Source organism: Micropterus dolomieu, linkage group LG11 (assembly GCF_021292245.1).
Source record: "Micropterus dolomieu isolate WLL.071019.BEF.003 ecotype Adirondacks linkage group LG11, ASM2129224v1, whole genome shotgun sequence".
NCBI classification, from domain to species: domain Eukaryota; kingdom Metazoa; phylum Chordata; class Actinopteri; order Centrarchiformes; family Centrarchidae; genus Micropterus; species Micropterus dolomieu.
In genome coordinates this window covers 20766607-20832899 of record NC_060160.1, presented here as the reverse complement: position 1 = coordinate 20832899, position 66293 = coordinate 20766607, and the positions used below count along the sequence as shown (strand labels likewise).

Here is a 66293-nt window from a genome sequence, read left to right as displayed (position 1 = left end):
CGGAAGAATCCCGCGTCCATTATCGGAGAAAAGTTGTATTACAGGCGCTGATAAGAAAGACGTGTGTGGCTCCGGTGAAATTTTAAGTAGCAAACCGGATGACGGGTGCGCCTCTGCCGGAAGCAACAAGCACTACATTTACTGTAATGGCGAGGAGAAGGATGAATATAATACAGAAGTTAAAAGTTCTGCTAAATTGTACTTTATTTAAGTTAGTCATCAAAATGTACTTGTAGTACTCATTATGCAGAATGCCCCCTGAGTGTTATATTATTATACATCTTACACTATAGATTTATAATTATTGATGCACTGTGTGAGTTGCATTTTAATGTAGCTGGTTGAGGTGGGGCCAATTTTTACTACTTCATAAACTGCTAGGTAGCTGAATCAATAACAACGCATCATGTTTTATTTGCTGATTGTGTGTTTAGTATGTATAATACGAATTTAGTATTTATGGTGGTAAAATGAATGTGGAGTAAAAATACAATAATTCCAAAATATGTTAGTAGTAGCTTAATACCTCAACCCAGTTACCACCATAATCAATACATTGTTACATAGAAAACATGAAGTTCATCAATTTACAATAATCACCGCTGTTTGGGTGAGTAACATTTTTATTATTCAAGGTCTGGTTCAAAGTACACTGCATTGTTTATACATTGTTTTCAAAAGTAAATAAGGCTTCATTTGTTATTGGTACTCATTCATAACCAAAATCACACTGCTGGCAAAAAAAGTAAAATAAGGGCTTCCTGTTAGATGCCACAGCATAAAAGACTGCCTTTTAAAACAGCAAGAATACATGATGAGTCGTTACAGTCCAGAGTTAACTGAGCCAGCTATTCCAGATGTTCCTGGAATCAAAGTGTACAACAGATTTGTTACTCTAAATGTGCATCTGGTCCATACTGTATTAGACATTTTAATAGACATTGTAACAGACTGTTGTGTCCATGGGTGCGATTGACATGACATCTGGAAATCTCTAAAGCTTGAGAAATAAGTATTTTTCTGTTCCACCTGTGGCAACATGCCCATGTGTAAAGTGAGTGTACCATGATAACAATTAAAAAAAAACAAAGATGAAGAGAAGGTTTGACAGTATATGATTCCCTGAAAAAGACTGAAATGTGTGTTTGAGTGCATGTGTATGTCTCACTGTCCACCATATATTGAGAGGTTCTGACAGAGAATTCCTACTTTACAAACAGTCTCTGGCTCATTGATAGTAATGTTCCAGAGTAACGGAGGATAGTGGTTGACAACTCGTGAAAGTGAAATGAAAGGAAGTGTATTGTTGGTAAATGCAGGCTGGAGAAAAGTCAGGGGTTAGGGCATTAGTCAGTCTTTGTGGAGCAGGTTTCGCTAGCTGACTGGCAAACCCTCGTTTGTCCTCTTGTCTCGAATGGAGCATAGCATGTCTGACACCAGCTCCTCAAGCCCGAAAGCTGGTGCCCAGCCCCAGTCTCTCCTGGCATTCGAGTCATCAAACCTTACAGGCCAGCTGTCTGCTGCAAAGTGACAAGCAAAGATGACCACATTACTTCCGTCACATTGGTTAATCTGTTAAATGAATCGGTTTAAAATAGCAATATCAATCCCACAAATCATTTCAAAATAAAACAACATAAACCTTAAAGTAAAAAGTAATTGCTTTCATGCACATGAGACCCCAAAACCTTACAGATTTGGACCAACTGTTCAATCGCCTCTGTCAATATAAGAACGATTTGTGTGAAGTCGATTGGATCCACATGTTGCCAACGAGTACATTTTTTTAAGTGGTTGAAAAATTTGTAAATATTGTTTTGTGTGTGTGCACCACATGTGTTAAGCTTTACCGATGGTCTGGCGGACAGAGTCGGGATTGTAGGTGACCTTGAGGTGAGGGAGATGCTTGCGGATTTCTTGGGCCACCTCCTCTGGAGTGAAGCTCATGGCGGCGATGTTGTAGGTACGCAGGGACAGCTGGCACTCTGGAGCCTGCATGAACTCTACGGTGGCACGGTGGCAGTCAGAGATATGCATCATGGGAAGACGCGTGTCGGGACGCAGGTAGCACTCATGGTGACCTGTGCTGAGAGCATCATGGAAGATTTGAACTGCGTAGTCTGTGAAGACAGAGGTCCGGAGTGCTTAGTCTATAACATCAAGCTGATTGTACTGAATCTATGTGGTATGTGCAGATGTCAAGCGGTGCAATACCTGTTGTTCCTCCTCCAGGTGGTGTGTTGACTGATATCACACCTGGGTAACGTAGGCAGCGGAAGTCCAGACCATATTTATGATGGAGATACTGATGAAGACGCAAAGGATATTGAGAAAATTTTGCAAATTGATGTATCAGAAAACTAGGTGCATGTGTATGCAAGACTGACCCACCTCCCCCATCAGTTCTCCATGCACTTTGGACACGCCGTAGATGGTTCGAGGTCTTTGGACACAGAGGTCAGGGGCCGGGTCACGCGGAGAAGAGGGACCAAACGCTCCGATGGTGCTGGGGACAAAAATGCGCAGGCAGTTCTCTAAAGCCAAGTCCAGCACATTATGAAGGCCTAGATGGACAGCAGAACATCAAAGGGGAGTTTAAAAACAATAATCCCTAAAAAGGTGATACATGTAAATCATGTGCACATTCAGCAGACCTGTGATGTTGATCTTGCGTGCCAAAGCCACATTAGCCTCGCCCACAGCACTAAGCAGAGCGCTGTAGTGGACCAGCCAAGTGATACGATTATTCACAATCAGTTCTCGGAGGAGTTTGTAGTCCAACACATCAGCGTATACAAATGGGCCTAATGGGAAAAGGGAAGAATGTGGAGAGATAATTTAAAATAAATCGAATGATTTAAAGAGAAAGGAAATAAGCGGTACATTCTAAATGTAAATTGGAAAATAATGTAAATTGTGTGAGTAAAACAGAACACACAAAGTAAAAGAAACTTGAATTTGGTTTTGCATACCATTGCTGTAAACATGAGGTGGAGGCTTCTTAATGTCTGACAGGATTACATTCTCTGTTCCATACTGTTTCCTAGACAGTAATATAGATATGATGACATTCACATTTCAAACATTTTGATCAACTTTAATGTCTCAGAAATTTCTGCATGCCTTACCTCAGTATCTGTGCAAGTCCCACACCTAACTGCCCAAGACCACCTGCATACAGAGACAAAGTTGAATATTTTATCTGTCCAGTGAAAACAAGGAAATGTTTGGATTTTGATATGGAAATGAAATCAATGTTATGGTGCACCGTGCTTCAGCTTTTTGTTTGTTCCGAAGCTTTATCCTGGGACAAAAAGTGACAGCAGGGTATTATTCTCCCCACAGTCACTCATTGGCTCTTTTATGTCACCAGCACTGTCTGTACGCAACCTATTGTGATGAGTCAAAATGGGGTTCTGCTGCTGGCCTGGTGCACATTGAAAACAACTCGAAAAGACACAAAAAACGACAGCACATGTGGCTGTAGTATTCCACTCACGCCGTTGATGCCACAATATCAATCTTTCCTAAGAACACTTTGCATCTTATTTAAGTTGTAAACATAGGATCTGCTTGGAAATAATTTGAATAATTCTTTCTCGCTCCCTTAAAGGGTGCCCTTCAGTGAGGCAATCAACCCCTATTGTGACTGCTCTGTGGACAACAGTACAAAACAGTGGCAGCACAGTGAAAGTGGTAGAAAACAATGGCAGCTTCACAGGTTCAGTGTATGGGTAGCTGTGGAAAAGTCCATCCTTCTCTGAATAAATAAATGTCAGGAGGAAGTTATGAGCTCATGGCAGAAGAAAATTTGCATTACCTGTGATGAGGACCCGGGGGTTTTCCTGAGGAGGTGGGGGGCTGCAGGCCTCCTGGCTGTTCCATCTGCTCATGCGCCTGGGCAAACAGCTGAAGCTGCGACCGGGCAAACTCTGAGCCCTGCTGAGACAACCCCGGCAAAACAGGCCCAGCATGGCCGAAGTGGGCACACAGACCCGCACAGCCGGTTGCATGTCCAGTAGCTGTCCTTAAAAGTTAAATTGAACTTGACCAGACCATAGTGACGACACAAAGCTTCTACATCTTGGTAATAACCATTGCTTGTTGTATTTAAATAACATTACAGACACATGTTGAACTTTATAGAATACAGAAAATAATTTTTACCTGTGTCCTGACAAAATCAGAAATCCCAGGCAGATGATTCTTGGTCCAAAACCAGCCGATGCAATTTAATAAGTAATGCCAAAACTATTCCTCTAAACTAAATCATGAAATAAGAGCTGAAAGACAGCATTTGAGTGATAAAGTGTTAACATTACCATCCGATTGGTCACCGTTTCAACAACCACTGGATAAATAAGCAGCCGTAGAAAGTCATGCTGGGCTATGTGGTTCTTGTCCACTTTGTATAATCACCAAGGCTTGTGGCTCTTGACTGAAAAGAACTACAGTCTCCAGCTTGCAAAGCTCCGTGTGTGCAAACATGCTGACTTGCTGTGCACAGGGATTTGTATTGTGAAGAGTGTTTAGCTGAGCTTAACAGGACTGGGGGGGGTGTCAGTTTTACAGCCTTCCTCTACTGATAATATTCATGAGTTCATATGTCAGAAAATAATTACCTCATTGAAATTATGCAAAACAGAGAAAATATTACACACCGTAAGTGATTTTTAAAGCACCAAACACATGGTGTGAAAATGCACAGGGCTAAACAGCCTAAAATAACATAATTTATTCAGTCTCAATTCAAATAATTTTTTTTCTATTTTTATCAAAGCACAAAACAATTACTGTACATTAATATAGAGAAGGTAAATCTGAAATAACCACAGTCCAAAGGCATTGCACATCGGTAATATTCCTCCTTAACATGCTCTACATGTTCAGGCTGAGCATCTTCACTTGTTCATGTACTGAAAGGGCATCAGCTGAGTTGAGCCAGTTTCCCCCACTCAATGACCATGTTCCTTATTTCCTCCTGAGCCTCTTCAAGGTGACGAGCACATTCGGTCCACCTCAGAAAAAAGCCTGAGGGTCAGACATGGGCGTCAGTCAACACTAACACTTAAATAAAAATCCTAGAATCATCAAAGTTAGCGACACCGTAAACTTCCATCACTAAATAATGAAAGCACGGTGATTACATTAGGGGCTGCAATACTGAATGAGCACCACTGCTGATACTAACCACAGGTCAAAAATGTGAGACAAAGTTTGAATGCACATGTCAATCAAAGCATACCTCTCCAAAGCTGCAGGGACTGAGGGTGGACCGAGGGCCATATTGCTAGCTCAGTGGGCTCATACAGGGGGTTTGAGTAGTAATTTCTCTCCCTGGGCCTCAACAGGGCCTGGAACAAACAATGAGTCTTCTCCATCACTCCTATAGCACACCTGAGAGGGAAGAGTGAGGTGGAAGGTAACTAACACATTGGATGTAAAGATAAAGATTAGTTAAAAGGAATGAAACTGTAGAGTTTTGTTTTAAGCCATCGATTCCCAATGTCCACTCCCGCTGAGAAGTACAACTGACCGTTCCCGATGGCTGTTGCACAGGAAGGTGCCATAGTTAGACGCGTAGGCCTCAGTCGCCAGCCTCAGCAGCAGCGCCTCAGAGAAGCCCAGTGCCAGGGGGAACTGACGCCCCAGCTGCCACACACAGTCCAGCAGTAGCAGGAAGACCGGGGACTCCTGCTGGAGACGAGCATGGGAGTAGGCCGAGTGGGCACACCGCTGCTGGAATGGGTGTCCTGCCTGGAGAGAAGAAGACAAATTCATTTAAACATACATACAGTACACACAAACACACTCAGTCATGTCTAATTTTGCTACTTATTCATTTTCGGTGTTATTTAAACTCTGGACGTCTCATTTACATTCTGGCAAAAGTGAGAATAACTTATGAACAACCACTTTCCTCCATATGAATTTATTTTCTGTTTTAATTAAACATCAGTGTTAATGTCCAGTGTTGGGTGGTTATTTGGTTGGTCTGTAAAATTTAAAATATTGTGTTGTGGTTGTTGTGTCGACAAAGTAATGTTTTTGTGTTTTTTTGTTGTTGCCAAGAACGCTTAAAGTAGTGCCTAAAAAGATCAAAGAACAGTGAGCACTTGTGGATAACAAGATGTATAAAGATCATAATTGAAAAATTAGAGGGGGAAAGTTTTTGGCTATGACATCCACCCGACTGCATGTAAAAACATTTTTTACAGGCATTTCCTGTTAGACAGTGGAGCAATATCCTTTTAGCAAGATATGTGGTCATAACCACATGTGAGATTGTGCTTGAAAAACAGTGCACCAAAATTCAATATTCTTTCATTTTGGGCTTATGCTTATAGCTTTTTGTATCCCCCAAAATGATTTAAGACTCAGAAACGTTATTTGTAAGCCATCCAAAGCTGTGCAAAAATGTTCATAGGTATGGCATTCTGTATCTGATTTAATAATACATAAAAAAGATATTTTATTTAGATGATAAATAAAATTTAGATGTACTAATGATACTATGTGTCTCTATCTATTCTGAGGTTCTATTAGTATCTTTTTATTTTTTCTTTGCAAATTAGACATTTTAACATCACTGTCGTAACACACACACACACACACACACACACACACACACACACTCACTTGTACCCACTCCCTCTCCAGCAGAGCCAGGAAGCCCTCCAGTGTGCGACAGGATGAGTCCATTATGAGCTGAGCCAGAGTGCTGATGAGCAAAGTGGATTCTGTCCCTTCAAAGCCGTGAACCAGAACTGAATGACCGTCCCTGGACAAAGCCAACAGATATGCTATATACCTGTTCTTCCACATGTATAAGAAAAGGCATACGCACATTTATTTCTAAGCAAAGCAGAAGCCCCTCTATTAATGCTGCTGACAGGTTTGACATTTTTAGAGGTGTTGGTGCTAGCATTACTTGGTATAGCACATTACTTGGTCCTTACATGCATGTCTGACCTATGCCTGTGGTATTTTACTGTCTTTTAACAGACTATTTTATTATGTGTTTCGTTTTCTCCCCCCTCCCCCACCCCCCATTTACATTAAGGTGTCTGGTTTCTGATTGACAGAAACCTGACAAAATAGACAAAAATATGCTATTCCTGTTAAGAGACAAGTGTTGCAGCTTGCATGCGCTAGATGTAATCTATCTGTGTTGTATACAGATTAAATAGTAACATGTTATTATTATACTATGCACACATTATTATTTTGGGTTTGCCATCTTCCTGTGAAGTGAAATGCTATTTTTAGAAAGGGTTATTTGCATAGTGCTCTACAGTTTGCAGTTGCTCAAATGATAGATAAGTGCACCACAACTGTAAATCCTGCCCCAGACACACCGTGAGTGTAGTTCCTACCTCTCCACACACTCTGCCAGCAGGCCAGCTGTTGACAGAGCAGTCTGGACATGAGAAAGCCACTTTGAATTCTCAAGTTTACTGAGCCAACGGTCCATATTATGGGACTCGTCACCACAGGCCTCCACCAGTTTAATTAGACTCTCCTGCAGTGCTTTACCCCTGTAAACATATATGAAGACAATGAGGTGAAGGAGGTTGGTTTGATGGCACAGATCAGATTCAAAAAATGGTGAACAGCACCCATTGCCACTAAAAACCTGCCACACAAACACACACACACCTTTCCATCTGTCTGTGCAGTCTCTTCCAGCTGCTATAACACGATTTGGACTCAAACCCTCCGCCTGTCATTCTGGCCTGAAGCGCCTGCTGACTGGAGCGCGTGTCAATAACGTAACCTTTGTCTGAGCCGCTAATCACAGCCTGGAGGAGGTGCTCGTCTTCCCTGCAGCGCTTCTTATTGGCTCCTGTCAGCGGCTGACTGCTGCGCATGATTACCTGGGGATTTTAAGTTTGATTAGAATCGTTTAGTTGCCTAGCATATAGCACACATCAATATGCATGCATGTATGAACTGTAGGTGAGCAGTGGAGACACACAAAAAGCACCTCACCATGCCATTCTTTCTGTGGTAGTAGCAGAGGACAGGGAAGCGTCCTCCCTGTCTGAATTTGGCCACCTTCTTTAGCATGTCGTCATCTGTGTTCTTGGGGACGATGACAGCTGGAGGGTATGAGGGACACACTGAGTAGTCTGTGTTCACAGTGCTCAGTCTCCACCTATCATGCTGCAAACAGAGGGGGGAGAGGAGGATGAGGGAAGGAATATTTTGACATTTCAGCAACAACACTTATTTGCTTTTCTTGCTGAGAGTTATATGAGAAAGAACGACACCATTCTTAAATCTGTACAATAAATATATAGTCAGACAGGTAGGAGACAGGTATCTAAGCTTAGCTTTGCACAAATACTGGATACAGATACAAACAGCTAGCCTTGCTCTTTCCAACGGCAAAAAATGCTAAAGCTAATACTCACTAATGAACCAGTATCTCATTTGTTTATCCATATAAAAACTGAACTGTAAAAATGACACATTGTGGATTTCTGGACTCTGGCAACCTTACAATAACGAAGCCATCGCTGCCGGCCAAGAAATTGTCAAGCACATAACTTCCTGTAAAAACAAAACCTGTTTTTTTCACTTCAGTTTTTGTATGAATTAAACACACAAGATATAATATGTTAATTAGTGAGCTTACGATGTACTGGTAAGTGGATATAAAACTCTATTTGACTCTATTTGGGGCGGCAGTAGCACTGCTGAAGGAAGCCTTAAGCAAGCCCCTGAAACCCTAACTGTTCGGGGCGCCACACTAAGTGGCAGCCCTCTCACTCTGACATCTCTCCGTGTGTTGCTATGGGTCCTGTTTGTGCATGTGCGTGTTTCGATTATTATAACAGAGTGAAAACATTGAATTATTAATAAAGTATATCTACTTCTTGTTCTTGACAAACCTCAACCCCATAATACATGTTCTTTACAAGAAAGGGAATTGTTACAGTTTACAATATGCAGTTGGTTAATGGCACAGATATCTATGGAAGTGGCAGTAAAAAAACAGTAGGATGACGGATGTGCTTAAACATGCAAGTTCCAATCCATTTTAACCGGGTGAATAACAGTCAGCCTGATGGAAACTACAGATTACATGTTCATGGAACATTGTTTCTATAAAACACCACCAACAATCCTGCCCTCAGGGCCCACCCCTCACCATAGCAACATGCTTTTATCAGAAGAAGGTGTCTGTTTATCAAGCACGATCCCAGGCTGTGTGCAACACATTCTGAAGTTTTGGGGGTGATGGAGCAGTAGATAAGACACATGCCTTTGGTGTGTGCCTTTCAATTCCCCTCTGTGACATGTGTTCCTGAGGTGTGTGACCTCTGACCTTTGGAGTCAGCTAAATGAATAAATGTTAACAGAAAACAAATGAAAGCTAAGCAACAGGGATATCCTGAATCTTGAACCCCAGTGTTCAGTTTCCCTGGTACTTTCCTGGCTGTAGGATCACTATTTGTAAAAGTTGCATGTGAGACCGTTTTTTTTTTTACAGCAGAAACAAGTTTAAAAGATAGAGAGACCCATATGTTGCTTACTAGCTCCTTCATTTGACTGTAGTGCTTTTCAGGGGATGAGAGACCCCACTGGTCCTGCAGGCTGAGATCAGAAGGTCTATAAAAGAAAGGATACATCTCCGACACACTGTCTAGGCAGGACAGGGTCTAGAGAAAGTCAAAGAGAGACTGTTGTAAGACACGAGGGCAAGGATGCTGCATTCAGAACAGAAATACTGATTTCCTAATCCATGTGTGCTATGTTTCATGGGTTAGTAGGATTATTAGATTATTTATTATACCTCAATAGAGTGAGCAATGTTGAGACACTGTTCCATGCCTGGTATGTCAAGCTGGAGCACACGTAGATCTTTACACTTGATGGTAATCGTCCCTGAAGATCCAGATATCCTACACACAAACAACAAACACAAAGACGCCACTGAGATTAATTAAATGGAATGGAAACAACACCCCTGTGCCCACTTCACTCCCCATATTTTGACTCCAGCAGTGCAGAAAGTTTGACTTGCAGCAGAAAAGGAAGGAAAGGAAGGCAAACCCGGTCAACTGGGCTATGTGTGGGAGGGGGCTTTCTCTTGCTGTGTGCAACCCTTCCTCTCTGTCGCTGACAGATACAAAATGTATCAAGTGATTTGAGCAATGCTTAGGCTTTCATAACGCTATTAGTAGCAAGCAACACACAACATGGTATGTGTGTGTGTGTGTGTGTGTGTGTGTGTGTGTGTGTGTGTGTGGACGGGGATGAGGAAAGAGAGTTGCTAGAATCTTAGCAAATGTCCTATTTCAGCACCGTGGGCAATAAGAGCTGCAGCAGACACATGGCAACACAAACGATGTCCAACCTTTCACTGTGGCCTGCATTAGAGAAGAGGCTGGAACAGGCCAAAAGGTTTTCCACACTGGTTAAAAAAGATTTGAGGAACAATGTTATTAGACATTAATTAGACACTGGAGCATTCACTGGCACAGTAGAGACAGCTTTGAGTGTTGATTAGATATGATGATTAGTGTGGTTATTTGTTGGACCAACTATGTGACTACAAGGGCGTCACTTTGTGTTAAAAACTGGTGGGGACATTTAAGGGCTCAGATTAGGGGATTGACGAAACACGAGCTGTGATAATGCATTTGAGTCAGGAGAACAAGACAAGATACTCCAATGTTATTTAGAAGAAATATTCATTGATGAAGTATTCGAAGGAGGGTCTGGGGTCCTCTCCCAGAAGATTTTGAGCATTAAACTCCTAATTTCCTGCATTCTATAGACATTTTCTGCACCGATTTATGGTGGAAATTTCTTTATTTATATGAAGGGAAACAAAATTCATGTGGCCTGTGACAATTCAGAATATAAAAATAATTGAATATAATGCAGTAATCAGTAGCTTGTTTTTTTTTTTAGCCTAATTTACATTTTTTGGACAAGGCAGATCTCTTTCTTCTATTTACATTCCAGAGCATGTTTTCCTATTGCGCAAGTAAACCTTTCTCATAGAATGTTTAATTTTTATTTAACATTTCTTGTTGCAAGCTCATTTTCAGAAAACGTTTAGCAAGTGCCTTCAAAAAGTGGTGGGGACATGTCCCCAGGGTCAGCAGTGTAAATGACACCTATGTGTGACTAAGTGCTAAAACATCCATAAACCCCTTATACTATTAAGTGATGTAATTCGTATTTGTAAGCAAGAACATACATGATAAAGGCTGTTTTGAATCCTGTGTATGTGTCATGTTTTTGGCAATATGGAAACAAATAGCCTATCCTCATTTTATGATCGACTACACTACGCAATAATTTTGTATTTTGTTGCAGTGATGACATGCCATTTGTTCCAGTCCTGATCCCTCACCTTTTCTCAATGGCATCGATGTTCCTGATGAGCAGTAAAACCTGCCGAGAGCTGCCCTCCTCCCTGTCCGAGAAGAGCAGGTGGTGGCCGGTGATGCACAGGGTGCCTCTGGTCGGTGGGTGCAGCGGCTGCCGGAGCACAACGTCCTCCACATTGGCGGTCTTGATATGTTCATAAAACTCCATCAGCACCCAGCCACAAACCCAAATAAAATTAAAGAAAAAGAAAACTCCTCTGCTGAACTTCTGGCTTCACGAGCGGCTTCAAATCACTTTCTCGTCTCTCCTGTTAGCAAAAAAAAGCAAACTCCCTCCCTCTGTCCACTCAGATGGTAGGGCATCGCTGCAATTGCGCTCAGTTTGTTTGACGATAAGGATTCTATATATAGTCATTTTTATTTTATTTTTTAGAACATGGCCTAATGCAGCTACGCCCTCTCACACACAGGTGGCTGAGCACGACACAGCTCTGGAAAGGAAGATATTCTGCTTGAGGCAACAAAAGACGGAAGTGCACTCTTCCTGAGAAACAGTAACACTTGACATGTGTCTCATATTGCTGGTAAAAGTTTTGTTTCGTTGTGTGTGGGGGAGAAAGGAAGCAGTGGCAACGGGCGTATTGCATAATAAATGATCACTAGGTGGCAGCATACTCAAACGTAGAAAGATGATCTAAATCAAACAGCATTGCTTTTTTGGCTTAGCGCAGTGTTGGAAGAAGTGCTTGAGTACTATTTTACTTGAGCAGTGGCATGTCACAGTGTAAACTACATTCAGTAGTTTACTTAATATGCATAATTGTTGCACACATAGGCTATTAAAAGTAAAAGTACTCATATGCGAGAATGCCCCCTTTCAAAGTATTAGGCTATACTTGTATTTGCAGGTTAGATTATGTGGTTGTATTGGTATTTCTGATGTACAAGGGTGCAAGCAGCATTTTAATGGTGTAGCTGGTCAACGTGGAGCTACATTGAACTATTTTTAAATACTGTTTAACACTGGTAGTATTTTATGCACTGCGTTTTTTTAAAGTTTACTAGGCTATGTTACATGTTTATCCTTATCCTTTATCCATATAACTTCACTAAAGCACTGAGATAAATGTAGGCCTACCTCTTGGAACGAGTAGCCTACAATATTTCCCTCTGAAATGCAGCACAGTGGTGAAATATTAACCATGTAGCCTACATTTTCTTCTTGTATGTAGACTATTGTAGCTACTTTACTATAATAGCTACTTTAGTTTTTTATCCCATTTCATTGTCCGTTTATTTGACAACTGTTACTTTGTCGATAGCAGATTTTACATACAAAAGACATGGCAGGCTTATAAAACAGAAGTCACTGTAATAGCTTTGGCTATTCAGGAATTTAGGCTATAATGCCACTTTTACTATAGCCTAAAGAATCTGAAGACTTCTTCCACCACTGGTGAAGTAGAAATATAAAGTAACTCATGCATAGTACAAATAAGGTACTTCCTTCGAGCACTGTATTCGTGATTAAACTAATGAAAAAGGAGCCTAAAAGATGTAGCGTAATCAAAGTACCCTACAGTAGGCTATTAGTAATCACATTTGACTCCAACATTATTGTATTTGCTTTAAATGTGAATGTACCTTTATTTTGTATTTTTAATCAATATGTGGCACTGCTGTAAGCGAGATTGTTGTAAGGTCCTGAGGAAGTTCAAGAGAATCTGGGTTCCTTAAGCCTATAAATCCTCCAGCCTTTCTGTCCCCTGCGGGATGGGCGGTCACTGCTTCCTATAAAGGAGGTGAGGACCTGTTGCGCTCTTAATAGCCCAGCTGCTGATCCAGCAAGCGGACCTATTTCCCAAGGACTGCATTCATCACTGCGCCGATGGATTTCAAAGCGTTTGAAGATGAGTCCTCCGAGGGAGACACGGAGGATCTGGACAGCTTGAAAGCACTCACAGAAAAGCTGAAGTTACAGACTCGCAGACCGTCCTATCTGGAGTGGCAGGAGCGGGTGCAGAGTCGACCGTGGACGGAGAGTTACTCCGCAGACAGTGCGGACTCTGGAGGACAAGTCGTGTCCATGCCTGCAGCTGTGAGAAATGAGAACTCAGAAGTGGTTGTACGCAATATCTGTGGCTTTGACACAATCGATGATGCTTTGGAGTTTCTTAGAAAAGAGCTGGTGAGTGACTCCTGAGCATTATATTTTATTTTATCCAAAAGATCTATTATAGTGCAATATACATTAATTTTATAGTGCAGATAGCCAAATGTCGCAAAGAGTTGCCAACTTTTCTCTGTCTTCTTGACTTCCCCAATCGCATAGGCTAATGTGTGAAATAGATGTCTTATCTTCTTCACTTGTCCCTCTTGGGTGTCAGTGATCTGCTCCGCATGAATGCCTGACTTAAATTAAGGGATTGCATGACTGACTTCATGCAGTCTTCACTGCCTAAACAAGCAATCAGTGAAACAATATGATGTCTGTTTTCTCACGGTATGAGGCTACAGCCCGTAAATTCTAGTTGCCAGTAATTTACATACTGTGATAAGAGAGCCATCCAAATCCAACTTCCACATATAGGCTAGACTATATATCTCACTGGTGCTCATTTTCTCCTCAACCCCCCCTCCTCACCCCCCTGTTCCCTCCTCAGAGGGAGATGCAGGTTCAGGACAACCGTCTGGCCCGTCAGCTGATCCGTCTGCGCGGGGAGATCCACCGGCTGAAAGTGGAGCAGGTGTGCGATCGCCATAAGGAGATGCTGGACGATGCGACGTACGAGCTGGAGGAGTGTGGCGAGGAGTCGGACCTGCTGTGTGACATCCCCATGAAGGCTGCCTTCGCTCTGTCCACCCCGCTCAAACACCTGGGGCTCACCAAGATGAACATCAACTCCAGACGATTCTCACTTTGTTAAAACCTCAACCTGTATTTATGTTACTGGGGATGTCCCCCGCCTCCTCTGTGTTTGTGCCTGCTAGTTATTATGTTTAGCTATTTCCTCCTCGGGAGATGGTTTGGTGATAGTGTGAAGAGTGGCCTGCCAGTTTTTGATGCCCTTGGCTGGAAATAAAAAAGGACCCCTTTCATGAGCACCTTGGCCTGACGAGGAAGCCTCAGTGTTCAGACCTGCAGGGGCACACACCCTTAATAGGCCACGCCTCCCTGCTCTGCTGTTGGCTATTCTTTGAACAGTGCAATGTTCGTCAGAGTAGATATATGAATACTCGGAGCTAGACTGAAATGTAAAAGTAGATAGGGAATGGGCATTATGTTCAATATCCTATTCCCAATGATTTGGTATTGTTTAGACAGAGTTTCACACATAAGTCACAGTGAGAACAGTACTTCCTGAGAGATTTTCATAGGAATAACTAGAAGCTCACTCTCAGACAGTGTCTTGGGGAGCTTCATGGTCTCTGTACAGAAGGGAGTTTTTCAGACAGGTAGACAGGTCAGGTTACTTTACATAAGTGGTTCCCAACGGGGTCGCGACCCAGACAGGGGGTTGCAAGACAAAACTGAGAAGTTCTGAGGCAATTAAAAGGATAGGAACCAGAAAAAACAGATCTTTCTCTAGTCTTCTAACCAAATGACTCATCTCTTCAGACAACTCTCTGTATGAACTGTTTACATTTAGTGATGATCAGGTTATAAGTAGACGTTGCTTCATTTTAAGAGGTCAGAAGCAAAAAGGTTCGGGAACTGCTGCTTTTCATTACTAGTAAACATTTTTGTGGAGTAAAAAAAAGTATGAAGGTGGCATATCTGTTCCAGTCTGGCGGAAATCTTCTGTAACTCTTTAAAGTAACAGTCCTTTAATACAGCAACATATTCCAGCTGTTGAGGCCACCATCAGAGTGCTGTCCCTGCCAGTATCCTCAGAGGAAGTGGGAGGTCACACTCCAACATTTTTACACCTCTTCTTCATAAACCAAAATATCTCCGTAGCCTCACGACTGCAGTGACAGGTCCCGGGAGGCAATGCCTAATGCATTTTGTTTTCCATTACCATGTCCAGATGTTGCAGAGCACGGACTGGGAACCATATATGGCTGGACAGTGCCCAAGTGTATGTTGTTGCTCAGCAATTTAGGGCAGGTTAAATGGTTTATTATATAGCTTAATATTATTAGTAACAGCAAGTAAGAAGAAAACATTTTTGTTTAGTGATATCTGACAATGTTTGTTACTGTGTTATAAACAACTATAAGCATCACTGTTATTCTTTGCAGATTGTTAAATCATGCTTCTGTAACATGAATGTATCAACATGACAAATGAGTATAAAAGCAAAGTGCCTTCAAATGTAAATTGCTATTTATAAGTTATATTTGCACATACAACACACAATATTAAAGAGACTTTGCTAAGTCTATTTTCACTTGTGAATGATATTTATTAGCATTTACAACGTTGGTTATTACATGATTAGAAGAGGTAGTTTGGATTGGTTCTGTGCGTCTGTCTATGCACAATCTACTATCAATCTTATCCATAGGCTACAAATCACCACAGGCTCCGTCAGACATCCCTCTCAACCATCCGTGGTCTTATAGCCACAGTATTCTATTCTTTCCTTCTGTGAGACATGACCAATATCCAAACATTTGAATGGGGCCCTACAGGGATGTGCAGAACCACAGACATTGTCATTTGTCAAACAAGAAACCAAACATGCCATGGCAGAGTGCTGTCAGAGTGCATGAAATGAGAGCACAACTCGAACTGTTGAAATGATCACAATGTGGCATGTTCCAGGACACGGATGACCTCATGTGTGACGTTAGACCTCAATAGTGGAAATGAATATCATATGGGAAATGCACAGAGGCCGAGGTATTGCACCTTGAGGCTTCATTCCTCAGTGAATACCTTTACAATAAAGCGCTGCAGACTTCTGTTTCTCATGCCACTCAGCTCTGCCCTGTGGATAGTTTCCCTTGACCTCTTCGCCAATGTCATACCACGTCATCATAGGAGCAGGAGCTGATATTTTTGTGTAAATGAAGCATATAAATTGTTTTGAAACTAAACAAACTTAAACATGTGTACTATTTGAACTGGTTAAAGACTTTATTAATGTGTACGTGAGTAAACATCAGAAACGAGACAAAAGCTGCGCTCACACGAAAGAGGCCACCGTGCACCTGCTCTGTGAAGAGGGAGGTTGGAGGCATGGAAAACTTTCTACATAGTGATAGTATCTCTATTCGATTGCGTAACAGAATGTGATTTCCAACCACATTTGGAAGTAGTGACACCTGTGGTCGAGGGAAAACTAGGGATACCCTTAAAGGCTCATAAGGCATGCCAAACGCTAATCTCCAAAGACGGTGAGTCTCTTTTAGGTATGTGGCAGTTGATCCAGAGCACATTACTGAGAAATTTGTGTCTGAAAAGATTCTGCCTTGAGAAACATAGAACTCTATGGATGTGCATTTGCAACTTTTTGCTTTCTATTTTGAAATCAGTTCAGTAAAAGGCTCTCTGGCAGGTATCAAAATACTTCACCCACCCTCCTACTTTACACTCTCAGTTATGTAGTTTAACGGAAAAAGAGTGTGCTCAGGTGGTTTCTTCGCAAGTGACACTTAATCTATGCTGTGGCAGTCTTCTAAACACACATGTCTGTGCACTTCCTGTAATGTTTGGACTGACTTCCTGCCAGTGCACGCTCTGTAGCAGCAGCCGTTCACCACAAGAGAAGAACTGCGGCCCACAGCAGAGTTGTCTGAAAGGTAGAAAAACGCGTCAGCACAGGCTTAGAGTGTATTCAATCTGAGAGACTTAATTCATGTCTCCTCTCAGGGCTAAATGTGACCATGGTGTGGCCCACATTCAACAAAGATTTGTTAAAGTAATGATTTGTAAGAGGGCCGTCCACTGATTTACATTTGTGTGTTTCTACCTCTGTAAGTCAGATATTTGAATCTGGTTTTGTCTATTTGTTTCATATTTGACTTAGTTGTGAAAACCAAGGCTAAAGTCTATTTTTAAATGGTCCGCTGGCCACAGACAGCGCAGACACAAACCACATGTGTAATTCACAAAAACAGCCTTGTTGTCTTATTGTTTTGGTACCAAAACTGAGGTCTGAAACCACCCCACAGGAAACACGACTGTCCCAAATCGCCAAAATGGTCTTTTGTTTGGCATTACTGTAAACATGAATAATTATAATTGATCATGGCACTGCAAAGATCACTCGGATGCTTTTTGAAATGATCTATCTTATCAAATACTCTAGGGTGAATTCTTTTAGATAACCCTGGACCACCACCTCAACCCATCACCCTCACCCTCACCTCAAAGGTCACCGACTTGCAGATGTTATACATAAAACTGGCATGCAAATACAAATATAACCTCACCGCTGTCTACCATAGCCTCCTTTTGTTAACTGTATTGGAACATTCACGGCTCCCACTTTGGGAAAGGTGCTGTCCTGACCCCTTTACTATGGAGCCTGTAACGTTCCCCCCCAAGCTCACACACAGCTGCAAGGTAAACCACCTGTTAGAAGCCTGCAGAGCAACCCTCAACCTTTCAACGACAGGAAACTCTCTGGCTCACTCTCCTCCGCTGCTCTAAACTGTGTGTTTGCTTGCGTGTGTGTACAGACACATATCGGCACTCTTAGCATTGAGTTAGTTATAATAAGATACGCAGATGATGACATCCTCACACCCAGACTCCAGGAGTGAAAAACTCGTTTAGTGCTGAAAAGTTATTTTAACAAAAAGCTGTTTATTAATGAATGTCTCTATGGCGGTGCTTGGAATCTGATATAACTGGACGCTTGAAGAAACATTTTGTATTTCAAGAGGTAAGTTTCAAAGTTGTGATTCTATCAGTGTTACATAGGTGTAGAATTTAGAGAAAGAAAACACTGTGACTAAGTTAGACAGCCAAACATGATAACTTACCAGTAATTATCACTTGTGTTATTTAAAATATGCCACGTAAATCTGAGGAGTTGTTTAGAATTGGTAGAAGATTTGATCTTTTGTCTATTTTAGATGATTGTAGTTTGAAAAGTAGGGTTATGGGTCAGAATCATGTCCACACCCTGAAGTAATGGCCAATTAACTAAAATCCATACTTTGATTGAATAAACCTGAAAGCTACTAGCAAAACAGATTCACATACTGGTTATGTCATTGTCAGTGTTGATAAAAATCAGTATTACAAAGAAGACCACATGAGAACAACAAGGCGCTTTTCTTGTTGTAATAAAGTATGCTCTGTATCTTCTTAATCCATTTTACAGGTTTATTATTAAAAAAACATTACAAACTTCAGGCACTTATGTGTCTGTAATTTCACAGCTGTCAAACAAGCATGTATATATGGAAGAGATAACGCAGGCTATGACTGGATGTGAAGAATTAAAACAAATTTGAATGTGAAACGTCAAATTGTTACTGTGAAATTGGTGCAACATCAAAAAAATCCACATTGTTGTCTTTTTAAACATGTAAATGTTGTTTCTTCATTAATGGTGTTCTCAATGTCTTTGGAAAATAATTAATTTAGTAGTCCACAAGCTTGACTATGCCAGTGACTTGCCAAATGTCTTAGGTCATTCTTACAGACCTCACTTACCATTTGCATTCCCATAATACTTAGCAAACAACAACAATCGTCAGTGTTTGGGGAGACCTTCAGCTGCAGATCATAAATAAAAGAGGGTAGCCCCTCAAAGGAAAATGTTGACTTTGTTTGCATGACACCCTGGGTGCTGGCCAGTAGGCGTAGGAGTGCTGATAATTCACAAAAACTCTTCATACCCTGGTGATCCCCGATTCAGTTCTTGGTGTCTCAGTACAGTGGTGTGTTGTTATTGCCGGATCAGGCCTCTCCAGATTTTTCTCATGACTCTGAGCCTTTGGGATAGATGGCCGCCACGATTAGCCCACTGACCCTGTTCCACGAGTGGTCCAATGGGAGCCAAGTGAGCTTGAGAAAGCCAGTTTGTACTGTGCACCAGTGTAAAACACATTCCAGACCATGTGCAGATTTTGGATTATACAAGATTAGTATTTGTATAGTTTTGTAGAGCCTGCTATTTCAGTCTGAGTTAGAATTAGAACACGTAAAGGCATGTGATTTGCAATGCGGAAAGTGGTAGTAAGAATTTATTTGTTTCTCACAGTTCTGGATGTAAATTATGTGTATTTGGGATTTTATTTGACATGTTTATACACTGTCAATAGCGTGTCTAAAATGGAAGCTTTTACAGGCGATAGGCTCTTAATTTCCAGCCTGATTCAACATCGAGCCTCCATTTTGAGGCGAGGCCCTCAGTCACATCTGATTAAAGCAGAAATGAAAACATTTTGTGTCCTCCACCTGAAAATCTTACAATGCAGCTATGAAAGATGTCTTTTTTGAAACCTTTTATCAAGTTTGTGATGGGTGCCTTACATTTATGGGGGATTGTTTTTGTTGCTACTGTTAATGATAACAAAAAATGTTTAATAAAAAAATTACTTAGGATCGGTATGAGAGACAATTATTTGGGGACACCAAAAATGGAAATACGATAATTAGATAATTTTCGCCATTATAAAAAGAGTTTTATTTTATGAACATTTTGATGTCCATATATATAACTTGAACCTCTAAATTGCAGAAAAGATGGGATGTAACTGCAGTTCGGACTATTCCGACAGCGACTGGATTGAGAACTTGGATGAAATCTGTGAACACTGCAACTGTCCCATAGCTCCCCAGTCATGCAATCCAGTAAGCGTCTATGTATATTTTCTATGTGCAGGCATGTGTTTGTGTAAAATTTTATTTGTACACACATACATGTTTTTAGTACATTTTATATTGTAGTGTTTGAATGGGTGTCTGTGAGTAGGTGAACTTGTCATGAATGGGTTTTGGTTGTTTATGTGGTTGAATCTGAACGACCACTTGGACGTACACATAAGTTGACTGCAGTACAGTGCAAGTGAGAAGGTGTGACCATTCCATATGCTACCACAATACATTTCAAGTTGTGTAAATTACCCAGTCTGCTTTTGTATGTTTGAGTCCAGAAACATTTTATAACTTACATGACTGCATGGGAAGTTAGATTAAATTGGAGCGTAATTATTCTCTCTAGTTGTTTGTTTTATCTCCACAAGTTAGATGTCCCATTAGATTAGAAATAAAATACAAATACATTGATACTTTTTTTTCCACACCAACACTGCCGATCATTTACCAACAAGATCTACATTCTAAAGCACAAATGTACATAGCTTTTACTGTGAAAGTGACATGTTATAGTGCCTTGTTTTACCACATGAATCTTTTGTTCTTTGGGAAAGCTGAATATAAAATGCAGTGCTTTTTTTTTTTTTCTCACACCAGTACACAGACCAGCTGACTCCATACCCATCACAGCATTCACCTCCTACATCTCCTTTACCAGGTGACAAGATACAGTATATTTTCTGGGTGTTTATGTAAGTCTCAAAAGTGTCACTTACATGTTATATGGTGAATCAAGTCAAATACAACATATGACACCATTTGAATGGGGTGGGAAAAATAAGGGCAACAGAGGAGATCCCTCTTCCAGGATGAACAAACGTGTAGTAGATGATATATATACAGTACAGAGCATACAGCAGTAACAAAATTATGGAAAAACAGAATGGCAGTATTAGGTTAATAAAGCACAGACATTATGTTCATTTGGGAGTGTTTGAGTATTATTGAAATTACAACTGTATACATAAGGGAAAATATAAAAATGCTAATTTTCACTTTACACCAATTAAATTTAGACATTTATTTTACATCTCGATGTATTGTATCTTTCACATTTTTCAGCTCCACACTATCATAATTACTCACTATCATTATTATAATCTTAATTGGCAATCACTCCGGTTGAGTGCACTTTTTAGATTGTGTGTCACGGGGCATTGTTTATTCATTGCGTACAGAAAACAATTAACTACTACTAATACTACTAAAATTGAAATTGTTTACCACTTTGTATTATTTAGTTTTGGATTCCATTGCACTTCGAACTCGCCAGAAAGCCCATTAGCCACATTTGCTGCCACTGGGGCTTCATAGCCCCCCGCGTCCTGTATCGTCTTCTTGTATTTGCTGTATTATATTTTTGTCTTGAAGTAAAAACAAAACAACAAATCACTGTAAGCTGGAATTCTCTGTAGCTCCTTGTGGGATTATCTTCTCTTTGGTAATCATGGAAAACAAAAGGAAACAACCCCCCCTCATTTTCAGCTATGTTTCAATTATGTACAACCATCACAAATTTCACACCAGGCAATGATGACCACTATCAAATCAATTTATTTATTTTATTCCATTTTTGCTATGTCCCATTTGTGAGTAAAGACTGTCCCCAATGTATTTCACCTATTCTATTTAACTAAAACTTACAATGTCCTTCTTGCAGACAACCTTGTGGTGGCCATATACAGTTATGAACCCAACCATGATGGTGACCTGGGCTTTGAGAAGGGAGACAAACTCAAGATCATCAACAAGTAAGCTGCTTATTAACATGTAAAGCTTGGTAAAGAGAATTATAATAATATTTCAGGCTCAGATGACAAGTCGTGTACTATCCACTCATCCACCCCCGCACCTAAAAATTCATTTTAGTATGTCGTACCACTATCTATGCAGCAAGATGACCCATGTGCATACTTACCAGCTATGTTAATCATGGCCTAGTGGTCTAACACACATATCGAGTAATCACCTGTCTGAAAGGGAACTTGTTGTTTGTCAGTCCCCCTTTGCTCGCGCCCCATGTTTCCTGTCTCTCTGTATTGTCAAGTACTAAATTAAGAAAAATGTCAAAAACGTTTAAACGCATGTTTTCATGGGAGGTTCGAAAAAGGAAACCTGTAACATATATAAATAAAGAAAATAAAGGTAAATGTTATTACAGACCTGCAGTATATTTGTTAAGTCACATAAAATAACATGTTTAGGTAGCTATTAGCTAAAAAGTAATGAGTTTATTTTTTATTTTTTTGAGAAATAAAAAACAACAGATGACTGTTTTATCTGGTTTTATTTGGTTGTCCAGCAAACTCTGAAATGGAGTTTCACTTCATTCAGTCAGAGCTACCATTGAGTACAATAAGGTCATGTCCTTTGTGATATATCTAGAAATAGTGGGGCATTATAATGACATGAAGAGGAGTTTACATCATACAATTACACACTAAAATTGTAATTGTAAAATATTTTTCAGACTAAATTTGTCTGTTGTTTGGGGGCAAAAACCTTCAAATATATAAATATTTATATCGAAGACATTTTGTGAACTACATACCTGGCCCAAGACCATAATCTAATTTTAAATACTCAGAAAATTGTACTTGTAGTTTGGTTGGCAGCTGGACAAAATCCCTCTCAGGTGATTTGGATTCTGCAAGGTGAGCTTGGACTTGTGTTTCTAAAATCATGGCTATGGCCCTGAAGGAATATATTCAGATTTTAGGGAGAAAAATTCCTCTGATAAACTTCAAAGGCTAATAAGCTATACACAATGTGCTGAATGATGTAAATAGCTTGTAGTGAGCATGTCTCTTCTTCTGACATTCAAGACTAGACATTTCCCCACCTACTAAGTATGATGCAGTTCATATCATGCAGTGATCATTTCATTGCAAAGAACTTTTTTGCCTGTGGGAGCTAACTGAAAGTGCTTTAGGTTATGTGTACACATTAATCCCAGAACATCTAGACAGATATGTAAACTCACCCATGCTTTTATTCCTGTCTTTTTTGACATCCAGGGATGATCCAGAGTGGTATTTGGCAGAGTCTCTCACCACAGGCCAGCAGGGCTACATCCCGCACAACTTTGTTGCAATGACCACAGTGGAGACTGAACCGTACGTCATACAGGAAACATAATGATACTGCTCTCAACACCATGTCACTCAACCTCAACACCGCCTCATATGATGCATGCTGTGTCCCTGAGGGAAGGGAAGTGGTTAACTCTAAGCGTGAAGCATATTGTGTGTTTGTGTTGCAGGTGGTTCTTTAAGAACATTTCTAGAAACGAAGCCATGAGGCTCCTCCTTGCTCCTGGGAATACGCAGGGCTCCTTCCTGATTCGAGAGAGTGAGACAACCCCAGGTGAAGTGGTCTTTTAGTCATCATGACACTGACTCATATACAGCAAAGTTTCAATTTCACAAGGTGGTTTCTCACCATGATATCTGATTGTGGCCACTCACTGTGACATTTGCTCAAAGTGCTGCATGTAGCATTTTTAAACATCACTATATTTCTTATACAAGTGAGATAATGCACAGAAATGACTGGTATCCTCTGTATCACTCAGTCTTGTTGTTACTGGCAGTGTTTCTCAAATAAGACATATTTCCCACAAATCCCCTTCCTGTTTCCCAACTTCATCTATTTGAAGTCCATTTGCTTTACTGCTTAAATTGTTGACGCTTGTAAGTGTATTTTTTATTCATTCCACTACTTGTTTTGGAAATGCAGCATTGAAACGCTAACCCCACTAGATGTGTGCCATAAATCATCATTGAGCACACCAGAATCTGGTCAACAAAATCAATCTGCACCATCTCACATTAGATTATGGTTCCTCTTTGTTCCAGGGTCGTACTCCTTATCGGTCAGGGACTTGGACCACAACACAGGTGAAGGAGTCAAGCACTACAGAATCCGCAACATGGACAATGGTGGCTTCTACATCACAGCCAAGATATCCTTTAACTCGCTGAAGGAGCTTGTCCAGCATCACTCTCGTGCGTATAGCATCCTGATGGGGTTTAATCAAAACTGCTGATTACTGGGTCTTCATCTGAATAATTTTAAACCTGTCTCCTCTCTCTGTCACCCAGGCGATTCAGATGGGTTGTGCACAAAGCTGGTGAAACCGTGTCAGTCGAGGGCGCCGCAGAAGCCCTGGTGGCAGGATGAGTGGGAGATTCCCCGTGAGTCCCTGAAGCTGGAGCGCAGGCTTGGAGCAGGACAGTTTGGAGAGGTCTGGATGGGTGAGTCTTAAATTAAATTCAATCATTTAAGTCTTGTTTTGCCACTTTCCACAGATACATCACATGTACAAAGTCTGTATCAACTTGTGACTGTGTGTCTGCTAGAAAGCCTTTAGCCAGGGTTTTTCTGCAGTGTGTCTCCTTAACACAGCCTCAATTGTAGGCTTGTATGAGCTAGTTTTCTGGAGACTGATGAATGAGGTATTATTATCCCTGCAACATCACTCAAACTAAATGAATCTACCTTTCCAATTAGCTCACATATTGGAGGAATTGTCTCTTAACAACACTCGCATGAATGTCTATTGTCATTGTGGAGTATTAAGGTAAACAAGAAGGCGACATGTTCAGATCACAAGGGTATCAGTTGAAATAATCTGTGCTTCAACCCCCTTGTTATTCAATTGGACGGGTATTTTCCATCCACATTTGCCAGCACAATTCAACATCCTAAACAAACCATTGAGCTAAACATTACCAACCATGGTACTAGTTCTTTTTCACAGCCACTTTCTATTTAAAGAATCTATCTTGCATGTAGTCTGGGCACTGTGTTTGTTTCTCTATCCTCACACAAACATTGGTTCATGGACATACAGCATGTAGTTGAATAATAGGAGTGACGGTCATTGGCTATGAAATGTTTATTCTCGTTAGATACAGTCACATGGAAATATGTGATAACCATCCATTACAGGGACAAGATTTTCAATGTAGATAAAAGATATGGAGGAATATTTTGAATAGTGACTGTTATTTGTTCTCAGCATTGCTACGCTTCATGCATTGTGTGAGATGCTCACCGCGTTCTGTGGCTGATGATAAAGCTGGTTGGCAGTGGGTTTCAGTTGACATGATATATTGAAGTGTTAGTGTACCAGAGCTGGAATGAGATCCTCTTTCCATGAGAGTCAAATGGAACTGTTGTTAGTTTAGTATATATTTGATCACAATTCATGACATAAGCATTTATTTATGACACTACAAGCTGAGATGAAAGCTAGACTTGTTTACTTTTACACTAAACACATTTTAGTAATTCATATGGACAAAACCTTTTTAGTCATCAGCAGCATGGCTTTATGTAGGGCAACCACTTCGGTCCAGAATGAAATATCGCAACAACTATAGATGGATTGTGATAAACTGTGTGCAGCCTTTTATAGAAAGTGAAGCCTGCTCACTTTGGTTAACAGCAGAACTTTGACAGTTTTTGGTTTTGACAACTATTGGGTTAATTGCCATTAAAATTATAACAATATTGTTCATGGTCCCTGGAGGATGAATCCCAATGACTTTGGATGACTTCTGACTAGCGCCACCAGCAGGTTAAAGCTCATTTATCCAGTGAAATTTCACAACATCTACCCCTGACATTTTCTTCTAGCCTCGACTATAGGGTAATTGCTAATTACCAAATGTTAGCATGCTAACACACTAAACTAAAATGGTGATCATGGTAAACATGATACCTGCTAAACATCAGAATGTTAGCGCTGGAATTGTGAACATGTTAGCATATATACCTAAGCACCACTATACCTAAGTACAGCCTCACAGAGCTGCAAACATGGCTGTAGACTCCTGTTTTAATCAATGCCTTTCAGAAACCCAGTGATGTCTAAATGTGTATTTTCAGGTATCTACAATAATGAAAGGAAGGTGGCAATTAAGAACCTAAAGATGGGCACAATGTCTGTGGAAGCCTTCCTGGCAGAGGCCAACATGATGAAGAACTTGCAGCATGCACGCCTCGTCCGCCTCTTCGCTGTTGTTACCCAGGAGCCAATCTATATTGTCACAGAGTACATGGAAAATGGTGGGTAGAAATACTCTATGTGTCACAGCTTGAGGCATTTTACTAATAACATTAACCTTCAACAGGGAATTCCAGGTAATACTGAAAACATCAAAAGTAAAGGAAAACCAGGTCCGAGGGTATTTCCATGAAATTAATGCACATCTGAAGATAAATGAAAAAGAAATCCTTCTGTAATCTCCTTTCAGTTCAGTTTAGTCACCTGAAATACGTCTAAGCCTGTCTGAAACGATAATTTCCATGATCTCCTGCCACGTTACCCTGAACACCAGTGCAGTGTCAGAGTAAGCTCTGTGCCTGCAGCTAAGACAAAGGAAGTGTTTTATAGTCAGGGCCGTGTCATAGCTGTTCGGGATCAAACATGTTGATCTGTTATCGGACTCTGGGTGCCGGAGCACATGCTTGAACAAAGGACTGGGCTGCTCCATGTGTTTCACCCTTTTCATGACTCAGTGTTTTCAGACGTGCGCTCCACTCCAGTGATTCTGTTGAATTAGCTGAACACCTTTTGATCACACAACCACAGCTGCCTTCTAATTTATTTGTGTTTGATAAATGATATGACATGCACATCTCTGAAACTAAGCAGTATAATCACCACCTGTGGCTGTAAATGAATGCAGCTGTGTGAGCAAATCTAAATAAGGGAGCTAAGTCATGAGCCTTGCCTCTCAAAGCATGCTGCTCTGCTGAAGTGGCCTGCCTTCTGATAGGCTATTTTCAGCTTCTCCTCTCAAAACTGCTGCATTCGCTGCTCCGTGCTAAAAAATTTCAAAGCAAACATGAACTTTCACTTCTTTTCCGGGCCCCTCCAGACAGGTTACTGGTGTTTACTCACTGAGGGGAAGTCTCTCCTAGCCGGTCTGAGACGAGGGGACGGTAAAATAGGAGAGCGTGACTCACCAGGTTATTGTTCACCCTGATGAGGCCTGGCTACTTTCCAGAGTCTTTATTGTGCACATGCATCCACAGACACTCACAGGCACAAATATTGGAACACTGTTCACAGGTTGCAGCAGTAAACAAACTGCGACAATGGCAGTTTGTTCAGCATCTTGCCACTGGATTTTCCTCTTTTTCCCTCCTTACATAACAAAGTACATGTGAAATTACTGCGAATCACAAACACAAGTAATAAAATAGGGGCATAGTTACAGCTGAAAAAAAAACTTTGCATTTTACGAGATCTATGCCCAGTAATAGTTTATTACGGCCAAATGCGGAAGTCATATGGAAGTCATCTAGTATCTGTTTCACTTTAACCTCAAAAGTCTTTTAAAATCTTTTTCACTGGGAGAAACAATAACAAAATGCATGGAGAGATGTCACAAACACAGAAACAGCCTTCCAGCTGTATTGAATGGAGTGCCTTTGTTTAGTCTTGTATGTGTGGCCTGTAAACCATCAGCAGTGGCTCTACATGAGGCTGCCTCTTTGTCTGGGATCCACGTGTGGACAGGACACAATTGTCTCTGTTGTCAAGAAAAAGGATGGCTTGGAGTTCCCATCTTTTCAATTGGTCCGGGGTTTTTGTATTATTATTGAAGACAACATAGCTGGAAAATAACAGGCGTGTCATCCCAGCTTCCCTTTGTGACCTTGACAAAGAGCGCTCCTCTGGCTTTCAGACTTCAAAAACAGTCTTCCGGACTTGAGCAGAGGCAAAGGCATCCTCTTTCCTGGCACAGTCATTCCTCTTAAACTGTTTCCTTTGGTTTGACTTGGTTGGCTGGCATGCAGATGTATTGTTCTGTGCTAATCAAACTCAACACAAAGTCAGCTGTCAGAAACTTGATGCATCAACTTGACTGATGCTCCGGCTTGCTCACAGTGTTATGTTCCCTGATATGTACGGCTATTCTGGTCCAATCCGTCTATTTATGTATGTGGGGAATCATGGTGTGTTTGACCAAGGAAAATATCATTAGTCCTCTGGAAAAAGCCTGATTTTAGTTTCGTTTTGCAATTAATATTACTTTTCATTGTACATAGCACCTTAAAAATACAACACACTAAACGAGTGTATGTATCTTTAATATTCAGGATGTACTGGTGGTGGTACCCTAGTTTACCCATATCCACAGAAAAAGGTTGCTGGAGTACAGCTGTTGCGACTGACATTCATATTGTTTAGCTTAGTTAGCAGTAGCAAGTAAGTTGATAAAAACATGAATAAGAGCTTTTCTGAAGAGACATAACTTGAATGTAATTTTTACAGGTAGCCTAGTGGATTACCTGAAAACGACGGAGGGAAGCAGTTTGCCTATGAACACTCTGATAGACATGGCATCTCAGGCAAGACATCTCTTTTTATTATCTCTGTGACTCCTTTCACTCCATTTACCAGATTCCTTTTCATTTGATCTTTCACTTGCTATTGTCTCAGCATGATCCACAAAATAGGAAACTGGCTACTGTTGTAATGAGGCTTACATTCAACACTAATCTTGTAATAACAACATAGCTGGATGGGTGTGTGTCTTTGTGTGTGCAGGCATGCATCTCACACTACATATTTTATCGTATCCAAGGTGCAGACTAAGCTAAACTCATAATCAGGGCATGATGACAAAACCTGAAACAGTAAAATGCTCTGTTACAGCTCTGCCAAAGTGATAACCGCTGTTAATGATGTGAATATACAATTTAATTTGACAAATGGCTCACTTGGTCAGTTAAGCCAGATGTTTGAACATGTTTTTCACTCAGAATGTAAGTTAAAGTGATAGCAACATTTTGGGAAGTACGCTTTACCTTCACATGTTAGATAAGAAGACTGATGCCAGTCTCACATCTGTCCGTTAAATAAGAAGCTAGAGCCAGGAGACACGTAGCTTAGCTTTGCACAAAGACTACTACTGTACTACTTCTTGGTTGTAATCAGTGACCTATTATCACACAACCAACGGAGTCTCTGGCAAGTTTAAATCAAACGATTAGTTTAATAAATTAATAAATTAATTAGCGAACTTTGGAAGAGCTAGTAGGCGGATTTTTGTAACCCAGGCGAGCTGTTTTCCTCTTTCCAATGTTTATGCTAAGCTAACCGATAACTGGCTCTAGCTTCATTTTCAGCATACAGACACGAAAGCGGTATCAATCTCATTATCTAACTATCAGCAACAATGTGAGTAGTTTTTCCCAAGATTTCAAATTCTAATCATGCCCACATCTACTTCTTGAAATGTTACATTCCAGTAAAGGTTTTTTCACTTACATGTATTGCGGGTGTGGGAATGGAAAATACAACCACAGGAAGATAGGCTGAAGTTTCAAAGTCAAACATGACAAGATATTCTTCATCCGGAGTAGGCAGATTCGCCAACGCCTCAGAAGCTTGGCGCAGAGAGGTATAGTTTATACAGAGCTTTGCGGTGAATATATTTTATAGAAAGATGATTTTAAGCCAAGTACTGATAGCGTTTGCGGTAAAGCGCTATGCTAGTATCGCTAACCATAATGTGATAGACCATAAATATTCAAGTGATTAATGAACTTGCTTTTTCTGCAGTATTGGACACTGTCCACATCCTTATGCCTTATGTAGGCTTACATTTATGTAATCAGGGGAGCATGAGATTTTATTCAAATGACTTCATTCATACCACAATCAAATGAATGGAATGGAGAGTAAAGAGGTGTTAAGTTCCCTGAGTGGGAGGCCATGATGATGGTAGAAAATACACAGACACTCACTACATCACACGTTTCTTACAAGACCCCAAGGGGCAATGGGACCTGTGTGGTAGATTCTTATGTCTGAAATATGCGCTACTGACCCAGCAAAACTTAGACAGTTAGATATTTAAACACACACATACACATGCACACAAATGACACAGCTACTGTGTGGGAGGTGAATTCTGTGGAAATCATCAGCATTTTCATGATTAAGATACCACACACACCAAATTGCCTCATACATTGGGTCAATTCCCTCTGAGGTCTGATTATGAGGAAATTACTCATGTAGTATTTGATTGAATAAGAAACTCAGTCACTTCAATAATCAGCCAGTTTGCAGCAAGATAAAGGAAGGGCTGTAGCTTCTATTATAAGGATGTAGAGCAGGCACAGTTGTGTACCTGGGTGGAGTATGTGGGTGAAGTAGGTGCGGTAAAGGTGTTAAAAGAACTGACCTGGGGAAGTGGTAAACTCCCTAGTTTGGGGATCTTTCTGTTCCTCTGTCCAACACACACTAATATTACACAACACAAAAACCTACATAGGTCTCTCATACTCCTGTATTTCATGCTTAAACACACAGACATAGGGCTTGTCTGACAATGTGCTGTCCCCTATAGGTGGCAGACGGTATGGCCTTTATTGAGCAGCAGAATTACATTCATCGGGACCTGAGAGCAGCCAATATTCTGGTGTCTCAGGAGCTCATCTGTAAGATTGCCGACTTTGGTCTGGCCAGACTGATTGAGGACAACGAATATACAGCAAGAGAGGGTAACAAGACCATGTAGAGATCCCTAATATCATATGTTCTTTTGAGCCCATGGAAACATTTTCAGGCTAAATAAAAGAATAATAGATAATAATAGAATAATATTTGTGTTATTATAAGGTTTTTGCTTGAGTAAATTTGGCATGGAAAGAGTGTAAAAGGAATCACAAAAAAGTGTGATAAAAAACTGTGCAGTAGCTCCACCAAGTGTTCATGTTTTGTTTTGTTTTTTGAGAATAATTTCCTCCTGTGTTATTAGGTGCAAAGTTCCCCATCAAATGGACTGCCCCAGAGGCTATTAACTATGGTACTTTTTCCATAAAATCGGATGTGTGGTCATTTGGGATCCTCCTGACAGAAATAGTGACATATGGACGCATACCTTACCCTGGTAAATTATCATTCACTGTACTCATACTAGTCCATCACAAAATCTTTTTTTAATGTCACCAAAGTTGTCAGTCTAGCATGGGTTATAATGGCTTTAACATGATATCCCTATACACACTCTCCCACATTTTACCTGTGGTTCAGGTATGTCCAACCCAGAGGTAATCCAGAACCTGGAGCGGAACTACAGAATGCCAAAGCCAGAAAACTGTCCAGATGGGCTTTATGACATCATGTGTGTGTGCTGGAGAGAAAACCCAGAGGACAGGCCTACCTTCGAGTACCTGAGGAGCGTTCTGGAGGATTTCTTCACTGCCACAGAAAGGCAGTATCAGGAGTAGCCCTGATGGGGCAGAGAGACATGAAGACATATAATAATTATACTCAAACTAAAGGCACAGCCTTTGAAGGTGGATGCCTGATTGTGTTTTGTTTATTGAAGAGTAGGCCTACATGCCTTTATATAGGGTACAAACTGAGATTTTCCAAATAAGAGTATTTTGTTTCTGCATAAATCTTACTCTGAAGTGGCTTCTTAGATATGATACAATCACATGCAGAACTGTGAACCTGAAATTCTTGTAACAGCTGGATCGCTGCCGAGCCAACAGCCAAAAAGGAGAGCGATCACCAAGCTGCTTGAATAAACTGGGAACTATCTGATGTAGCTGAATAGTAGCTGCTCTCCTGGTGCTCATTATTAAAATGTAAATACTATGAAACTGCTTCAGCTGTGTTTTAACTCTGCAGTGTAATAAATGATATCAAATTTTTGTCTTACAGTAAAAAGCTTCACATCCCATTTCACCTAAAATAAAACATTTATGTTTTATAACATACAAACAAATTCTCAAACTTTTTATTTAAATGTATCAAATTAAATCCTGCTGCATTCTGGACACTTGTTTTGATCGTGTTGGCAACATATTCTGCAGATACACAAATCAAATGTGACAGCCACTCAAAATATGCAGTTGTACTTTCAATGAGATTGACCAGCAGTGGTGAAATGTAGCAAGTTACTCCAGTAGGCTACTGTACTTACACTTCTGAGGTAACTTTGCTGTCGCTTCCATTTTACTTTTCCATTCTACCATGCACTTTTACAGGACCACATTTTAGAGGCACTCATGACACTGTTTACTACACTATATTTGCATTTGATGGCTAGAGTTATGTACTTACTTAAGATTTTACATGTAAAACTTATGAATTTATTGCATAAGCTGGAAACAACCAAGCTCCTCCCTGACCAAAGTTAGGGTTACATGCAATTAAAATCCTGCTTACACATTAACGCATCACTTATTATGAATCATATGTAATAATGTAATGTTGCAGGTACCATTCTGCTGCACAATGCGTCCATTTTGATATTCTGAATATTCTGATAATAAAAAGTTACACTTAGAATTTTGACCTTTTCTTCTAATAGAGTACATTGTGGTATTGTGGTCTAAATACCTGTACCATCACTGCTGAGCAAGTAGTAGTACTCCTCAAGTGTGCAATTAAGTTAGTGAATTTTCACAGTGTAACGCTAAAACTGCTGTACATACACACCGTCACAGAGGACAGGATGGGACGCCCCCTGTTGATAGCAGCTAACACTACATCCCATTGATTGGACGCGATACAAACTATCCGCCTCTCGTCGCTGTTGTCTCCTGCGGTGTGCGGTGAAAGCCAGCCAAAGAGCAGTAAAATGGCGCTTACTTCCCAAGGAACAAAGAAAAAAGTTTGCTACTACTACGATGGTGAGTATCTCGCTTGCTTGTACTTTAAGATAGCGGTCGAGCTGATGAATGAAATCCGCCACTTTGCTCCAGCAAAGGTTTCAGTTTATTTCACCTCTTGCTAACCTGGCACGTTAGCTAACCTTACGTTAGCTAGCTTGAGTAGCAGGCGGCTCTCATCATCTCCGCCTAACACAGCGTCGCCGAGTCCACGGAGTATTAATGCCCCAATGGTGTTTTCTCAGTTTTCCTAGACGCCCGGGTTTCCAGTGAAATAGTACGTTAGGGATTTATCTACAAGGTGTTGGTACTTTAACTAGATTGGATGTCGTTACTAGCTGGAGAGCTAACAAAGGGGATACGAGTAACGTTACTTCATTGTCGCCTCAATTAACGCCAACACTAAGCTAGCATTAAAATGGCCAATCTTGCTGCCTTCAAATGCCAGGTAGTTCGGCGTAAACTAATGGTTTGGTCGACATTATTCGCCATGTGTAACAAAACGCCACTCTAACTGTAGCTGGATAGTTTGTAACGTTATAGTTTCATCGAGGCGATTTGACTTATATTTTTGAGGGGTCCGTTTGCAGGAGAGTGATACATGCACGATGGTATCGTTCAATTGCATGCACGAACCTGTTCTGCACAGGAACTTATGTCGTATTGTTTGCTGTTTACTTCCTCTTAACATTGATTATGTTAAAAAGAAATCCTATATGTTGTGTTTTATTTGTTTACATTTTAGGTGATGTTGGAAATTACTACTATGGTCAGGGGCACCCCATGAAGCCCCACCGAATCCGCATGACTCACAATTTGTTGCTCAACTATGGCCTCTACAGAAAGATGGAGATATATGTATGTCAATTTACAGTATCTGTGCTTCTTCGTGCAATTACTGAACCCTCCTAGCTTCTCGTGTGTGTCTGGGGAACTCATTTTGCCCTCTGTGTTTCAGCGTCCACACAAAGCCAGCGGGGAGGAGATGACCAAGTATCACAGTGATGATTACATTAAATTCCTACGTTCAATTCGACCAGACAACATGTCAGAGTACAGCAAACAAATGCAGAGATGTAAGTTTGGTCGGAGGTGGTCTGTGTAGATAAAGTGTTATCAGTCTAGAACAGTCTAGACATGAACGATAGCAATATTTTGATTATTTCTCTGCCCTTGTTTTGCAGTTAATGTGGGAGAGGACTGTCCGGTGTTTGATGGTTTATTTGAGTTCTGTCAGCTCTCAGGAGGTGGCTCTGTTGGTAAGTCGCTTCTCGTTATATGCTGCTCAGACAGACATGCTGTGTTGGACAGTAATCATGCCGTCGTGGCCCCAGTAATCTGTGTAGTTGTTCATTCTGACCTCCTCACTGTGCCCCAGCCGGTGCAGTAAAGTTGAACAAACAGCAGACAGACATTGCTATCAACTGGGCTGGCGGCTTGCATCACGCCAAGAAGTCTGAGGCCTCTGGGTTTTGCTACGTCAACGACATCGTACTGGCTATTCTGGAGTTACTGAAGTGAGCACAAAAGTCCAATTGTAGCCCCTCAAGTACACATTCGTTTTGCCTGAGTGGATCAAAGATTAGAAGACTATAAAATGATCTTCCCTATCTCTCCAGATATCACCAGAGAGTTCTGTACATAGATATTGACATCCATCATGGGGACGGTGTTGAGGAGGCTTTCTACACCACAGACCGCGTTATGACAGTTTCCTTTCACAAGTATGGAGAGTACTTCCCTGGCACGGGCGACCTGAGGGTAAGCCTTGACGGTATTGAAAAGATAAAAGTCAAATTGCCAAATTCATACAGTGAGTTGACATTTGCCTTGTTCTCTGCAGGACATTGGTGCTGGGAAGGGTAAATACTATGCTGTGAATTACCCACTGAGGGATGGGATTGACGACGAGTCATATGAAGCCATATTCAAACCTGTGAGTTAATAAGGACTTGCTGACTGCGATTATTTTGGTCATTGAGTTGTGCCTTGATGGACAGAAGCATTTGAGAAAGTGTAAAATTTCTCTTTGTGTAGATCATGGCCAAGGTGATGGAGATGTACCAACCCAGTGCAGTGGTTCTGCAGTGTGGAGCTGATTCTCTGTCAGGAGACAGACTTGGTTGCTTTAACCTTACCATTAAAGGTAAGTTAACGAAACAACTGTTTAGAATAAGTTTTAACTGAGAAATCATATCATTTTCTCCCAGTTTGATAAATGTGTTTGTTTGTTTTTTTCACGTGCTCAGGACATGCCAAGTGTGTGGAGTACATGAAGAGTTTCAACTTGCCACTGCTGATGCTGGGCGGAGGAGGCTACACCATACGTAACGTGGCACGCTGCTGGACGTATGAGACTGCTGTAGCCCTCGATACCTCCATCCCCAATGGTGAGTATTTATGCTTTACACCAGCCATTCCCAAGTTTAAGAATGCCTTCCCAGTTGCTGCCCACCCAAACCTTTAATCACAGCTCTGTCCAACACATGACACATCCCTATATAAATTTGATCTCATAAAGGAAAAATTTTATGTAAAAGATGGACAGTGCATTGATTGATAAACCAACCCATATAACACATAACAATTTGTAAAGCAACAAATGTAAGAGATGAAGTGCAAAAAGTGAATTTATAAGCTTGTTTCGCTAGATAATAAAACACTTATAAAATGTCACAGTATCCAACCCAACGTCAGCAAAGACAAAGAAATATCATTTGAAATTTGGATAAGGCCAACACATGTAATCCATCACATATAGGCTCATTGCGTCTATAATTTGAGGCACAAAAAGTGTATAAAGTTCTACAATGTTTCACCGATAATTAAAGATTGATGTGATGATCAGTGAAACATGATAATTCAATCGCCAGGTCCTTTATTCAAGTAATTTAACAATAAAATTCCTAGATACACTTAGTCAAATGTGAATATCTTAAATCCTTTATTTTTACACTTTAGATAACAAAAAAGTAATTGCAGGCTTTTTAGTAAACTGCTTAGGTAGCCCACAAGTGTTCTCGTAGTAGGCACAACATTTTGCATCTATTGTTTGCAGTTCGTAACATTAGCAGGTGAAAAGAGAGAAAATAGACATTTGTAGCAGCCTCTTATAAACAATATGACTTCATATTCTTTAACTAATGGCATAAAAGGTAAATTGTGTACATTTTCACTGAACTCGACAGAGCTTCCATACAACGACTACTTTGAGTACTTTGGACCAGACTTCAAGCTGCACATAAGCCCCTCTAACATGACCAATCAGAACACCAACGACTACCTGGAGAAGATCAAGTGAGTTCATGAAACTGCCAGTTAGGTGCTGGTCTGCGTCTCAGGTGGATTTCATCTTTGTTGGTGGTCATTATGTTCAACCTGCATTCTGTCCTCTAGGCAGCGCTTGTTTGAGAACTTGCGTATGTTGCCCCACGCCCCAGGAGTTCAGATGCAGGCCATCCCTGAGGACGCTGTGCAGGAGGACAGTGGAGATGAGGAGGAGGATGACCCCAACAAACGCATCTCCAGTAAGAACCTCTCACATAGTCACGATTTTCTTTTACATCCACACACCAGATCTCTATCATCTGGCAGTTAACCCCTCCGAAACAAAAGAGTTCCGATGTTTGAATTTAACCCCGTCCTTCGTTAATGTTCAGTCCGTGCCCATGACAAGAGGATAGCGTGTGAGGAGGAGTTCTCTGACTCAGAGGATGAAGGCGAAGGAGGCCGCAGAAACGCAGCCAGCTTCAAGAAAGTCAAGAGAGCCAAAACCGAGGGAGAGAAAGAGGGAGAAGAAAAGGAGAAGAAAGGTGAGGAGGAAACAAAAGGTATCTTGTGAATGTTTTTTTAATTTTCATCTCACCCTACTCATTTTGTTACAAAGAGATCTTACTAGTGGTACTTCCTATGTGTTAACATTTTAAGTCCGCTGACTATATACAATAAAGACTGTTTTGATAGCTGTGAATCAGTTCGTTTTCTTTTATAGAAGTAAAAGAAGAAGAGAAGGTAACAGAGGAGGAGAAAATGGACACATCAAAGTGAGAAAACTCAATTAATAAACTTAATTACCACATTATCCAGAAAGTGGCTTATTCAGAGTGTTAATCATTTCTTTACTCTGGGTGCTTCAGGCCAAAAGAGGAGTCCAAGACACCTTGAGGTCCTCCACTGCAACTGACCAGGATGGATGTTTTAAAGATTTTTTTGATAAATCATCTTTCCAGGCTGCTGCTGAGGAAATCCATGAAGGACTTATGCCTTTGTAATGAGACCCCACTCCTTCAAAATGCGACAGGAATCTACACTTGATTTTCTAGGACACCTTTTCAACCTTTGTTTATTGACCGAAGTCAGTCGGTGTTTTTGAGTATTGTTTTTGTATGCTTCCTCATTTTTATTTTATCCATAATCTTTTTATGCTATGATGTTTGCTTTTTCCTTGCGAAGCAACTCTGTAAAAATGGTATTACATGAATGCTTTTATATATCTGATGGATTTCATTTATTTAAATCATAGATATTTTGGCTATTGTTTTGTCCCACTTTTGTCCCGTGTAGTTGAAGCATGTTTATTCAATAGATTATTTTCTGTATTACATTTGTGTCATTGGCTGTCATTGGTGGTTAGAGGTTGCAGATACCTGAATAACCTTTACATGTCACAGCGTAAGTAAATTTCAGTCTTACATTTTAGAATGTAATTTAGTACCTGTCCTTTACTGACACACTGACATCTTTTTGGCAAATTTCTGGGACTCTTGGCTCTCAATATTGCAAAAGTTTGAGTCCTGACAAGTGAATGCAGGTGAAATTTGGACACGAATGTCCAGTCAGTGTCCAGAATCCGTTTTTTTGTATATATTTGTATTCTGAAATACAAGTAGAAGTGTAATTTAAATCTGACCACACTTTTAACACCAATAAAAACTGCCCTAAAAAGTTACATAGCTTTGTTCTGTAAATCTTTTCAAAATAAGATTTTCTAAAATGCTTTGTCTGCTGTGGTAAAATTGACAATTACATTTTAAAAAGAAAATCATTTTAATAAGATACAGGTGCAAGCTCTCTGTAATATCACAAATACACAAACCAAATAGGATGTTTTCAAACCAACCTTCCTTCCTTTTGAATACAGAGAGAAATAAAACGGCAGTGCTTTGCTGGCTTAAGTCTCACAAATGTCTTCAGACATTTAATGTGTAACAGACACTCAATGCAACTACTTCAGATGGCCTTGCATTTTATCCAGTTAACCCTAGTAGTTCCCAACCTATCCCATTAGGTTTAGCTGTTTCATAGCCATTGACTTTGCTCCAGCAGTTCATCCTGCTCAGCATCTGGCTCAGCAGCAGCTTCGGAGTCTTGAGCTTGTGCTGGAAGTGATGTAGTTTCAACAGCCCACTGGACATGTGCCTGAAACATTACATGAATTGGAATTTAAATTAAAGACAAGCTAACTCATTTATAAGTTAAGCATTTATAAGTTAAGCTCATACAGTTGGGTACACCTGTTCAAGTGCAATTTATAACTTGATATAAGACAGGATGGATCCATGCTTTTATGTTAGTAACGCCAAATCTGACGCTACCATCTGATCGTGCAGCTGAAATAGAGACACATCAGACTAGGCATTGGGTTTTTGACAATCTTCTGTTGAACAGTTTTGGTGAGCCTGTGCCAATTGTAGCCTCAGTTTCCTGTTTGTAGTGGCACCTGGTGTGGTTTACATGGTAATAATTGCCAGTGAGTATATTATTCAAATATATTAAAAAGTAATGAGAAAAATAGTAAAAACCAGATAACTGTCCATGGCTGCAAGTAGAAAACAGTCTAATAAACAATATATAGCCTACAGTAGCAGTGTGGGGAACAGACATTTGTGAAAAGCATGAAAATTACTTCTAAAATATAGCCTACCCGTTCTAAAAACAACCTTTTGTTTCAGTGCTTGGCTGCAACTGAAACTTGTGCCATAGACGGACAACACATACAAAGTGTTTATAATACTGTTTGAATTTCAATTTGCATATTTTATACAACATATGTGTCATGTGACCATAAAGCTGCCTGTTAATGGGTTTCTCACACTGAAAAGTAAAGTAAACTTTATATTTTAATGTTGTTGGTAATACATAATTAATACATTAGAATTTTTATATGCATTTGTGAGGATCTGGTGGTAAATAAACCGGACCACTGTTTGTGGTGATGCGTGCCTTTTTAGCCTACTGCTTTGATTTCACTTTCAAGATTACCACACTGCTCTGTTCAAGTTTGCCATTTCAGCAGGTCTACAGCGCTGGTTTCTATTTGTCAGTATTAAATTCAATGTCACATCCCTATTTGTAGATATAATGAAGTCAGGTCAGTTTACTGTTAAAACATAGGCTTGATTTAATGCTTTTTATGCTGCTATGCTACTCATAAGCCTTGTATCAAAATTATACTTGGTATGACGCAATAAACGCACACTACTTGCTGTTTTAAAGACATTCATTTGTAACCTAACAGTACAGTACAGTATGTTTGAAAAACAATGTCAAAGTCAGGCAGGAAAGTGCTATTTTCTCCTGGAATCATATACACTTGACCTTTACTTTGCCTGGAACAGGCAGGTCTTTCTAATGCCAACACTGTCGACAGGGTCATTGATCTGACAGCAGCTTACCCTCTTTGCTTGGGTCGGCCTTTTCCTGCACGGACAGAGGTAGAGGAATGAAGTACAGACAGCAAAGCAGCGGAAGGAGAACACCATTTCCACCAGGGACACCAAGATGAGAGGCACCCATAGAATGATGGTGGTCTCCTGGTTGACAAAAAATAAAACACAAAACTGATCAAAAAACACTTTGTGCAGCAATTCCAAATCAATATCGAAACTGCTGAATATTTATTTTCAACTTACATACACACGGGTAGGGTCAAAGGGGCATTCGTATGGGCCGCTGGAAGAGCCGGAAGTGTCATCAGAAAATGTGCAGTGCGTTAACAGGCTCTGTCCTTTGAAAATAATGGCTTGCACTGTAGAAACTAACAAGCCCAGGGTGGAGGCAATTGACAAGAGACCTGCCAGGAAGCTGAAGACCAACAAGAACCACTGCTGCAAGGACAACATGACAACATGTCAGTGAAAACAAAGCCCTTAATCTAATATGTCAAAGGCATTTTTTCCTCATAAATAAGAGCATTCTTTTCGATGTCAAACAGATGTACGAGGGAAGTGCTGTAGGAACATGGAAACCACAAGTGAGTCCACTTTCATCCAATATTTGGATGAATTCTACATTTGCATCTGCCTGTGTGTTACCTATTTAAATAGTTATCATCTCCTGTAGCTCCACAAACATGCATTCACTCAAAATCAAAGGGCAAGTTCTGACAGGAGCCAGCAAATGACAGATGTGAGTGCTACATGGAGGAGGGAGGCGTGCCAAAGAGAGATGAGCAGTATTTACCAGGATCCTGTTTTTCTTGTTTTTGGACAGGACAATGGCTGCTATTCCACAAATAATTCCCTACGGGGAACAAGAAGTTCAGTAAGAAAGACATATAGATGATACAATTTACACATATACGCTGCATTATGATCAGATATGGAGTTTCCACAGTTTTAATATCAAATTGCTATTAACTTGTCCTACCACTTACCACCAAGCCTGTCACAATGGCAATGACATTAGAGATGGCGTACACCATGGTGCGGGCCTGAGAGTCCACATTGATGTGCCTGAGCACGGCGCCGTGCACCAGTGCTCCCAGAAGAAAGTTGACATGTCCCACCAGCACCAGCCCCAGCCCCATCTTCATCAGGGCTTTGTTGTCCTTGAGGCTGGCACAGCATACTCCTAGAAGAAGTTAGGATGTTTTTTAACCTCATAATCCTAACAAAGACTGTGCTATGCTAAAGAATGAGAAATCAATCCCAATTGTGTTGCATTGTAATGTAATCAGTCATCTATTAGCTTTGAGCATCATGACCTCTGCCAAAATGAAATAAGATAAACAACTAATTCATTACATTGTGTGTACAGTAAAGGACTATGCAAATACCAGCTCTGTGTGCATCAATAGACCTATGTGTTGTTGACAGGAACCCATATAGCCTATTATTATACAAGATGAGACTACAGTACGCACATAGGTTTTTTAAATGTAGAATAGAATATTGTAGAAAGAGCTGGAACTGCAGTACATTTGAGAACTCGCAGTCTTGTGGTTCCAGCAAAGCCAAGAGGAAGCGGGCCTGTGGTTAGCACGCCTTGACAACTCTTGAGAACAAGGCAGTTACCACAATTATCCCCGACCCCTGCAGAGATAGCTGAAGATGTCACTGCATGCTGCAAAATGCTGCGACTATAGGTGACAATTCGGAGAAGGGGTCTGACTATGCAGATCTCACCGTGCTGTTCTGTCTTCCGCATAGAAGGTCAAGCACTGACACATAAAGGCCATGTAAACCAGACCAAACCAAACAGGACAAAGTTTTGTGTGGGGTGTTTAAACATTCACCAACACATTTACCTGGCCTGGGGGGTCAGGTAGAAACACATACCAGCTATTGTTCTCTCTCATTCAAGCTTTTAGCTGGGTGCTAAGAAAAAACTCAACGTGTTTAGTGTCAGAATATTGTCTAATGTTTGCTGCCATTGCAGTTCACATTATCAGAAATTGCTACTGTAATGTACTAACAAAAACACTGATATAATATTCACAGTATTCCACAGTATTATTCATAGGCTATACCTTATCAAACTTAATTAATCTTATATTCCAATATGATATAAGATTTTCTGATAGTTACATAGGAACAGCACGTAGCTTTCATTCTGCTTATTGATGTCTGACACCCTTACTTTCTTATGTTAAATGTTTTTTATGTTCAATTAATAATGATGAGATGTACAGTGTGGGACCCATCATAGCCTGTTATGGATCTATGTCTGACGCATCAACAGACCATAATCAGGAATCCTACGATATGCAACACCTACCCAAAAAGTTTCACTTGTAGGTGAAAATCTACACTAGTAGGCAACACCTATGGAAGGCTTAACAACTCAAGTAGTTGGATAGAAATTTAGGTTAGCTACGTCTCTCCTCCTCTAAGAGCGTTCACAACTGCGCAGACCACGCCTAAAAACCTTGGCACGCAACATTCCCATATCCTCTGTCACTTTAGTGAAACACGCATAAAAGTCCACTCACCTGAATTTACCATGTTGGATTCTATTTCCCTTAGATCATATTAGTGTTAACTTTGTATAAAAGTCATTTCTGACAGTTTTCTGACAGTCCTCTTGAGGTGGTTCGTTGCCTTCTCTTTCTACTGTTGATCACCTGCGGACAAAGGCGTCACCTTCCGCCTACCTATGCGGAAGCTCCGCCCCCCCGGGGGGGCGCATAACCCAACAAATCCAAAGGGGTCTACATGATTACGCATTGTACTGTGTGCCTGGTGGAGAACTTATCACATATGATGAATCGTTGTTGATAACATTTGCTTTCCAAATGTATAAACAGATGTAGTATTATAAATTTTTGTACTACATGCCTATAGAGTTAGCCATCCTGATTCTCTAGTCCTATGAGTCGTTTGAACATTTTAATGTCACATAGCTCCCACATGAATACAACATTTATAATTTTTTTAATAATTATGTGTTATGTCCTATTATCTATGTTTTATAATCTCTAAAGATTAGAATACCAGCATGATGCCACAAAATATCACAAAGTGACACAAGATTCATCGCTCACTTGGCCATCTTTTAACACAGGATATTGACATAAAATACAGCATAGGAAAGCATGACTGGCTGCATTGTTACCTGTCAGCCTCGTTAGCGTGATTGCCAGCATCTGTCCCTCCTGCTGCACCTTATTAATGGGGTAGGAGAGTGATCTGAGATGTTCACTCACTTTGAGGTTTGCAATGGGGACAATAGTGCTTGTTCTTAGCATTTTTGTAGGACAATTTATTGCTGTTCAATCAGTAATAAAAGAGCAGGATGCCATGTTTTCCCAGGAGTTTCCTGGCTTTATTGAAAACACTGTGCCTTTTCCATTTAAAAGACATTTTGACTTGGCTCCATATGAAACCGTCTTCAGCTCTTGGCAAACTCGGACCCCTGACTTTCACATGCTTGCTGGGTTACCTCCCATCACGAATGTTCCCAAAATAGACGTGTTTTGCGATGAATTCACACTAACTCTTCTGGTGGACAAGAGCTCAATCGGGGTCATACTGACTGGAGAGGAGATGCAGTTGGGTGATAGCTGCTACAGCAACAGAGAGCTACCAAACCAATTTGTCTTCACTTACAGCTTAGATGAGTGTGGAACTGAGCATGTGGTGAGTTGAGCAAATTCTTTGCTAGTTACTTTTATTTCTGCAACATTTATAAGGCTTTTCTGAGACCATACACCCTTGCAGATGCAGAATGGCCTGGATATGTTCACCAACTCTCTCTACTTGAATCTCAAATCTCCCCCCACCTGGTGGCAAATACCTTCCACAGTGCACATCTCCTGTATCCCAAAGAGGTGCATCTATTTTGTTAAACATTTTGTAAGTGGTCAAAAATAACCACACTAAAGGGAAATCCATGTCTTTTCAGGTCATATGATGATCCAAAGTTATCTGTCTCAACGGCACTTTGGGAAAATGGCAAGACCTTTAACATCCGAACCATGAATCGTGAGTAATGACAGTGTCAAACTTCTGCTGGATTGTATAATTTGTAGGTTCAAATTATACAATCCCCCCCCCCCCCAGCATCCTGGACCAGCACTGCAGAGTCTAATATCTACAAAAGAGGCCAGGTTGTCAACCTCCAGGTTTCTGCCATAACAAGCCCTAAAGAGCAGCTTTTCATCCAGTCCTGTTATGTTTCTGTGTCTCCTGAGCCTCGGACTAGACCCAGGCATGCAGTCATTCTGAATAAAGGGTAAGCAGCCAATCAGGAATTGATTGTAATGTTTGTCCATGATGATGATCACCTGTTGTTCCCTGCCAGGTGCACAGTCCCGTTCAGTTCTCATGCTGTTGTACAATTTGTGGCCTCCAACAGAGCAGATGTGGTTAATTTTGTTCTGAACACATCTTGTCTTAATTCTGAGGTGAGTTACTCTTCATGAATTAGTTTCACTGCTGTGATTTGGCTGTTCAACTGTATGAACTCCCTTCCTCCTCTGAAGATATACATCCACTGTAGTGTCCTCGTCTCAGACCAGAGCGTCAGGTTTGGCTCTAAATCCTGCAACTATAATACGATCCAGTCAAGGTATTTAATGTACACACAGAACTTTATTTTGTTGCTTTCATTACTTAACTAGGTTTATTTGTTCTTGTTTCAGATGGGATGACTTAAGTGGAACTGAAGAGGTGTGTGACTGCTGTAGCTCAAAGTGTAAAGGCCTGTCAGTTAAGCACCTTTCTGAAGGTTGGTGCTTGGTGGTTTTTGTCAAAAGGTGCAACAATGAATGGGAATTTGTGGTTATCTAACTCACGAAGCGTGTCATTTCAGATGCCAAGGCTATTGTCAGCACTGGCCCCTTGGTCATTGTGGATAAAGATGTAAAGTGCCCTGAGCCTCCTGTATCTGGACCACAAACTTCCAGTGCTCTTGAGTTAATGCAGTCTGACGGTGCAGCGACAGAAGAAGAAATTGTTTCTGGTACTTTATCAAAGTTCTCCCCTCCCCCTGAGGGTGTAGTGGTCGCGAGAGAGGACCCAGTTGCCAGACTCACCCTTTGGCTACCTGGACAAGTGCAAGATGCTGAACACAGTGAGTCTGAAGACCACTTGAAAGCTCAGTTACAGGCTAGCAACACAGTATCAAATGACCTTCCTGAGCTGCAACCTTCAACTGCAGATTTGAATAACAAGATGGGAGATCAAAGTGCGAATGAACTAAGTGACGCTCATATGTTTTTGAACTTGCTTACACTGACTGGATCTGTAATTCCTCATCTGGAAAAAGTAGCTATTGAAGAGGAATCCCAAAGAAAACTGTGGTTTGGAAGATCAGGGATTTCTCGCACAAAGGCTCTACAAGAAGTTGACACCATTCTGCCAACTGAGATGACTGTAAATGTCCAAAACCAGAATGATTTTAACCAAATGACAGATGAGGCAGCTCCAAGGCCCCAAGAAGAAACAATTGATGCCCAACCAATCATTCGCTCAAAACTTCAGTTTTCCAAAAGCTCGGATGGGTCACAGACACTGAGTTATGAAGAGCAACAAGGGGGAAAAAGTGTGGTCAGATGTGGGATGGATGGAATTAAAAGACAACAGGAGCCCAGACAAAGAGGGTTGTTCTCAGCTTTCCTGGATTTGTTGAGGTGCCTAAATTAAGCTTACAATATTGTTCTGGAATGCTAGTATGTTACCTGCATGTGCATATAACTATTTTTCTCGTCCTCAGGCGCATGGACAAAGTGGAATAACTTTTTTCTTTTATAAGAATATTTCATAACTGCAACTGAATAAACATCTTGATCATTGATCCAGTTATTTTTTTTATATAGGCCTATTAAATCTTGTCCCCGAGTTCTGCTCCTGCAATAATGGGTGAATAACATTAAGCCACATTTTAATAAATGGCCCATAGCATGGCTTGTATTCACACCCAGATGTCGCTGTGGGGAGCTGGGCTCTGTAGTTGGGACGGTACAGTGTGCGCTCTCCCTTTTACGCCGCATGCTCGGTGTTTTTTTTTTTTTTTTTCTATCCCAGGTTTGACCCTGGCCACTATTTCCTCACCGCCTCACTCTATAAAGTGCCCATGCTTTTCTTCACGCAGTCTCTTTCCCCGGCCACAAAACAACCGTGAGTGTCTAACTCACTGTTCTAGAAAAACTTAAAATAAAAATAATATAAAAAATATAAAATCCATAAAATCTTAATAAAAACAAGCACCGTAATATTTAAAGAAATACAAACGTTTAAAAAAACAGCAAAATAACTACAAAAAAAGATTCTACAAAAAGGAGGCCTTGGGCTTTACCCGAAGTTGTCGTTTTTAAAGAGAAAATACTTGCCATCGATTTAAATCGTGGTTTTTCTGACTTTCTCAACAAGCAGGACCAGAGAGCCAGCTGCAGTGTCTTTATTAGGTGAGAATTGAAGCGCAGTTTGGACCCGGAATACAGTTCATACCGGCCTTTTTTCTTTTTTTTTCTCCCTGGCGTTTTTGAGGGAGGCTTTGCGTTCATTTATTTTGTGAAGTGCGAGAAATGAACACTGCAGCGACGGGGAGTTATCCGATGGCTTCTCTCTACGTTGGCGACCTGCACCCCGATATCACGGAGGCTATGCTGTATGAGAAATTCAGCCCAGCCGGACCGGTGCTCTCCATTCGGGTATGCCGAGACATGATCACCCGGCGATCCCTGGGATATGCTTATGTGAACTTCTCCCAACCTGCTGACGGTAAGAAGTGAAACATGTGAAACGATCACTGTGCAGACTGATGTAACTTACGGTCAGTGCACGCTGCTAAGAGTCAGAAAGCATGCATCCTTCAAATATTGCCAATGTCAGTCCTAATTGGTCAATGAAATGCAAGATCAGGGAGACACTGGCAATGAATATTACAAAAGGATGAACTGAATTGTGGTTTAAGTGATGTTTAAACAGTCTAATCAAAGGACAGTCATAGCAGCTCTTCAGACAGGTTGGTGCACTCATTTGACCCATATAAGCATGTCCCAGTTCTTATAGCCTATTATTGGTGGTATCTCACTACTTATAAGCCCTCGCACAAATACAGTGTTTGACTATGCTTAAAAGTTAACAAGTCATTTATGTCCATCAATTATAGTACTGCATTTGGGAATAAACTACTCTTGCAGATGTGACTTATTCAGCCCAAAATTGACCCATTTCTGCTCCTATTTAAAGAGCCAGTGAGTGAAACTAAATTCTCATTGCCCTCTGCTGCTCTATTCACAGAAATCAAGAAAAGGGACAAGCACAGCTGAACAGTGACCCCTGAACTGCCCACTTGACATGTCTGTTATGTGTGTTGTCTGGCACAATAATACTAAGACTTGATCCCATTTCTATTTGGATTTAATCCCAGCTTCATTTTAAACCAGTTAGGGATTAGTTTAATCATATAGCTGGTTTATTTGCAACATCTTAACCACTTAAGCTGCTTGTCGATTGATAATCTATTTGAACCGCATGCCTAAAGTGAATGTCTATGTAAATACAAAAGTATCAGCAGTGTTAAGTGTCTTATAAAGCGCTTTCCATCCAATGGTATTGAATCATTGAGCAATAGCAGCAGGTGTTGTGGTTGTTTGTGGAGGCCTGTACATTGTGTGGACTTTTTTTTTTTTTTGCCTCTTGTATCAACGTTAAACACCTGTCACAATTTATCTGCACTCGAGTCTGTTACCAAAAGCTGGAGTAATGATAGGTTACAACTGGCTCACTTCCAGGGTGGTAGTATCACTCACTTGAGTAAATGTAATAAGACCCACAAGTGAGAAGACACCATTTGTTATTGGAGGTGTAGACATGGGGGATGGTAGCTGTTGGGTATTTAAATGGAGTCCTAGCACATGCAATAAATTGCTGCCTGTAAAATACTAGTTACAAAAAGGAAAATATACATGATCAGAATTGTAGCTGCTCAGTATATTTGATTTCATGTAGGCTAAAGCAGTGGTCGAGCTTGTTTACAATCTCTGTTGGATTTCTTCATGTCACAGCTGTATGTGTAAACACTCATGAGGGTATTGCTCATCTGAGCTTTCTTGAATGTGTCTCCTCCCCATCAATGGTAGAGAATGCTAAAGTCACACTCCATGCCAGCACATACCTCTCAGGACCCCTCTCTAAATATAGGTCTTTCTGAGCAGCCAGAAATTTGCCTGCCTGTAATACTTTATTAAGTTCTTAACGTAACAAAAATGGTGAACAGTAACAAATAATTCAACACCGTTAACATTTGACACTATCATTCTAAATGACATCCCTTATTATAGCAATAATTAACATAGATGAGGAGAGCATAGTGTTTTTAAACTAAGATACCCATTCTGAACCTTCCAGAAGTCCACATGTTTGACAGTGATCACACACCTCCTCTGAGCACACGGGCTGTGAAGTACAATTGCAAGCCAAACTGCTGATGCCAGCAGACGCAAGGCAGCTCCGTTTTGTTTACCAGACACTTTTAGCTGGAAAGCCTGGCCTGTGTGTGTGTGTCTGTTACTGTGGAGTGACCGAACAAAAGGGATGTTTGGCGTGTGTGCCCACATGGACATGAGAGCCTATATGAGAGTTAAAGCAGCAGATGAAAAGGGAAACTGTATAAACCTTAGTGATTAAACAAAGAAGACACAATGATTTGAGCTAATGAAAACATTGTTCTCACACCACAATTTAAGCCATGTGTTATCTGAGGGCCTGGTGCATTGCTACTGCAATAGGTGGGACATGGCCCAGGAGCATGTGGTGATTTAGAGATGGGGGCCCATGTGCTCCCAGCTTGTCCACTGCAGCTGCCCCCACACTTGTCCCCAGCTGCTCGTAGACAGCTAATCCACATGGTATACTGCGGTCTCTTCACCATGTTACATGTGCCCTGGTAATGGGCTGGCAGCAGGGATTCTCCATTATAGCCTACACTGCGCAGGAGTACAAAATGTTTTAACACTCCATTGTAGCTTCATGTTATTTCTCTGGGAATGTTATTAGGCAATGCTGTGTATGTGGTTTAAAGGGATGGCTGCATTAGAACAACTGGGGATGGTAGAATAGAAATGCATGGTGCGTGACATTTAGCATACAGTGACTGATGTGTTTCAGACTCCAGGCTCCATGTAAACAACCACCCAATGACCTTTGCCTCCACCTCTCTGCCCATCCAGCTGAGCGAGCCTTGGACACCATGAACTTCGACGTGGTGAAAGGGAAGCCAATCAGAATCATGTGGTCCCAAAGAGACCCCTCCCTCAGGAAGTCTGGAGTGGGCAACGTGTTCATCAAGAACCTTGACAAGTCTATTGACAACAAAGCCCTGTACGACACCTTCTCTGCCTTTGGCAACATCCTCTCCTGCAAGGTACAATTGTCAATCTGTCCCTGCTGGAGATTATGTACAAACTGTTCTCAAGTACATTTAATAATATTCTAAAGCGCTTAAAATCTTCTCACCTAAACTCAAACCATCTCTCCTCATGGTTCTAACTAAAACAATCACATTGTAGCAATACTGGAATATTTTGGAAAATACATTTATTTGCTTTCTTGGAGGAAGTTAGATGAGAAGAATGATACCGCTTGTGTCTGGAAGGTAAATATGACACTACAGCCAGCTGTGGGTTAGCTTAGCTTAGCATAAAGACTGGAAACAGGTGAAACGGCTAGTCTGGCTCTCCCCAAAGGTAACAAAATACTCATAACAAAGTCTAAAGCGCAGTAATTAACATGTTATAGATCTTCTTTAAGTGACACCTGAAATGTTGAAAATGGTGAAAAGTGCAAAACCCCACCCAAAGGGGTGCTTGTTGTAAAACCACAAAATGTTGCTATACACTTTGTTTTTTGAAATGATTAAACAAAATGATTTAATGTGTTTCCATACTATTTTATGCTAAGCTAGGCTAACTCGCTGCAGGTTCACATTAAGAGGATAGATTTGCTAGTGGATCTTCTCACCTACCTCTCAGCAAGAAAGTGAAATAAGCAAGGAACTGCCTGCATGCATCATGATGCCTTTCTGCTGAATGCACATTAACCCAAATGTCTTCCTCCGCCCCTCCGCTCCAGGTGGTGTGTGACGAAAATGGCTCCAAAGGCTACGCTTTTGTCCACTTTGAGACCCAGGATGCTGCTGACCGTGCCATTGAGAAGATGAACGGCATGCTTCTGAATGACCGCAAGGTGTGAGTGTCTGACCATCTAGGAACTGGGGACAAAGGGGTTCTTGTCGTTGATAGTGTTTTGAAAAGACTTTAGAAAGAATTTAGCTTGAACTTTAAAGAGGTGGTATTATGCTTTTTCCCTCTCCTTTATTGAGTTATATATCTTTTTTGTGCATGTAATAGGTTTGCAAAGTGAAAAAGCCCAAAGTCCCAAAGGGAATTTCCATCTCCCACAGAAAACTCTGCTCTGAACTGCCTGAAAATAGCTTGTTTGTAGTCCAGCTGTTTCCCTTTCATCCGTCTGACGACAAAGGGATGAAAGCAAAATGCATGATGTGATGTGTGATATAACGCTCGCCCAGCGGCTAGTCCGACATGCCCTCAAAAACACGGGTGGAAAAACACTGAGCTGCAGCACACACCTCCCTTCTCCATTCCAAACACAACCTACCCCCAGGCAGTCAATGGACATAAATTTGTTACTGTCATGTAGAGACAGAGCTCACTAATATTATGTATAAAAGATGCTTTTGTTACAGATTAATAACTCACCACTCTGAAACTCTTGCTCCAGTCCATGTTGCTAAGCTGGTAACGGGAACACGTACAGCTGAACTGAAGCCATGTTTACTGGCTTCTCACTGACCCGCCCTTCTCTGCTTATGATTGGCTAGTAGTCTTTAACTAGCGCATGTGCAACTCCTTGGTACAACCCCTAAATACGATTTTTAACCTGAAAATGAGCATACCACCTCTTTAAAATGATCTTGATAGCATTTTGAAAGTTATCATGACAATGATAGTCCAGATGTAGAAGGTGCAGTACTTATTGAGCTTATGGTGATAATGGGAGTAGCTTATGTGTGTTAAACTGCGTCATATTTTGTTATAATGTAAAAACCTGATGTGTCACTTGTGTTGAGGGAACTGACTTTTTGTGTCTTTTCTTCAGTTTGTGCGTGACTAATTTGACTAATAAACTCATCTCTCACTACCTCCAGTATGAAGATAACCTCTACTGATACTGATAGATAACAAATTAAAAACTCTTACTTACTCTAATCTTTCCTACCAGATGCATTTACTGTTGCCTCATTTGTTCACACGCTGGTCACCCGTCTTGGAGTGTTTGTGTGTGTGTGTATGACCACGCTTGTGTGTTTTAGTGATGGATCGAATGCAGGAATGCAATACTGGATGGCGGAAGGAGAGAGAGGTCGTCATAGCAAGGTATATAAGAACATTTGGTCCTCTTCAGCTTTCCTTTGTACTGTGAGACTCTATTCCTCCATCCTTCACCATCCACCTCCTCATCAAGTTTTGGACCAAGAATCAAGTCGGTTGTCACTGTGTCTAGCATGTCGACATATCTGCCTGCCTCTGGTGATATTAACAGCAGTTGGATGTTTTTTTTGTTGTTTACCCCAGGAATGATGAGTCACGTGATGAAATGTAGCTGAATATGTTTTGTGGATGTTTTTGTAAAAGATTGGACCCTCTTTACTTACCATGCTTGCATGGTCAGGTCTTCCTCTGTCATTGTGGAACTTTCTGTACCCGAAAACTGGATCAAGTGTTTTTTTTTATAGATCGGAAAAACCAACACTCAAAAGAGATGGATCCTGGTTTGTTTTCTCATCTCTGTTGGGACTGTTTTAAAAGAGTGTATCGCTGTTCCTCCTCTATCTTCAGGTTTGTGGGTCGTTTCAAATCTCGCAAGGAACGGGAGGCTGAACTTGGTGCCAAAGCCAAAGAGTTTACCAATGTCTACATTAAGAACTTTGGGGATGATATGGATGATGACCGGTTGAAGGAGCTTTTCGACAAATATGGTAAAATGGAATTAGATTCATGGGTGTCCCTCCAAATTCTAATGTGGTCTAGTTCTGCTGGCTTACATCTACTAATCGGACCTCTGCAGGTAAAACACTCAGCGTGAAGGTGATGACAGACCCCACTGGCAAATCCAGAGGCTTTGGATTTGTTAGTTATGAGAAACACGAGGACGCTAACAAGGTACTTGGTCCTCATGGAATTATACCAAGTGAGTCTTTATTGGTCATTCCTTCTGATGATGATGATTTCTGATGTTTTCATCCAAAGGCTGTAGAAGACATGAATGGCACTGACCTCAATGGCAAGACAGTGTTTGTGGGCCGAGCTCAGAAGAAGATGGAGCGGCAGGCGGAGCTGAAGAGGAAGTTTGAGCTGCTGAAACAAGAAAGGATCAGTCGTTATCAGGTTCGTAGAAACTAAGCTCCTTATTGATCTTATAAATCTAATCAATCTTAAATTTCAGTCCATTCATGTCAGAGAAGCTGCTACGTATGTATCACCACTGTGTATCTTTGGTTTCAGGGTGTTAATCTTTACATTAAAAACCTGGATGACACCATAGACGATGAGAAACTGCGTAAGGAGTTCTCTCCATTCGGATCTATTACAAGTGCTAAGGTGAGAGCAATCAAACGGATGTTGCAATGCATTATCACCAGAGAAGAGGCAATGTACCACTGCAATACAAATATAGCAACAGCGTGACAATATTGTGTGTTTGAAGTTAGCCAAACACAATCTGTCTGTATTTAAGGTGATGCTAGAGGAGGGTCGCTCCAAGGGCTTTGGCTTTGTCTGCTTCTCCTCCCCCGAAGAGGCCACCAAGGCTGTGACTGAGATGAATGGACGTATTGTTGGCTCCAAACCCCTCTACGTGGCTCTCGCTCAGCGCAAAGAAGAGCGCAAAGCTCATCTAACAAACCAGTATATGCAGCGTATTGCTGGCATGAGGGCCATGCCGGCTAACGCCATCATCAATCAGTTCCAGCCCACCAGTGGCTACTTCATGCCAGCTGTGCCACAGGTGTGAGAATCAAAGAAGATACTGTGTGTTAAAGTGGCTACACATGACTGTGTGATGTGAAAGGGGCTGCTCGTAGTGACAAACCCCCAAATAATTATCACTGGACTCTATAGTTCCCCTCAGCTCTACGAATCTTTTTAGCATGATGGCTCATTATTTTTGTTTAAGGCTTGCATCTTTACGGTTTTGGGTCAGTCTCACTGATCTCTTCAGGCAGGTGGATCTTTTTAGTAAAGTTATCTAGAAACCTCATGTTTGCCACTTGAATATTTAGCAGCTTAAGAGCCAGATATTTTCTACAAGATTTGGTGGAGTCCAAAACCAGAACTAAAAGGACAATGAATATTTGATTTACATTTGCAGAGTGGACACAAACATTACTCCAAATTAAAGCTTATGTTCCTCAGTGTCTGTTGGACATCAACTTTAAAGGTGGAAATAAATCAGTGTTGTGTTTACACCTGCAAATGGCCCAAAAGATCTGTTAATGCAGGTTTAAGATCATTTAATGTACTTGTCAAGAAAGCTATGTTCCAACTATTCAAAGTGATGTCACTAGGATAACTAGGATCATTACTGTTTTCCTTCATTTCAGTAACAATGCCACAGATTAAAAAGGTAGTCACATTGGTGGTTTCAGTAGGTTATGCCATAAAATGATACATTTCACTTACTTGTACCCACCAGGCCCAGAATAGGACCACATACTATGCACCCAATCAGCTGGCCCAAATGCGACCCAACCCCAGATGGCAGCAACAAGGTGGCAGAGGTCAAGGTGAGCATGTGGCACTATATGATGCATCTATATTTGATATACTTTCATTTATCTAACATACATAGTTATAATGTAATGGACCTGTTTGAAATATATAAAAATGTTTTGTATTGTATGCAACTGTTTTTGTCTCTGCTTCTGTCACTCCCAGGTGGTTTCCAAGGGATTCCCGGATCGCTGCGTCAGCCAGGACCCCGTGCCAACCTGAGACACATGAGTCCTAATAGCAGCACACAGGGACCGCGAGGTGTGTTTGCCAATAACAGTTCACCAAAGTGATCACCATCAACACATTGACTCTGGCTCTAGCATTTTATTGACACTACAGATACAGTAGGGGTTGTCAAGACACTGTGTAAATTCTTCTCTATTTTTCTCCTCTCTGCTAGCTCCTGGCCAGGCCATGGGTCCTCGTCCCTCAATGGGAGTCCCTGGCCCCCGTGCCATGCCTCCATACAAATATGCCACTGGTGTCCGTAACCCAAACCCCCAGGTGGTGCAGCCTATTGCCTTACAGCAGGTATGGGCAACAGACCAGTCACCATCTTGTGTTCCTGTCATATCAAAGCCCCCAGAGCAATAAATAATTTTCCTTACTATGTTCTTTTTCTGTCCTTTTCAGACTCAGCCAGCTGTGCATGTCCAGGGCCAGGAGCCTCTCACAGCCTCCATGCTGGCTGCTGCGCCCCCTCAGGAGCAGAAACAGATGCTAGGTAAGAATCCCATATCATAATTAATTAACTGTAATGCTTTACAGTGTTTATTAGGTTGATTTATTCTCCATTTTTCCAAAAAAGGTGAGCGTCTTTTCCCACTGATTCAGGCAATGCATGCCAACCTGGCAGGAAAGATCACTGGCATGCTGCTGGAGATTGACAACTCTGAACTGCTCCATATGCTGGAGTCTCATGAATCTCTGCGTTCAAAGGTACTTCACTACCTCTATCTTTGCTGTATTGTCACACTAAAATGTCTGTATACCACCTCATAATTCATGTTTGATGTTATTGTATGTTTGCACAGGTCGAAGAAGCCGTTGCTGTGCTACAAGCCCATCAGGCAAAGAAAGATGCCACCCAGAAAGTGGGCACCATGGCTACTACAACTGCTGCTGCCACATCCTGAAGACCGCGTGCCATATTAAATTGGTATGATAATACATAATCAGTCAAGCTATTCATACTTGTTGATTTTGTCACACATAATTTAGGTTGTGTGGTGGTAATGAAAAGTCATTGTGTTGTTTCAGGGCACAGACAAATGAGCAGAGATGGGGAGAGACACACTACGCTGACTCCAAACACTAGACTCCTCTAAACAATTATGCAAAAATGAAGAAAAACAAGAAAATGTAATTTTAAAAATATATGTGAACATTTTGAAAAATGCTACAGTTCCTAATTTTCTAGTTCTGCAATACTTTTAAACTACATACCAAACTAATAATGCTAATGAATCTCGAAAGAAGGCCTTTCATTTTGTGGCACAGGAGAGAAACCCTTTTCTAAAAGGAAACTGAGCCTTGTTCTTTTCTTTGCTTGAAAGTTTTATGTTTGATTTGAAATGGACTCCTCCATCCTATCATGTTATCATGGGTGTGTGGTATTCTCAATAAAGGGATGATATATCAAGGTTACAACTCTTGTGTTACTTTGCTTACATGTCAAAAATCTCTTTGGGTGGTTATCATGTCTGCAGTTCTAAATGCTAAAAAGTCATTAATAAAGTTATTTATTTTTTTTTTTTACTAACTCTCAGGTCTGTACTGTAAATGTTATGGTCAACAAATTTGCTCCACATTCTCTGCAGCGGCCGACATTTTGACTTGCCATAGTAAGAAAACCACAGGTGTCACTAATAACATTGACAGTGGCTCTTTTCTCTTCAAGTACCAGTAAGTCGTGGCAGTGAGCCAGCATGCTCAACTAGCCTTCACAGAAGATATTTTAACATGTCACATTAGGAAAAGCACATGTGTGAATGATAACATAACTGATGGCTAAATTCCATTTTGCTGCTTTTGTTTCAGGGTATTGTTACTGTGCTCTTGCTTGTATCTGTAGTCACTAGTAGATCACTTCCTGTACTGATGCTTTACTGATGCTTGTATGTTGTTCCTCAAATGTAAGTTGCTTTGGATAAAAGTGTCTCCCAAAAGAGTAACTGTAAATGTACTGTCACACTGTCATGATTTAGTAGGACACTTGAATAGAACAGAGCCCAATTATATTATTAGCACCTGTGCCTTCCTGACTAGTCAAATTGTGGAAAACTTCTTAACATGGAAATAGCTAAATGGAATTCAGCCATAAGTCATTTTATTATTCATACCTGTGCCTGTAAAGAGTTTTAGCTCCAATGTAGACCTACCAGACTTAACTCTCATTCTATTCAAATACCAAATTTGCTTCTGTTGAAAACTAAAGAATTTAGATTTCTTAAATGGTTAAAAAAACAATTGTGATGTAGCCTTCACAGTTTAGGAATATTTGTGGAAAAGGATGTTGTGAAAGATGAAAATGGTAGAAACTGACTCTGTTACAGTGGGGCTGTGGTTAAAAAAAAAGGTGTTTGAGTGATGACAGCTGCAGACGGATTCAACCGTTCAACCGACAGGTGGCGATAGAGGACATTTGGCCATAGCGAGGCGGGCTTCAGGTCTCACCAATGACGAGCTGCTGGGGTCAAAGTTGAAGGGTTAATTCCAATATGGCGGCTAACAAACGAGTACTGTATGTTGGTAAGTTAATTCTACTTTTCATAAAAACACGCTAAACGTATATTGTTTCAGTAAATCTAGCAAACGTGCTAAGGATGTTACTTTCTAACTAACGAAATTAAATATAACTAAACATGTACAAAGTGCACATAATATGATGAAACTGCGAGACGTAAATATTTAGCCGGTAAGTTAACCCATGAGAGCGTCACTTTAAAAACATGGCAACTTCGCTGATTTTAAACTTCGACATAGACTGTGTAAAAGACTGTATAAAACGTCGCACAGTTTTACCAAAGCTACGAGTAAAGCGCATCATGTCAAGTTGTGTACTAAACTCTGAATTTATCAAATGAAACAAGGTTTAACGGTTAGCATCAGGACTCCGTTCTTCTTGTGACTTGGACGTAAAGATGCTCCTTTATCCTCTCCTCTGAATGTGAAAACAAACAAACATTTTAAGAGTTTTAAGCGACATGTTTCTGCTACTCCCGGCGATTTTACTAACTGTTCATCAGCTCATACTCAGTACCGTGTGTTTCTGTCAGGTGGCCTGGCAGAGGAGGTGGACGAGAAGGTGTTACATGCAGCTTTTATTCCCTTTGGGGACATCACAGACATCCAGATACCATTAGACTATGAAACAGGTAAGATCAGGAGTTTGGCTGTCATGTGTAGTAGTTAATGCACTGTTTAAATGTACCACTGAACACCGTGAAAAAAATGCATATTAAGCTGTATTAATGTGTCTTATGCTCTATTTTTAGAAAAGCACAGAGGATTTGCATTCATTGAGTTTGAATTGGCAGAGGTATGTACTGGTTAAAGGGCTGATACACACTGAAGCCTGCACTATTCTGATATTAACCTAATAAAGACAAAACTCTGTTTGAGAATCTTCATAAATTAACCTTACAAATTCATTGTTTTAACCTGCAGAAGGTCATATTCAGAGTAAGCTTAATTCAGTTAAATTAAGATTTAAACTTGCGTTATTGATTTAAACATGTACACAACTTAACTGAGTTTCCTGCCACACACTTTGAATCTTTTGAATCTATTTTATGCACAGTAAATAAAAAAACATTAAAATGCACTTAGTATAAACCATAGCAGCAATATAAGAGAAAGACTGTTTGAGGTTCAAGAGGGGTGATTCCCAGTTATTTATCTGGCTGCGCTCTAGCATGTAAACAGGAATATCTGTTGAATACATTTGTCAGAATCCCATAGACGCAGTTTTATTGAAAAGCTGTCTTGTTTAGGTTAATGGTAATCTGACTGGTGAATTCACTGTAAACTTGGTTGGTAACTGACGCGTAGTGGGACTTTCATTGTAAATATTTCTGTGCTTGTAACGTATTTATGCCCTTTGTCTTCTGTAGGATGCTGCAGCAGCTATTGATAACATGGTAAGGGGGATCACATTTTTGCACACTCATGTCAGTGATGTTTTATTGCTTTTTCTGAGACCTAGTTGTTGTGATTCACCCAAAAGGTCCCATAAAAGCTTCCTGTTTTCATGTTGATGTTTTTCTCGTCTTTCTCTGCTAGAATGAGTCTGAGCTTTTTGGCCGGACTGTGCGGGTCAACACGGCCAAGCCCATGAGAATCAAAGAAGGGTCTTCTCGACCAGGTAATTGATAAAATACCTGTTTATAGAGGCCTTTGCCTGGACAGTACTTTAAATCCTTGGTTCTAATTTTAACTCTGCTTTACCTTCAGTGTGGTCAGATGATGACTGGCTGAAGAAGTTCTCAGGGAAGACCACGGAGGAGGCTGAGGGGGAGGCTGCAGGCGGAGAAACAACCAGTACTGCAACACAGGAGGTGAGATGGCTGTCTCTCTTACGTGCGTTGGTGACGCTGTCTCTTTGTGTCACAGTAGCGACATAAGTATGATTTGTGTTTGCAGGGTGAGCCCCCGGCTAAAAAGGGCAGAGTAAATCCTCAGGTCTACATGGACATCAAGATTGGAAACAAACCAGCAGGGAGACTACGCTTCCTCCTTCGGGCTGACATTGTTCCCATGACAGCAGGTGTGTAGCTGCACAATGTTAAGCTTGCTTGCGTAAAGAATTGAAAAAGACGCTAAAACAAAACCACAAGAGTGTAATTATGTCATCCTTTTAATGAAAAGCAAAACAAAAATCAGTGACATTTTTTTATTATTATTATAATATATTTTTTTACATCTTATCTAGAGAATTTCCGCTGCTTGTGCACGCATGAGAAGGGGTTTGGGTATAAGGGCAGCAGCATTCATCGAATCATCCCTCAGTTTATGTGCCAAGGAGGTGATTTCACCAACCACAATGGCACCGGCGGCAAGTCAATCTATGGCCGGAAGTTTGATGATGAAAACTTTGTCCTCAAGCACACTGCTCCAGGTGAGGAGTTTTATAAAAAAGAGGTCTTGTAGCTTCATGTTTTAGTTTTACTAGCCCATCATGTGGATAATTGGACAAACCTTGTCTCTCATGTCAATCAACAGGGCAACTCTCCATGGCCAACTCTGGGCCAAACACCAATGGCTCTCAGTTCTTCATCACCACTGACAAAACAGACTGGCTGGATGGCAAACATGTGGTGTTTGGAGAGCTAGTGGAGGGGATGGATGTGCTCCGTGCAATGGAGGTATGGGATGAAAAGGTTTACTGAGACTGTGAAATGTTTTCTTTTTCTTGCTGGCGCTCCATTGACTCGTATGCAACAGGAGTTGTTTTCTGTTTACGTGGTCAAAGCTGTTCCGGGGGCCATTTCAAAAGTTACAGCTGTAGGTACCAAATCCGTGCTACCTACTGGATCCCTATCATGCGTAAAAGTGGTCCTGTCTGTCAAAGAAGGTTACCACAAATGTGCCTGTTCATAATTACTCGTGTCTGTTTTCATATCAGGGCATCAAATACTGACGCTTTCAGAAAGGCTGACAAAGCGTTATTTGATGCAAGAGGTACCCTTCGGCATGTGTATGAGACGTCTCCGGGCGCGTCTGTATGAGATGCCGTTAGTATAAAAGGGGTTCACAGCTTTCCAAAGCCCCTTACCCTTACCCTAACCATCACAGGGGTATGTACCCAAACTTAAGTCAGCGATTATATGCATTTTTTTTCTTATGTTAAAAGAGGCAAATAGGTATTTATTTCCCCCTACCATGACACAAGGTATAATTACTTTAATCCCTAAGCCTGGTAAGGACCCTGAAATAATAGATAATCTTAGACCAATATCTTTATTGAACATTGATTGAACAGATTAAAAACAAATCTACATAAAAATCATCAGTGATTCTCAATCTGGTGAACAACATACCATATCCCCAGAGAAATATTCAAGAAATTAAGAGGAATAGAATTCTTACTTAAAGGTGATTTCACTATTCAAAGAATTCCAATTAAATTATCCCTTTTTTCACCAGCAGGTTCTTTTATATTGGAAACTCTTATATAATCATAATTTCACCCCACATAACACCCCAATATGGAATGATAGATATATTACAGTTAACAACAAATCGCTGTTGAACAAGGACTGGATGGATAAAGGTATTTGGTCTGGGATCCATTTGGTAGACAGTGACGGCTGTCTCATATCATATGAGAACTTCTGCCTAAGACACGACCCAACTCTTTTATGTGTTTAATTAAGGGTATGTTAATGAATTCTACTCCTGTTACCCCTTGTCTTCCTCTACTTTTAGTTGGAGGTGTGGATTTTAATAAGGTAAAAATCCCAAACAAACCAATTAGGAATTTGATTGATAACATCTCATACCCTACAATATCCTTTAGAAACTCAATTTCCGAACTATTCTCGAAATGTACTAATCACTCGTTATGAACCAAATATTTAAAATTCTCTATACTTCCCAAAGCCAAAGAAATCCATTTTAAAATCCTAAATGCTGTGTATCCATCCAGCGACTTGGTATGACAGCGTTTTGGTATAGAAACCAATAATTGTGTAATTTGTGATGACAATGAAACTACTGATCATTTAGTTTTCCATTGTATGTATTCTGAAGCGTTATTGCTTGATATACATGATTGGCTTTACCCAAAAGTTTTTCATCTCATGAACTTTTCTCTGAAGGACATCATCTATGGTTGCGTCATGGACAACAACAAAGACATTTTGTGGTTAATAACATTGTTATTTTTGGGAAATTTTATATTCACAAATCAAAGTTGTGAAAACTTACCTAAGTGAAACTTACGTTTTGTGTATTTCATAATGAGTTTGTCATGAAAACGAAGAATGCAGTGAGACTTTTTAGTATAATAGCAGAATATGATTTGGAAAAAAAAAACCTAGCCTTTTCCCTTTTTATTTAATCTCCTTTTATCTTTTTAGCTGGCTTTGTTCAAGGGGGCACTGTCATATTGTAACAGGAAAAACACACTGTTGGCAGAACTACCGTTTAAAATGATATGCTGTAGCATTAAGATTTCCCTTAACAAAGAACACACCATGAAAAAACAGCCCCCACCAAAAAAGTTTTAGGCATGGGATATCCCAGTACGTTTGTCTATAGTTTACATGCAGTGTAGTGTAGTTTCAAAGGAAATATAGTGTAAATTTAAACTGGTAGGGAATTTTTAAGGTGGGCCTTTTTTTAGGTGGCTATACGGTTTGCTGCTGACCCAATCCACAGCTGTACATTGCTTAGCTTCTGTGCCAGTAGTCCTGTCTGCTTCTTCAAACTGGGGACGCACCATCGCAGATCATACACTGACTGTGGGACTGTGGATAAGTACCTCATACAGCCTACTTTAAAAACCTGATCTATCCCTTTAAGTTCTATTGATAATAGTTTGTCATATTGTAAGTTAAAGTTGTACGATGTTGACAATGACAATCGGGCTGGATTTAGTAAAGATACTGCATTTTGGCAAGTAATTGATAATCTTTTTAAATCTGTTTTCTTTCTGCAGGCGCAGGGAACAAAAGAGGGCAAGCCGAAGCAGAAAGTCATCATCTCTGACTGTGGGGAATATGTGTGAACCAAGAAGTGTGCGCTTGCTTGTTTGTGTCTCTGGAGGCAGTGTATGTCTGAGAGCTTGAGTGTGTTCATTGTCTTTTGTACTTTGTACTCCCAAGTGGCCTGCCATGTAAATATTTCAATAAACACTGTTTTTTTATAAAGAAAAAGAAACCACAGTTTGATGTCTATTACAGTCACATTGATCTGCTGATTATTGGCTTATCCCTTCTGTACTTGTATAACTACCTATTTATATAGCACATACTTTCTTAATTATTTAAAATTTTAACTTTTTTTCTTTAATCTAGTAAATGTTGTCAGTATTTACTTTTAAAGAAATAGTTAAAATCTGAGTGGGTTTCAGTTTAGCACACTGTATACAAATCATGCATGCTAACATATTTTATATTATTCTATATCTGTTTCATGTAAATCACGTGCAGGGAGCCAGTTTGACCACGCGGTCCATCGTTTCTACGAGTGGTAACAAAACTTAAAATCTAACGTCGCCCCTTTTCCTCACTTAATTAGACAAACAAGTATTTGGTGGAGTGCAGCTTGCCACACCTGAGCAGGTTGAGTGGTGAAGACATGGCAGGCGAACAGCTCCACCCCCTTCACTCCCGTCCTGTTGAGAAATGTTCTCATCGGGGAGGCTCATCCAAAGCCTGTTCCACCGCTGCGACACTGGACCGCAACAACATCGTTTAGACTGTAAATACTGAAATTTGTATGTGCTGAACCAGATAGTAAGGCGAACTTTTCGGGATATACCCGGGTTAGCAGGTTTTAGACGTCGGTATTTTGGACACGCGCATTTACGCAAGAGGAATGTACAAAGCTGAAGAAGTTTACCACGGTCTTTGAGAGGCGAATCGCTGATTTGAGTAAGTTGTCTGACTATCACATTAGGAATGAAAACTTTTCTGCTTACGTAACAAAGTCTCTTATGTAAGGTTTGGAGCCACTTTTATCTGCTCATTTTGCTCTTATTTCTTTAATTCATTTTAAGATATGTTAACAATGAATAATGTTGATGACCCAGTTCCACCTCAGTTTGTTCGATTGTTTGAACCTGTTTCTGTGATCTGACTGTGTTTTCTTCTTGTCTTAGGCTAGTAGATACCTGTGCTTTGTCTGTGCTGTTGCAAAGCGCTTCTTCTGTCTTCCATCAGCAGGAAGAGAGGACACTGAACAAACCTCATCATGAACTGGGCATTCCTCCAGGGCCTACTCAGTGGGGTGAACAAGTACTCCACAGCCTTCGGCCGAGTGTGGCTCTCTGTTGTTTTCCTCTTCAGGGTCATGGTGTTTGTGGTGGCAGCAGAAAAGGTATGGGGCGATGAACAGAAAGACTTCCAGTGCAACACTGCTCAGCCCGGGTGCCACAATGTCTGCTATGACCACTTCTTCCCTGTCTCCCACATCCGGCTGTGGGCCCTGCAGCTCATCTTCGTCACCTGCCCCTCTCTCTTGGTGGTGATGCACGTAGCCTACAGGGAGGACAGGGAACGCAAAAACCGCCTCAAGTATGGTGACAACTGCCGCAGTCTCTACAAGGACACGGGTAAGAAGCGCGGAGGCCTGTGGTGGACCTACGTCCTCACATTGGTCTTCAAAATACTTGTGGACGCCACCTTCGTCTACCTCGTCTATCACATCTACGAGGGTTATGACTTCCCCTCGCTCATCAAGTGTGAGCAGAGTCCCTGTCCCAACACGGTGGACTGTTTCATCTCTCGCCCCACTGAGAAACGGATCTTCACCCTCTTCATGGTGGTCACCAGCCTGGTCTGCATCCTTCTTTCTATTTTTGAAATCCTCTACTTGGTTGGGAAACGCTGCTGTGAATGTTTCACCATGGTCCATCACTCTCGCCACGTCATGACCCACACGCTGTCCAGCGGAGGCCACTTGATGGAGTCCAACAGTCTAAAGCTTCACAGCAAAAACATCCCTAAAACACTGGCTCCTTCATACAGTGTCACCGTATCTTGAGATACTGAGAATAAAAGGGAAAAGACCAAAAAACAGAAATGGGAAATGAAAATGTGCTGCTTCTTACTCTACAAGTACCTCCTTACAAGACTTTTCAGCAGACATTTGTCTGCTCAGAGACTGAACTACAATGGAGTTACTTACTGTTTTTCATAGAAGTAGAAATTCTGGACTACAAGACATACAGTATGTGTCATTGATCAATGTGCTCACTATTGTGGGTTTGGGAGTATTTACAGAGATTTTTTTTACAGATGAAAGTCTAAAGCGCTTATAAAAAAAAAAAAAAAAAAAGCAAGTTTGTGTGATGCAGAGTCCGATATAGCCTCCATACCAATTACGTGAGTCACTCCATGTGGTGTTGGAGAGTGTAGGTTTACAAAGACGTGGTTTTCTGTGTAAGATTTTCCTCTGCTCAGTGCCCAACCTCCAAATGTTCAGTTCAGACTGTGCTGCGTCTTCTCCCTTCACTCGCATGCTCATATCTGACTCTTTGTGAATGCTGTTCTAACATCCGTTATGTTAACATTTGAAAGATTGTGTTCATGTAAGTACACTGTTCTAGACCATTTTCAACTGCTCCCTGTATACGTGCAGAAGAGAGCAACAAAGTCAGGAAGACAGATGTTAATGATATCTGGATGTGCATATTTCACTGTTGAGGTGCAGTAGAGCTGCAATTGCTGTTGTTGATGTTATTTTTCATTAAAGATAATGCTTTTCATGTATTGGAAATGTGATTTTTTTTCCCCCATGAGATTAAGAAAGACAAGACACTAGTGCATACTGTGTTAAATTCAGCAAAGTACTGGAACAGTTACACAATATGGAAAAGATCCTTAACATAGTAAAAAACAATATATAGCAGCCAAATGATTTGTTGATTTTGACGAAGATCTCAGACTTCCTTTCTTTTTTTCCATGTTTCAAACAGCCCTCCCTCCCCATTGGCGCACAGATTGTTTTGTTGCTATGAGCAGCCCCCTCATTGTTTAGCTTGGTTGGTACTTTGAGAAGAGCAGAGGAGGAGTCTCCCACTCCTTAGTTTGATTCATCTTTGCCAACGTGTGTGGACACCACCTAGTGCAGGAATTTGCACAGGAAATGGGCGATTCCAGTATTTACACTGCACTCTTCGACAGGAGAGATGTAGCAGGAGTGAAGAGACTTTCTCTTTGTGGTATTGAGCAGTGCTAATATTTTCTGTTTCCTCTGCTGAGGTTTTGAAATATCTGCCTCTGAAACTTGGGCTGCCAGCGCAACACTACGGAGAACACATAGTTTGTGCTGCTCAGAGCAATAATGAATGGCATTTTAAAAACTCAAACGAAGCAAAGTGTCTTTGCACAAACAATGAAAGGATAATCTGCAGACACCACTGTTCACAGAATTCATTGGGACCATGAATGTCTATTTCAGAAGACCGTAGTTCTGATATCTATTAACAAGTGAGATCTGTGGATTCTCACAGTAACTAAGGCCCTGTTTCCTGAAACACAAGTTGGGGTGGCAGCAGAAACGTCACAGATGAATATCTCAATCCTCAGGAGATAGAAGCAAAAATACCTGAACTGTGAGATACCACAAGGTGAAGGTGGGACAACATGTTTTTTGTTTTTTTTGGTTTAAGATCGAAGAACTTGATTGTCAACCCCCGCATATCCAGAAGCACACAGTGGGGATGGAATGTCCTTCCTCTGGTGCGAAAAATGCTACAATTAACTGAAATGATGATTAATCTTCACTTTTAGACTGGCCGCTGTGCTAGCGGTAATGTTGTCCAAACAGGATCTAAGCTCTAAAGTCTAATATCAAATATTATAAAGTGGAATAACTTCTGGCTCTGAATAGATAAGCAAGCTTCATTAGGTGCTGTTGTGTGTGTTTGTTCCTGACTGCATGGTTCTGTAAATGAGCCGACAATCACTCCCATTACAAGACCCTCCCAAATCTTCTATTTCTCTTCATGTCCTCACTTTCTCTGTTTGGGTACATTTCCTTCCTTTCACATTACCAGAGGCGAGAAGTGATGTGTTCATCCTGTTATGTTGGTCCGTCTTGTTTCGTCCTGTCTGCTTGCAGAGGTTTAGTCACGGAATGCATTTGTCTAGGTCTGTCCCGACAAGACCAGTTCCTCATCTGGAGTCGAAAAGCAACTTTTCTTATCTTCACCCAATAGAATGCAGTCTCTGTCTGCTGAACTGCTCTAAATGCTGCAAGTGCAGATGTTGTGTTTACATGCTCAAGCTTTATGCTGTAGATGGTCTTCATGAAAAGCTCAGCTGCAGTTCGTACTTGTAACAACACTCTGAGAGTTTTAGCTCCGAGCTGCAAGACTCCGCGATGAAGTGCTTCATTTAGAGAAACCAGCACTGCAACGTTCTCTTTATGGTGTTACTTTTCTCTCTTGTCGCTAGACAAATTCAGCATTTTATAATATTAAAATGTTTATGATTTCTAAACAGATGAAAACATGAGCATAATATGTAAAACATACTCTTTCTAAACACATTCTAAGATGTGAAAGGCGGGTTTAATAAATAGATTACGACTGAATTGCTGTCCACATCTAAGTTTCATATCTCATTGTTTCCAGGATTTTAAAGAAGTAAAAAACAAATCAGCAATTCAGCTTGATTATCAGGTTATTTAAGTTTAAGACAGCTTGTGTGTGAATTACAGGTATAGCCTGAATTGTGTTAATCAAGGTTTTTAGAGATCACTTCCTGATTTTACAATGTTGGGCTTGGTAACTTGTTGTGAGCCTTGAACAAACCCATTGAGACTCTCTATGTGATTGTACTGAGCAATACAAAAAACCTTACTTGACAAGTGATATATGAGCATGTCTTTGATCCTTTTATATAATGTAAACACAGGATTCAATAGCTCTGCATGCACTGGACTCAAACTTATCTGTAAACACTGCTAATGATGGGCTGTTTCACCTAGTTTGATTCAAAATTCTGTAAAGCGTAAGAAAAAGAAGTTTAGTTGTGGAAGTTAAGTGGATGGCAGAGTGGGGACAAAAGCCACTGTGTGACAGTGTTATCTGAGTAGAGCCTGGTTTTAAAAAGAATAAAGGAAATACAATACACCTTTGGGAGACTTGTGAGAGGGTTGCATGAACATGTATGAAAAAAAGAGTTGTGCAAGAAACAAATTAAAAAGGAACAGGAAAAATGAATATGTTTTTTCTGGTTACATGACAACGAATTAACTGACTCACTCACACATGAACTGACCTCAGACCACTCTGATGTCCTCTCTC

At 40.7% G+C, this 66293-nt stretch overlaps 11 protein-coding genes across 22 annotated transcripts in view; 7 read left to right on the top strand and 4 right to left on the bottom strand.

The window, feature by feature from the left end:
• Positions 1-127, bottom strand: part of srrm1 (serine/arginine repetitive matrix 1) — a 13729-nt gene extending 13602 nt beyond the window's left edge. For all 3 annotated transcript variants that reach the window (XM_046061706.1, XM_046061705.1, XM_046061707.1), the window contains exon 1: positions 1-127. This exon is cut by the window's left edge and continues 1 nt beyond it. In XM_046061706.1, the coding sequence (XP_045917662.1) occupies positions 1-20 (20 nt within the window). In that variant the 5' untranslated portion in view covers positions 21-127.
• Positions 128-611: 484 nt separating this feature from the next.
• On the bottom strand, positions 612-4034 carry tdh2 (L-threonine dehydrogenase 2). Its single transcript, XM_046063631.1, has 8 exons — positions 3821-4034; positions 3129-3171; positions 2973-3043; positions 2655-2804; positions 2392-2564; positions 2215-2305; positions 1851-2120; positions 612-1520 (listed from the first exon to the last, which is right to left on the bottom strand). Exons 1-8 carry the CDS (start codon positions 4011-4013, stop codon positions 1375-1377), a joined length of 1137 nt encoding a protein of 378 aa, XP_045919587.1. The 5' UTR covers positions 4014-4034; the 3' UTR covers positions 612-1374.
• Positions 4035-4889: 855 nt separating this feature from the next.
• zgc:154055 (uncharacterized protein LOC556036 homolog) lies at positions 4890-11791 on the bottom strand. 2 transcript variants are annotated; one of them, XM_046063628.1, is made up of 11 exons: positions 11375-11791; positions 10367-10423; positions 9803-9911; positions 9543-9668; positions 7993-8166; positions 7660-7877; positions 7377-7538; positions 6640-6781; positions 5537-5757; positions 5246-5397; positions 4890-5031 (listed from the first exon to the last, which is right to left on the bottom strand). In XM_046063628.1, exons 1-11 carry the CDS (start codon positions 11557-11559, stop codon positions 4928-4930), a joined length of 1650 nt encoding a protein of 549 aa, XP_045919584.1. In that variant the 5' UTR covers positions 11560-11791; the 3' UTR covers positions 4890-4927. The 2 variants fall into 2 exon arrangements, with proteins under 2 accessions (XP_045919584.1, XP_045919585.1); XM_046063629.1 differs by lacking the exon at positions 10367-10423.
• Positions 11792-13208: 1417 nt separating this feature from the next.
• fam167b (family with sequence similarity 167 member B) lies at positions 13209-15716 on the top strand. Its single transcript, XM_046062780.1, has 2 exons — positions 13209-13539; positions 14015-15716. The coding sequence occupies exons 1-2, from the start codon at positions 13240-13242 to the stop codon at positions 14276-14278; spliced, it is 564 nt and encodes a 187-aa protein (XP_045918736.1). The 5' UTR covers positions 13209-13239; the 3' UTR covers positions 14279-15716.
• Positions 15717-17090: 1374 nt separating this feature from the next.
• Positions 17091-31774, top strand: lck (LCK proto-oncogene, Src family tyrosine kinase). 2 transcript variants are annotated; one of them, XM_046062409.1, is made up of 13 exons: positions 17091-17102; positions 20000-20112; positions 20734-20794; positions 21797-21887; positions 23154-23252; positions 23399-23502; positions 23994-24143; positions 24240-24392; positions 26032-26211; positions 28430-28506; positions 30516-30669; positions 30927-31058; positions 31202-31774. In XM_046062409.1, exons 2-13 carry the CDS (start codon positions 20005-20007, stop codon positions 31396-31398), a joined length of 1506 nt encoding a protein of 501 aa, XP_045918365.1. In that variant the 5' UTR covers positions 17091-17102; positions 20000-20004; the 3' UTR covers positions 31399-31774. The 2 variants fall into 2 exon arrangements, with proteins under 2 accessions (XP_045918365.1, XP_045918364.1); XM_046062408.1 differs by lacking the exon at positions 17091-17102 and adding an exon at positions 18009-18190.
• Positions 31775-32659: 885 nt separating this feature from the next.
• LOC123978869 (probable histone deacetylase 1-B) lies at positions 32660-37741 on the top strand. 3 transcript variants are annotated; one of them, XM_046062411.1, is made up of 14 exons: positions 32660-32814; positions 33539-33651; positions 33752-33869; positions 33978-34052; positions 34172-34310; positions 34413-34554; positions 34637-34729; positions 34831-34939; positions 35043-35183; positions 35982-36090; positions 36190-36320; positions 36453-36605; positions 36785-36836; positions 36930-37741. In XM_046062411.1, exons 1-14 carry the CDS (start codon positions 32763-32765, stop codon positions 36955-36957), a joined length of 1455 nt encoding a protein of 484 aa, XP_045918367.1. In that variant the 5' UTR covers positions 32660-32762; the 3' UTR covers positions 36958-37741. The 3 variants fall into 3 exon arrangements, with proteins under 3 accessions (XP_045918367.1, XP_045918366.1, XP_045918368.1); XM_046062410.1 differs by having other exon boundaries at positions 36453-36623; XM_046062412.1 differs by lacking the exon at positions 32660-32814 and adding an exon at positions 32966-33070 and having other exon boundaries at positions 36453-36623.
• Positions 37742-37791: 50 nt separating this feature from the next.
• Positions 37792-42170, bottom strand: tmem54a (transmembrane protein 54a). Of its 3 annotated transcripts, none has more exons than XM_046062415.1 (6): positions 42005-42169; positions 40448-40644; positions 40255-40314; positions 39705-39899; positions 39468-39632; positions 37792-38211 (listed from the first exon to the last, which is right to left on the bottom strand). In XM_046062415.1, the coding sequence occupies exons 1-6, from the start codon at positions 42015-42017 to the stop codon at positions 38092-38094; spliced, it is 750 nt and encodes a 249-aa protein (XP_045918371.1). In that variant the 5' UTR covers positions 42018-42169; the 3' UTR covers positions 37792-38091. The 3 variants fall into 3 exon arrangements, with proteins under 3 accessions (XP_045918371.1, XP_045918370.1, XP_045918372.1); XM_046062414.1 differs by having other exon boundaries at positions 37793-38211; positions 39709-39899; positions 42005-42170; XM_046062416.1 differs by having other exon boundaries at positions 37804-38211; positions 39468-39605; positions 42005-42159.
• Positions 42171-42711: 541 nt separating this feature from the next.
• On the top strand, positions 42712-45309 carry zpcx (zona pellucida protein C). Of its 2 annotated transcripts, XM_046062065.1 has the most exons (9): positions 42714-43151; positions 43233-43342; positions 43417-43496; positions 43575-43746; positions 43816-43918; positions 43997-44082; positions 44156-44241; positions 44326-45145; positions 45229-45309. In XM_046062065.1, the coding sequence occupies exons 1-9, from the start codon at positions 42732-42734 to the stop codon at positions 45248-45250; spliced, it is 1899 nt and encodes a 632-aa protein (XP_045918021.1). In that variant the 5' UTR covers positions 42714-42731; the 3' UTR covers positions 45251-45309. The 2 variants fall into 2 exon arrangements, with proteins under 2 accessions (XP_045918022.1, XP_045918021.1); XM_046062066.1 differs by lacking the exon at positions 43417-43496 and having other exon boundaries at positions 42712-43151; positions 43233-43367; positions 43544-43746.
• A 237-nt stretch (positions 45310-45546) lies between these two features.
• Positions 45547-54958, top strand: pabpc4 (poly(A) binding protein, cytoplasmic 4 (inducible form)). Of its 2 annotated transcripts, none has more exons than XM_046062067.1 (15): positions 45547-46235; positions 48689-48882; positions 49590-49705; positions 51377-51516; positions 51606-51700; positions 51788-51925; positions 52043-52138; positions 52275-52544; positions 53232-53322; positions 53474-53569; positions 53712-53842; positions 53945-54035; positions 54120-54250; positions 54346-54470; positions 54572-54958. In XM_046062067.1, the coding sequence occupies exons 1-14, from the start codon at positions 46040-46042 to the stop codon at positions 54445-54447; spliced, it is 1887 nt and encodes a 628-aa protein (XP_045918023.1). In that variant the 5' UTR covers positions 45547-46039; the 3' UTR covers positions 54448-54470; positions 54572-54958. The 2 variants fall into 2 exon arrangements, with proteins under 2 accessions (XP_045918023.1, XP_045918024.1); XM_046062068.1 differs by having other exon boundaries at positions 46127-46235; positions 48627-48882.
• Positions 54959-55920: 962 nt separating this feature from the next.
• Positions 55921-61221, top strand: ppie (peptidylprolyl isomerase E (cyclophilin E)). Of its 2 annotated transcripts, none has more exons than XM_046062069.1 (10): positions 55921-56062; positions 56590-56688; positions 56809-56852; positions 57427-57453; positions 57596-57677; positions 57767-57870; positions 57956-58079; positions 58245-58430; positions 58535-58677; positions 60975-61221. In XM_046062069.1, exons 1-10 carry the CDS (start codon positions 56032-56034, stop codon positions 61041-61043), a joined length of 909 nt encoding a protein of 302 aa, XP_045918025.1. In that variant the 5' UTR covers positions 55921-56031; the 3' UTR covers positions 61044-61221. The 2 variants fall into 2 exon arrangements, with proteins under 2 accessions (XP_045918025.1, XP_045918026.1); XM_046062070.1 differs by lacking the exon at positions 55921-56062 and adding an exon at positions 56083-56228.
• Positions 61222-61628: 407 nt separating this feature from the next.
• On the top strand, positions 61629-63746 carry LOC123978676 (gap junction beta-4 protein-like). Its single transcript, XM_046062064.1, has 2 exons — positions 61629-61911; positions 62139-63746. Exon 2 carries the CDS (start codon positions 62231-62233, stop codon positions 63020-63022), a length of 792 nt encoding a protein of 263 aa, XP_045918020.1. The 5' UTR covers positions 61629-61911; positions 62139-62230; the 3' UTR covers positions 63023-63746.
• Positions 63747-66293: the final 2547 nt, after the last annotated feature.

Bases quoted from the DNA above. Each gene is read 5' to 3' on its own strand.
- tdh2 (XM_046063631.1), bottom strand. From the start codon at position 4,013: ATGCAACCGGCTGTGCGGGTCTGTGTGCCCACTTCGGCCATGCTGGGC. The intron at 2,565-2,654 runs GTCTGCTGAATG...CTGTCCATCTAG, and splicing joins ACGCAAGATCAACATCACAG to GCCTTCATAATGTGCTGGAC. The intron at 2,306-2,391 runs GTGGGTCAGTCT...CGTCTTCATCAG, and splicing joins ATGGAGAACTGATGGGGGAG to TATCTCCATCATAAATATGG.
- ppie (XM_046062069.1), top strand. From the start codon at position 56,032: ATGGCGGCTAACAAACGAGTACTGTATGTTG. The intron at 56,689-56,808 runs GTAAGATCAGGA...CTCTATTTTTAG, and splicing joins ACCATTAGACTATGAAACAG to AAAAGCACAGAGGATTTGCA. The intron at 58,431-58,534 runs GTGAGGAGTTTT...GTCAATCAACAG, and splicing joins CCTCAAGCACACTGCTCCAG to GGCAACTCTCCATGGCCAAC.
- lck (XM_046062409.1), top strand. From the start codon at position 20,005: ATGGGATGTAACTGCAGTTCGGACTATTCCGACAGCGACTGGATTGAG. The intron at 21,888-23,153 runs GTAAGCTGCTTA...TTTGACATCCAG, and splicing joins AAACTCAAGATCATCAACAA to GGATGATCCAGAGTGGTATT. The intron at 28,507-30,515 runs GCAAGACATCTC...TGTCCCCTATAG, and splicing joins TGATAGACATGGCATCTCAG to GTGGCAGACGGTATGGCCTT.
- tmem54a (XM_046062414.1), bottom strand. The intron at 39,900-40,254 runs GTAAATACTGCT...TTGTCCTTGCAG, and splicing joins ACAAGAAAAACAGGATCCTG to CAGTGGTTCTTGTTGGTCTT. The intron at 39,633-39,708 runs GTATGTAAGTTG...TTTTTTGATCAG, and splicing joins CCCTTTGACCCTACCCGTGT to TTTTGTGTTTTATTTTTTGT.
- fam167b (XM_046062780.1), top strand. From the start codon at position 13,240: ATGGATTTCAAAGCGTTTGAAGATGAGTCCTCCGAGGGAGACACGGAG. The intron at 13,540-14,014 runs GTGAGTGACTCC...TTCCCTCCTCAG, and splicing joins AGTTTCTTAGAAAAGAGCTG to AGGGAGATGCAGGTTCAGGA.
- LOC123978676 (XM_046062064.1), top strand. From the start codon at position 62,231: ATGAACTGGGCATTCCTCCAGGGCCTACTCAGTGGGGTGAACAAGTAC.
- LOC123978869 (XM_046062410.1), top strand. From the start codon at position 32,763: ATGGCGCTTACTTCCCAAGGAACAAAGAAAAAAGTTTGCTACTACTAC. The intron at 34,555-34,636 runs GTAAGCCTTGAC...TGTTCTCTGCAG, and splicing joins CTGGCACGGGCGACCTGAGG to GACATTGGTGCTGGGAAGGG. The intron at 36,321-36,452 runs GTAAGAACCTCT...GTTAATGTTCAG, and splicing joins CCCCAACAAACGCATCTCCA to TCCGTGCCCATGACAAGAGG.
- pabpc4 (XM_046062067.1), top strand. From the start codon at position 46,040: ATGAACACTGCAGCGACGGGGAGTTATCCGATGGCTTCTCTCTACGTT. The intron at 52,545-53,231 runs GTGTGAGAATCA...TGTACCCACCAG, and splicing joins TCATGCCAGCTGTGCCACAG to GCCCAGAATAGGACCACATA. The intron at 54,251-54,345 runs GTACTTCACTAC...ATGTTTGCACAG, and splicing joins ATGAATCTCTGCGTTCAAAG to GTCGAAGAAGCCGTTGCTGT.
- zpcx (XM_046062065.1), top strand. From the start codon at position 42,732: ATGGGGACAATAGTGCTTGTTCTTAGCATTTTTGTAGGACAATTTATT. The intron at 43,919-43,996 runs GTGAGTTACTCT...CCTCCTCTGAAG, and splicing joins CATCTTGTCTTAATTCTGAG to ATATACATCCACTGTAGTGT. The intron at 45,146-45,228 runs GTGCCTAAATTA...TCTCGTCCTCAG, and splicing joins GCTTTCCTGGATTTGTTGAG to GCGCATGGACAAAGTGGAAT.
- zgc:154055 (XM_046063628.1), bottom strand. From the start codon at position 11,559: ATGGAGTTTTATGAACATATCAAGACCGCCAATGTGGAGGACGTTGTG. The intron at 8,167-9,542 runs GTAAGCAACATA...CTCTGTTTGCAG, and splicing joins ACAGTCAAATGAAGGAGCTA to CATGATAGGTGGAGACTGAG. The intron at 5,398-5,536 runs GTCAGTTGTACT...CTTCCCTCTCAG, and splicing joins TGCAACAGCCATCGGGAACG to GTGTGCTATAGGAGTGATGG.